General features: G+C 38.2%; 1 protein-coding gene across 2 annotated transcripts; it reads right to left on the reverse strand.

The window, feature by feature from the left end:
• Positions 1 to 14,942: 14,942 nt before the first annotated feature.
• Mapmodulin (acidic leucine-rich nuclear phosphoprotein 32 mapmodulin) lies at positions 14,943 to 58,976 on the reverse strand. Of its 2 annotated transcripts, none has more exons than XM_083128401.1 (8): positions 58,794 to 58,976; positions 43,775 to 43,918; positions 40,592 to 40,711; positions 38,767 to 38,879; positions 37,342 to 37,439; positions 21,473 to 21,582; positions 18,473 to 18,587; positions 14,943 to 15,990 (listed from the first exon to the last, which is right to left on the reverse strand). In XM_083128401.1, the coding sequence occupies exons 1-8, from the start codon at positions 58,839 to 58,841 to the stop codon at positions 15,941 to 15,943; spliced, it is 798 nt and encodes a 265-aa protein (XP_082984527.1). In that variant the 5' UTR covers positions 58,842 to 58,976; the 3' UTR covers positions 14,943 to 15,940. The 2 variants fall into 2 exon arrangements, with proteins under 2 accessions (XP_082984527.1, XP_082984536.1); XM_083128410.1 differs by lacking the exon at positions 58,794 to 58,976 and adding an exon at positions 57,412 to 57,435.
• Positions 58,977 to 67,348: the final 8,372 nt, after the last annotated feature.

Here is a 67,348-nt window from a genome sequence, read left to right on the forward strand (position 1 = left end):
CGCGATGAGCTTTTAAGAAGCTCTTTTTCAGTGCTTCAGCGGGACCCTTTTTATAACATGATTAGCTTATTTATTTATGATGCCCGGGTCCTAGGTTTGACTCACGCCTGAGGCGTGATACGGAAAAAAGAAGAAGAAGAAATCCAAAATAAGATTTATCGAGTGGAAAGAAGAAGCCTATCCTTTTCCCACAGAAGAAATGAATATTAGTAGAAACAAGAAGCCAAATTTCTTCCCATTCCAAAAGAATATAATCTATGTACATACGTGTATATATATATATATATATATATATCGAAAAGTCCCCGCCCTCATACTTTGAAAATATGCTACGAGGTCAGTAGGCAACATGAGTTGGCAACGTTGTTAGTAGTGACTGGTATGACCTTGAAGAATGCGATAACGTCCCAGGAGAGTTGCACTGCTATTACAGTCAGTGGTGCGAGTCATTATTGTGCAGTCGGTCGACAATGCCTTTTAAGCGAGCGCAGCAAATCACTTTGTTAGAAGCATATTTTGAGTGTAAGACATACAGAGGTTGTGTGGAGAAATGGAGACGTCTATTCCCTGATGATCCGGTGCCAGGAAAAAGTAGGGTGACCAGACACATACATTCAAAAAAGAGGACATAGCATGGTGAAAAAGGAGGACAAAGTCGTAAAAAAGAGGACCGCAAAAAATGGGAACACATTTTGCCATTACTCATAACTTAATCAATATAAAAATAAAAAAACTGCCAACACTTTACTCACAGATAATTCTGATGATTTTTTCAATAAATTCCTCCTACTTTTAAGCAACAAAAGCAATCTCCTAATCTATTGTTTAACATGACAACCATAACTAAGAATATCTATAGTTTGAGGCATAGAATTTTACTATTTTTTCCAATTCTTGGATATTAGAATGTAATATCCCATATGTGAATGCAAATGTTACAAGTAAGCTTCACTTTAACTTATTTCCAAAAACCAAATTTAAATTTAGGTAGTTTATATTGTGTCAGGACATATGATTTTAATGTCACGAACATGTTTGCACTCTTTCAACAGCAGGGGAAAGTGACAGCCACCTTACACTTTACCTCATATTCGTTTCTTCCATCCTTTAAAAGCTGGATAAATTCTTGCTTAGATCATCATCATTTGTTATTTCATAAATATGACTTAATAATAAAAATTCACACTACGCGTTTTTGTATCGCGTATATTTGACTCTAAAATGAACTGGCCGACCTCTGTGACGGAGTGGTTAGCACACCGCGCCACAATGCCAGAGGTCCCGCGTTCGAATCCCAGCTTGAGCATGAGTGTTCTTTGTGAGTGTCCCTTCATTAAAATCATGATATCATCGCTCATCCTCATCATTACAATTAGCCAAAGGAGGCAAAAAAGCGAATTAAAATAAACCATATCAATCAATCGAAAATGAACTGCTCAGATTACATGTGTTTCAGAAGTCTCAGATTGCGAAGCAACGACTTAGAATAATACGTACTAATGTAATGACTAGTAGTATGCGGGACAGAACTTTTTTTGGTCGGGACAGGAGAGAATCGCGATTTCTGGATCAAGCCGGGACATTTTTGGGACTGGAAATGTTTTAAAATTTCCCGACGCTGCGGAAATCACGAATTTTACGTCACTGTCTTTTATTTTATTATTATGTTTTTTACAATTTTCGAGAAGTGTCATGATACTTACAATGCAGAAAACATCAACAATTAACTACTTTTAAAAATGACCATTTGAAGGTTCCTGACTGCTCGGGGTGGAAATCATTCCCCGAAGTTGAGATCGGAACGGGAAATTCTTTTTACCTATCTCGGTACCGGATTTTCTGGACCCCGCACACCCCCACTAATGACTCAGTTGGGAAAATGATCGTGTTCAGCTCCCAGATGCTAGGTGAGCATTGCTCGAATACTTAACGCACCCAATCTGGATCCAATTTTTCTTGCAGACTGAAATCAATATTGATTTAATAGGGCGCAAATAATTTCATGGGACGCCCATGCATTCTCTCTTTTACAACTTTTGTGCCTCCCCGATGGTGTAGTGGTAACATCGTAGCCTTGTGATCAAGGGGTCCTGGGTTCGATACACGGTGGAGGCACATGGCAGAGTGATTCGGATCCCACTTTAAACTGTATGTCTAGTTCTGATTAGCCTTTCTGTGGACTTACAACCACAAATCGATCAATCAATTTTACAACTTATTTTCAATTAGATCGTTTGGCGCCTAGCGCCGACTTCCGCCATCCCCTAACTACAGTCCTAGACTTGAGAAGACTAAGAAAAGGAGTCATTGCGAGCGAAGGGAGCAAGAAAATTTTACGAAAAGTATTTTTATTTGCATAAAATTTGAAGTTATGGGCGGTAATTGCCCTCTGTTGGAACACTTAGCCGTCAATGTTTGCTCCCAGAACTCATTTCCGTCCAAGGTTGGGGGGCAATGCCCCCTGTGGTTGCGCCACTGGATTCTATCAAAAAAGGAGGACATTTACAGATTTCTAAGAAATCCGCCCGGATGCCGGACAGACACCTAAAAAGGAGGACATGTCCGGATAAAAGAGGACGTCTGGTCACCCTAGGAAAAAGTGCAGTGTATGATTTTGTTCGCCGATTTCGTGAAACAGGCTCAGTGCATGATCGAGAACGAAGTGGAAGACCCAAGGTCGTCACACACGAATTCCTAGAGAACGTGAGTCAGCGAATGGTGCAATCTCCAAGAAAATCTATACGACGTTTGTCACAAGAAGTTGGAGTATCATATGGATCCACACAGAAGGCACTGAAAGTAGCCAAGTTTCACCCATATCATGTGAAAGTCGTCCAGGAGCTGAAAGCGTTAGATAAAGATAAGCGTATCAAGTACTGCTGGTGGTTCCGTGCTTTCACACGCAACAATGTGACCATTCTCGATAAAACTTTTTTTACCGACGAAGCATGGTTTCATCTCAGTGGATACATCAACTCACAAAACACCTGAATGTGGGCAACTGTAAACCCACATGCCCTGCATGAAGTACTGCTACATTCTGCAAAGGTCGGTGTCTGGTGTGCCATTTTGCGACGAAGGATTGTTGGACCCCTGTTCTTTGAGGACACAGTGGATGGTGATGTGTACAGGGATTTGGTGCAACAATTCGTGGCTATGTTGGAAGAGGATGAGCGTGAATGTTGGTTCCAACAAGATGGGGCAACGTGCCATACTGCAAACGACACAATGGCTATGTTGCGCGAGTTTTTCGGGAACCGCATCATTTCCAAAAATTTGTGGCCCCCTCGTTCCCCCGATTTCTTTCTTTGGGGGTTCCTGAAAGAAAGAGTATATACACACAACCCTCGCACATTGGATGAACTCCGACAAGCAATTTCTGACACTATTGCTGCAATTCCAGCGGAAACATTGAGGAAGGTGTCGCGGAACATGTGTAAGCATGTAGACATGTGTTTACAGGAACATGGCGGCCATTTTCAACACTTCCTATGAACTGGAAACCAAACACTACCTTGCAATGTCCATAGAGAGTGCAGCATAACCTCCATTGTGTGTTTATGTGATTATGTTCTGTTTGTGTTTTGGAAATTTTTCCTCATGCGCTTAAAGTTATATGTCATCTTGTTTGTGTTTTACCGACCGTTCCCATTACAGTATACCTCACTTTTGGTTTACATTTATTTTTCTGTGTAGTACAAGGACTAAAGCATTTATATATATATTCCTTTCGTTCCGATGTGTATTACTTTCTACACAATAAATTCTTAAAAAGTGAGTGCGGGGACTTTTCGATCGCACTGTGTATATATATATTCCCTCGAACATATAATCTCCATAAATTGTGAAGATTTTCAGAATATAGACTCGCATTTTCTTATAACCTTTGGCTATTCTGCTGACTGGCTTTCTTAAAAAAATAACCCATTACCCTGAAGATATTTGTAGCCGAGGTATACTAAACTAATTTGTGCACCTAAGGGGCGTAGTGCTATTCATCTTAGCGACCCCGAAATCTATGGATTCCACACTAACATTGGTAGTTTTACATGTCACCCTATTCCCACCCCCACCCCAAGGGGTGTCTTCGAGTTGAATGGCATTGGGAGTGTCACTATTCATCTTAGCGGCCCCGAAAACTATGGATTCCACACTAATATTGGTCGTTTTCCATTATTTTTACATGTCACCCCATTCCCACCCCCACCCTAGGGGTGCCAATGTAACTAATTTTATTTACAGGTAAATGTCACCAATTAGCTTAGTGACTCCGAAAAGTATGAATTCGACACTAATGTAGGTGATTATTCACCCCCTCTCACCCCCCATGCCGATAGGTGGTGAACTTAGAGTTGAGCGGCATTGGGAGTGCCACTATTCATCTTAGCGACTCCGAAAACTATTCCACACTATCGGTTGATTTAGATTATGTCACATCCTTCCCACCCCCACCCTTAGGAGTGCCAGAGGTGTCTTGGAGTGGAACAGCATTGGAATTGTCACTATTCATCTTACAGACCTCGAAAACCATGGATTCCATACTAATATCGATCGTTCTTGATTATTTTTGCAGGTCACCAACTTCCCACCCCTAGGAGTGCCAGGGGTGTCTGAACCCCACAGCATTTCTTTCCATGTTGCAAGTCATACATGTACCAAGTTTGGTTGAAATCGCTCCAGGCATTCGAGAGTTATGCCAGAACATACACACATTTTTATATAGGGTCAATCCATATGAAATCATACAACCTGGTTGCTTGACCATTTTTAAAAAAGTTTATTTTTTGAGTGGTGAGAGTCTCATATATTGACAGTTCAGAACCACTCTTATTTTATTTTTACTATCTTCGATTTGAAGATGGCGGACATTTTTTTATCATGGCGCGCGTCATTTTCTCCATTCGTAAGCATCAGTGGCAACTTTTTTTTCTCAGCTTTGGTAAGTCCTACGACAATGAGACAAAATCTGTGATGTTAAGCAAATTATAGGCTACAATTATATTTCTGTGTAATTTTCTAAATATTATTCCTTCATAATAAATTTTAAGGTTAAAATTGTGTATTTTAATCGCTCAAAATGACATTTTCGGACATTTTTTTTGAGGGGGAAGGCAGTTTGCTTGACACTTGAATTTTTTTGTGCAAGTACCTGTGTATCAATAGAGTACGTCAAAATTATTTGAAGCTTGAGACTTTAATATTTGTTTTTCTACAGGGTCATAAACATGTACTTTTTGCTAAAAAAAATCCAAGTTCAGGGTTAAATATCTCTGGTGGGCAGTTGTTTAAAAATCTGAAATTTGTACACAATACAGTACTTCAGGATAAGTAACTTCAGTAAAAATTTTGAGTTTGAGATTTAATTGGTTTAGGAGATACAAAACTCGTGAAAAATTCAACATTTTGCATTAAATATGGCATGTCTAATTTCATTTCTTATTAACATTTTGTATTGAAATTCTGCAAACTGTAATTTGGAATGTCAATGAACAACATTACAATCCTGAAATGGCTCTGCAATAAAGAATATATACGAGGGCGTGCTGAAAAGTAACGCTTCCCATGTTTTTATTTTCTTTGTTACCTTGTAAACGCATTTTGGATTTTGAGCAACCATACATTGCACTTATAAGACTTTCCACCTTCTCCATTGAAGGTTTCAAACTTCTATCGCCAGGGGGTGCTGAAATATTGCGAGGAAAATGACAGCATGTAACCATGCAATGTTGGTGAAGCGCCTGAAGTAGCATGCCATGATCAAGTTTATAATCGCAGAAAATGTGCTACAAATTGACATTCATCTGAGACTGAGGGAATATTATGGGGATGAATGTGTTAGACATAAGTACTGCGCGATCTTGAGTTTATCATGCTCTTAAAGAAAACCCCAGCTGAACACGATTCCGATGACCTCCATCAGTTCTAGTTCCTGGCCTTTCACTCCATTCTCTAACATAGCTGAGATTTTTTCAGCTGTGGGTTTTCTTTAAGAGCATGATAAACTCAAGATCGCGCAGTACTGATGTCTAACATATTCATCCCCATAATATTCCCTCAGTCTCAGATGAATGTCAATTTGTAGCACATTTTCTGCGATTATAAACTCATCACGGCACGCTACTTCAGGCGCTTCACCAACATTGCATGGTTACATGCTGACATTTTCCTCGCAATAGTTCAGCACCCCCTGGCGATAGAAGTTTGAAACCTTCAATGGAGAAGGTGGAAAGTCTTATAAGTGCAATGTATGGTTGCTCAAAATCCAAAATGCGTTTACAAGGTAACAAAGAAAATAAAAACATGGGAAGCGTTACTTTTCAGCACGCCCTCGTATATATTCTTTATTGCAGAGCCATTTCAGGATTGTAATGTTGTTCATTGACATTCCAAATTACACTTTGCAGAATTTCAACACAAAATGTTAATAAGAAATGAAATTAGACATGCCATATTTAATGCAAAATGTTGAATTTTTCACGAGTTTTGTATCTCCTAAACCAATTAAATCTCAAACTCAAAATTTTTACTGAAGTTACTTATCCTGAAGTACTGTATTGTGTACAAATTTCAGATTTTTAAACAACCGCCCACCAGAGATATTTAACCCTGAACTTGGATTTTTTTAACAAAAAGTACATGTTTATGACCCTGTAGAAAAACAAATATTAAAGTCTCAAGCTTCAAATAATTTTGACGTACTCTATTGATACACAGGTACTTGCGCAAAAAAATTCAAGTGTCAAGCAAACTGCCTTCCCCCTCAAAAAAAATGTCCGAAAATGTCATTTTGAGCGATTAAAATACACAATTTTAACCTTAAAATTTATTATGAAGAAATAATATTTAGAAAATTACACAGAAATATAATTGTAGCCTATAATTTGCTTAACATCACAGATTTTGTCTCATTGTCGTAGGACTTACCAGAGCTGAGAAAAAAAAGTTGCCACTGATGCTTACGAATGGAGAAAATGACGCGCGCCATGATAAAAAAATGTCCGCCATCTTCAAATCGGTGATAGTAAAAATAAAATAAGAGTGGTTCTGAACTGTCAATATATGAGGCTCACACCACTCAAAAAATAAACTCTTTTAAAAATGGTCAAGCAACCAGGTTGTATGATTTCATATGGATTGACCCTATATAGAAGATAATGTATCATTATGTGATCCATCCTTTAATAAATAATAATAATAATTTTATAATTAGGTCTAACAGATTTTCATGAGGGGTGGGGAAAATTATCTCTTTTGAATGTCCCATTTTTGGGTAAAAAAAATTATGGTCACCCTAATCAGAACCTTTCTTACAGCGTGAAATTTGTGAGATTTTATACATTTATATATATGTTCAAGATAATCATACCTTGAACCACTTGAGCCAAGATCATACGCACAATATTTACCTGGAGTGCTTCAATGCAGGATCTGCATGTCATGTTGGCTTGAAATATAGCGGCGGATCGTGATTTCGTGCAATGAATTGTGGGGGGAGTTGTTCACTGAATAGCCTATCATCCATTCAATAACATCACCTTATTAAACCTTTATTCTATATTGTAATAATATTACATTCTAATCCTGTGGAATTTCTATTTTCATAATTCTCTAAATGTTACTTGACAATGATTTAGCATGCAATGTTAATGGGACATTTTCCATTGTCTAGTGCTTTCGTCTTCAGGCGGAGGGAATCGAACCTACGACAGACCAGTGATTTTACTCCAAAATCGATGCTTTAACCAATTACTTCACGGCGGGTAAGGTAAGGATAACATATGTAGAATGTAGCATCCCAGCTGAACCTGCCCTATGACCCTCAAAGTATCCAATCATTTTATTTATTTATTTATTTTTGTAACTTGAGCTCAAAGGTGTGTAGTATGCTCTTGATACACACAACTATGGTTCCCTCTGGGCCTAACTTGCTCCTAGGCCACCCCGATGGTATAGTGGTAGCATCATCTGCTTGTGATCAAGGCCTCCCGGGTTCGATTCTCCATGGAGGTACACTTCTGTTCACAGAAACTGGCACACTCATTTGAGTTAAAGATCAGATTTGTAGATGATCATGTGTGGCAGTAAAGGTTCGGGAAAACAGCACTCTGCAGTGTTGCTGACCACTAAAGTATTTCACCGGATGCAGGGAATTTTCTGACTTGCAGAGTGAAAAGAAACTGTTACAGGAAAGCTTCCCATAACTAATCTAAAAAGTAAACCCTACTTCAATCCCTTCGTTTGGGGAAAAGCTCATATTCATTTGAAAGAGGGGAGTGGATGGTGGTTCTATTTCCTCATTCCCTAGCTTAACGTAACAGCTAGGTTGACGTGCACCAAGAAGGCCCAGATTCAAATTCCAGAGGCACAACCACGAATTTTTGTCGGGGGGGGGGGGGGGGCAAGTACCAGGAAAAACTTACCAATAATAATCATTTTATTATTAATAATGCTAATAATAATATGAAAAACTAAATATGCTGACCAAGGCAGAAATTGATCTTATTTTAAAACAAACTAAACGTAATGTTCCAACCTTCTAGCAAGGTCTTCTTCAGATTCTGTATCAAGTACAAATTAAACAAAGTACAAAACAGGAAGAGATACATCACCTCTGTTATCAACAATGTTTCTGACAGTACATACCTCCAAAACTCCTCTTCCCACCACTATCTAACCCCAGCCCAGCACCAAGCCCTCCGGTCCCTCCGCAACAACCCGGACATCAAAATCCTCCCCGCCGACAAAGGGTCCACCACAGTAGTCATGAACTCCTCTGACTACGTGGCGGAAGCCCCCCGTCAACTCTCTGATTCATCAACCTACAAGCCCACCACGGTTGATTCATCTACCACACACCTTGACAAAATTCGGGATTTTGTCCTCTCCCGAGGACCCCCTGAAGGCCTATCCAATTCCACCATCTCCTCACTCATACCTGACAACCCCCGCACCCCCACTTTCTACCTCCTCCCGAAAATTAACAAACCGAACAACCCCGGGATACCCATTGTGTCCAGCTACAATTCACCCACTGAACGCATTTCAGCCTTTCTAGACTCTCACCTCCAACCCCTCGTCCAAGCCCTCCTACCTCCGTGACACCAACCACTTCCTTAACATCATCCAAAACTTACCACCCCTACCACCTAACACCATCCTCACAACTGTTGATGTCACATCCCTTTACACTAATATTCCCCATGCCCATGGCTTCCGTGCCACAGAATCATTCCTTAACTGCCGACCTAAACCCCACAATCCCAGCACTCACTTCCTGATACAACTAGCCAACCTTGTACTTACCTGCAACAACTTCTGCTTCGGTGATCAACATTACCTGCAGATACGTGGCACAGCCATGGGTACCCGCATGGCCCCCTCTTATGCCAACCTGTTCATGGGCAGGCTGGAACAGGAATTCCTTGACTCCCAGCAACTGAAACCACTCCTCTGGCTCAGATTCATAGATGACATTTTTCTCCTCTGGACACATGGCGAACCCTCCCTCACTACATTCCTAAACCAACTTAACGACTTCACCACCCTCAAATTCACCTGGTTCCATTCAAAAGACCAAGTGACCTTCCTAGATGTGGACATCCACATTGCGAGAGATCACTTGGAAACTTCCATACATATTAAACCGACCAACCACCTCCAGTATCTCCACTACTCCAGCTCACACCCCTACCACACCAAAAAAGCCATCCCATTCTCCCTTGCCCTCAGAGGCCAGCACCTCAACTCATCCCCCTCATCCCGCCAAAACTACAACCTACGCCTGCACCAAGCCCTAACCAACCGTGGCTATCCCTCTACCCTCATCAACAAACAAATCACCAGAGCCAACTCCCACAACCGCACCAAACAACCTAAAACCAACCCTCCAACCCTGATCACCCAATACCACCCCCATATCATGAAAATCAGACATACCCTCCACTCCCTCCTCCCCATCCTGCAGTGATCCTGATACCAGGGACATCTTTCGGGATAAACCCAGGGTCGTCTACCGTCGCCCCCCCAACCTCAAAAACATCTTGGTCTGGAACACTCCCACCCCATCCACACCACTCCCCCCAGCTCACAGGTGCAACAAACCCAGATGCAAGACCTGCCCCATACTCATCACTTCCCCCACAGCGGCAGGCGAGTTCACCCTTCACCCTAAGGGCACCTGCCACTCATCCAACCTAATTTACACCCTCATCTGTCAAATCTGTGGCAACTTCTACATAGGCAAAACCTCCACCCCCCTGAACCTAAGGATTAATAATCACCATTCCTCCACCCAAAACTCCGATTTCACTGTTGCCATCCACACCAACAGCCATAACACCACCTTCAATAACTGCTTCCGTGTTGCCATCATCCATCTTTTACCCCCCGCTCTGCCACATCTTTCCGCAGGCGCTGGGAAAGAGCCTACATAACAGGCATGCACGCCACTATACCCCCCGGACTCAACCTAGCCAACCAGTAACCCTTTCCTCTCCTCCCCAAAATTACCCACCCACCTTACAGTAAACACTGGTGAAAGTACTTCTCGTGATCTATCAACTGTTTCTGGCAACACTGATCGTAGAGACGCTACGGTCAGTATTCTGTGCCTCTTCTCTTAGTAACGCCGATCTTTCTTCAACTTGAAAATGCGACAGATCACGAAATATATAATTATTTCTCTTCGTGTGGTAAGTGTTTACTGTCTCCTTCATCATTAGTGTGTATATATATATATATATATATATATATATATATATATATATTACACAAAAATCACTCCCCTCCAGACAAGATTATTAGAAAGTTGTTTATTTCTGGAACATTCCAGCAGGTGGCCTTCCCTTTCACCTGACAAGCAACTTAGCTAAACATTTCCTATCATCTGAAAAGTGGTTGAACTCTATCTCAGGATCTTTTTCCTTTCTTCTCTCCTCTTTCGCTCTGGTCCTTTCCACTCTTTGAAACACCTTCTTCCATTTTGTTTATCTTCAGTCCCATATTCCAGTTCATTGTCTCTTCTTCACCTTTCTTCTATATTTCCTTGGCCTCCTTCCAATTTCTCACTAGTACTTCCTCCCTTCCTATTTGCTTAACCTCATCCCACTCATGTCACGTCCTGTTCCTCTCATGTTTAAATATAGCATTTCTCTCTCTAGTTGTACATCATCCCTATGTTGTTTCAACCTGTCTTTCCAGTTTCTCCTATGTACACACTGACATTCTTTAAATTTCACTTCATAGATAATCCCTTCCTCTTCGGTTTTCCTTTTTCTTGCTTGCATTCTTCCCTATTCTAAAGATGCTTGGACCCCCCCTCCCCTATCCCTAAGCACTTTGCATCTCTCTTCTGTGCGTAGAACTAGTGGTTCAATATTATTTAATGCCATAAAATACATTAATTTTTCTTTAAAGTGATTTGATAGGAAGTTTTTCTAGGCGTTAAACAGTGATTGTTCATATATTCATTTTAACGATACTTTTTACAATTATTATTATTATTTAATCTATTTCTGGGAATGTATTTCGATCTTCTAGGTGTATTATTGTATGTGGCCGCGGTGGCTCGGTCGGTAACGCATCTGACTACCATGCTAAAGGTCCCGGGTTCGATCCCCGGCCGGTTCAAACCCGGGAACTTTTCTAACGATGGAAGCGGCCCCGGCACCCACCCAGCGTCGAATAACATGGGTACATGGGGAAACCCGGGGGGTAAAGGCGGTCAGGGGCCTGGTGCTGATCACATCACCCCCACTCACAACCGGATCAAGAAAGTGTGGGGCGTTACCCCCACACCCCCTATACGCCTTCATGGCGTGGTGCTAAGCACAGGGGAAAACTTTACTTTTACTTTACTTTACTTTTAGGTGTATTATTTAGGGTTAATGTGGTCCCAAGTGTATACTGAAATAGGTCAAAATTATTTTTCTTATATAAAAACCTAAATAATCAATCTTACGTCAATTCCGTGGACCCAAAGTGTCAAATTTTCCATGAAAATTCAAATCTTACACATTTGTATTGATTTTAAAAAAAGGTAAAGTGCTCCCCTGTGCTTAGCACCATGCCATGAAGGCGTATAGGGGGTGTGGGGGTAACACCCCACACTTTCTTGATCCGGTCGTGAGTGGGGGTGATGTGATCAGCATCACATCCCTGACAGATTCCTGGTGAGTAGCCCACCCCAGTAGACAACTACAGACCACCAACTGTCAGGATTAAAAATTAACCAGTAGACCTACATAAAAATGAGTTGCATCAAAATTTAAGCTTATTCAATTTGGCAATCTATGCTAACCAATTTTCCTTCATTTTTTATCATCCCGAGAACAAAAAAAAGGATCAGTTTTTATAAATTATGCATATGATTGGTTCTTTGAAATTCTATAAATAAAAAATGGATTGTCTGATCGAGATGAAATTTTAGAATGATGCAGGCAGAAAGCTTTTAAGCATCATTTCTTAATTTTCAGATTTTTTTACAAAACCCTTATTAATTTTGCAGAACAACTTTTTCTTAGTATTAGGTAGTCCTACAGAGCTCTTTGCCTCCGTTTTTAAAATCCATTACCACTCTCAATTCATATTGTGAAACATGTTTCTATTCAATGGAGTAAAGATGTACAAGGAACGTCACAACACTGCACACACTGATGTTAGTTGAACCGTGGAAGCAGACATTGTGTTTAAAACCTTTGTCTGCACAGTACTAAAATTTCATCATGATTGGACAACCCAATTTTTTAATAATAGAATTTCAGCCTGATCATTTAGGGGGAAAAAAAAAACTACATTTTTTGTTCTCAATTGAATAAGCTAAATTTTGATGCAACTCATTTTTAAGTAGTACTGGTTATTTTTAATTAGAGTCCAAACTCTAGTACCGTAATGTGGGGCTATTCTGAAAATGTCGTTGCAGTAAATGTCGTTGAATTGTAGTGGCACTTGATAGCAGTATAAAGTTTAAAAAAAGATAGTTCTGTAGCTCATGATGCCACCTTCAATGTACCATACGCATAAGTTGTTAGACTCTTGAGTGAGAGTGTGTGTGTGTGTGTGGGGGGGGGGGGGGGGGGTCCAGAAAAATTCTCAAACCTTTGTTCAGAATTACACTCATTTGGGAGCTATTCTGAACACAAGCACGTTTTGTATGTATGCTCTGTTGTATGAGGGTGGTTTGAAAAGTTCTCTGAATCACCACCAGATGTCAGTGCTAGGACAACGAGGTTCCCGCATAGTAATAGGCCATCCTTTATTAATAAACACGTGGCGCGTCAGTGTTCTGGGTAGAGATCTGTGGTGCGGACGTCACTTTGTAGTTGCTCCCGTGCAGTGCTTTGTGAAGCTGGAAAAAATCGAGATTGAAGCGGTGATAAAGTACTTCGTAAAGAAAGGTATGAAAGCAAAGGAAATTCATGCCGATTTTCTGAACACACTGGGAGACTCTGCTCCTTCATATTCAACTGTTCAAAGTAGACAAAATTTGGTCGGGACAGCTTAGAAGATGATCCACGTAGTGGTTGCCCAAAATGTGCTACCCCAGAAATTATTGAAAAAGTGCATAAATTGGTCATGGAGGATCGCAGACTGAAAGTGCGTGAAATTGCTGAAGCTATAGGAATGTCATCCGAACGGGCGTATCACATTTTAACAGTTGAATTGGATATGAGAAAATTATCTGCAAGATGGGTGCCTCGACTTTTAACACAGGACCATAAACGCATCAGAGTGGACATTTCCGAACAATGTTTGACTCGTTTTAAGAGAAACCAAACAGATTTTTTGCACCGGTTTGTGACGACAGATGAAACGTGGGTCCACTACTATACCCCAGAGACAAAACAACAGTCAAAGCAGTTGAAACATGTTGATTCACCACCACCAAAGAAAGCAAAGAAAGCAAAGGCAATACGGTCGGCCAGAAAGGTAATGGCGTCAGTGTTTTGGGATGCGAAAGGGATTCTGTTGATCGATTATCTTCCCACTGGTCAAACAATTACGGGATAATACTACGCTAATCTCCTCGACCAACTAAAGCATAAGATACGGGAAAAGAGGCCAGGTTTGGCAAGAAAGAAAATCATCTTGCATCAGGACAATGCGCGCCCTCACACAAGTGTCGTTGCCATGGCAAAAATTCATGAACTTTGTTACGAATTGTTGCCACATCCGCCTTATTCGCCTGATTGGGCTCCCTCAGACTTCCATCTTTTCCCCAAACTCAAAAGTTTCCTCTGTGGACGGAGATTCTCTTCAAAGGAAGAACTAATAGCCGAAGTTAACACGTATTTCACAGGCCTGGAGGAATCTAATTTTCGAGATGGGATCAAGGCATTGGAACATCGCTGGACCAAGTGCATTAGTGTACAGGGAGACTACATTGAAAAATCAAAAAAAATCACTGTTGTAAGTAGTTTCTTTCTATTCCATTCAGAGAACTTTTCAAACCACCCTCGTACTTCACCTAGGGACTATTTGGAACATTCCATCTTACAGTTTCTGAACATGCTGATATGTTTCTGCAAAACGTGAAAGCAACTGTTCCTAGGTTTCTATTTTTTATTAGTTCCGTTTTGCGACCACATGGGAATTATTGCACTCAGAGTGAACCATTATGATCCCAAAATAACCAATTTTCTTCCAGGTGGTTTTTAAGATTAGTTCAGTAAGTATAAAACAGAAAAACATTTTAGAACACACTGTTCAGAAAAGCCCCACATTACAGTATCTATAATTTTTAATCCCACACAGTAGTGGCAGAACTGTTGCAGGATAAGCTCTCCGGGAAGTAGAAATTGATCACATTTCATGCCTATGAGGGAAGAAAATTCGTAATTTCAGGAATTTTCAGACCATAGACATTCTGAAAAACTGAAATCTGCAGAAATGAAAATATGAAAACAGCAAAGGCAATGTACGGAACATTAAAAAACTGAGGCATATAGTTTTGATAAAAATTTACTCAACAACTGACAATACATGGTAGTGATAATGTGATGGACAAAATACTATTTTCTGTTCCCTGCAATCACTCGGCTGTTTTCGCATTAAAAAAAGAAGAGAACCAATCAGGCAGACAAAGATCCCTTGACATTGAAAAGCAAATGCAACATACCATGAACATGGGCATAACAAAATAATACATGCATTTGTACTTTCTCTGGTCGACATTTTTTTTCTTTTTTACTATTATTTGCACCTTGTCATGGTAGGTTGCCAACAAAACGAGATTATTACTACTGTAAACAAGTGATTAAGCTGATTCTGACAAGTTTTCTAAAAGTTGATTTAAAATACCGAATATGAAAAATCTGTATGCACTTACCATACTAAATATGTCTAAACAATTTAAGGCTTAAGCTTTTTGGTTACTTTTGCTTCTCTTGTAGGAAATATATTAGAACCAATAGCTTAAGTCGGTCAGTTATTGTAAAAATGAATTCACTTTTTTTCCAATTTTCTACATCTAGTTATGTGCTAAGGATCGAGTGCAAAGAATTTTTTCTCCTGTACAAAAGGATATTATTTATATATATTTATATTTTTCTCATTCGTTCAGCCTTCTAAGGCTGAACTACACACATGGGTGAAAATCCCATCTTAATGTTCTCTTGTTACTGCGACAAGGCTCCCAAATAATTGGACATTAATTATCTCACCTCACGCCGTCCTCTTCAGTACAAATGAATAAAGCACACACACACGCATACACACACACACACACACACATACACTTGTGGTCGGCCATATTTGGAAGCCTCGTGCATCCAAAAGTGGACCTTCAATTAATAAGAGCTAAATTTTTCACAGACGTGCAATGCCTCGTTCATATATATACACCACACACTAGCTCAACAATCTTGACAAGTCATTTCCTTCGCACCACCAATTCAATCTGTGGTGATGGGTATGATGTCGTTTGTCAGTGGCTGATGGTTGCCTATTCATCTTCATCCTCATGCTTTCTCTTCTTTCCTCTTGGACCAGCACCTGGAGAAAAAACAACTTTTTATTTCCTGTACTACAATTAATTATTATTGGATGTAAAGTTTTTAGATGTACATCCGAAATTTACTGGTAGCAATAACCCACATTACCATATTTACGTGTGTAATGCCCACCCTGGTTTTTGAGGGGGGAAAGCAACAAAAAATTATTTCTCATATATAATGCCCAGTACAATTCAGGTTCAAGAAATGGCTCTTAGTTGTAGGTCTTAAAAGCTCATGCAATGCCGATCAAGAGCAAACATCATACCTATTCAGTGAGTCGCATGTTGCTATGTGGAGCAAAACTAAAATATAGTCTTCTGTATACAACGAGTCCCCAGCCCTCTCCCTCTGCTGTGTTTAGCACCCCAAAGCTCACTTCTGCAACCAGCTTGTTTATTCTGTAGTAGAAGAAAGATCGCAATTATGTTCTGGATTTGCAGCATTTTTTCCTCAATAAGAATAAAAGCCAAACTGTGAGAAACTTGCCACAGGGCATTTATATAAATATGTATGAATTCAGTGGGATTTGGATTAATAAAAGTGGCAATTTTTCACATCTGTGGAGATAATTACAGCATAATTTTCTCCGTGCATTCATAATGCTCTGAAGGCAATTTAAAGATTACAGCAAAAGATGTCGTGTGTGACTGGACAAAAATCAGGCACATAGCAACACTGCTTTTTTGTCTGAAACTGGCACAACTAGAGGCGAAAAGTTTGGGTTTCCTGAAATTTGTTCATTGGCTGGTTGGGCTTCAACTCCGCTGCATGTTTGCTTGTTTAACCAGAAACAACCAACAATCTTGTTACACCCGAGTTGAAAAGCAACGGTCTACAGGTGAAGTAGACAAAACATCATGAAGTATATTGTCTAACTAGCAAGTTTCAACTTCAGCCATGAAGCTTTTATCACGCCAACTCTTTCTACAGCAAAGTTTGCCTTCAACCCACATAACACCCGCAGCACAGAAATTATTACTTGGCAAGTAACTGTTATAATACATATAAGTCAATCAGGATTTCAGAAAAAAGTTTAAGAGGGGAAAAGGCAATTTAGAATTGCCTTTTCCCCTCAAACTTTTTTCTGAAATCCTGATTCAAAATTGGCATCACTTTTTCTCTCTTTCTTTAGAACTTGGACTTAAGATTTATGCAAGAGACCATTGCTTGTATGCAGTGGGCAAGGTGTAATATCTATATGCAGTCATCACAAGATTTGCCAAATGTTTAAAGTCAATCTTTGAAGGGGGAGCTGGGGGCAATATTTCACTGTGATAAATTACAAGCCCATTGATCAAAGACCTAATTAATTAAAGTTATTACCTTTCCTGTATATAAACTAGTCTCCCCTGTGATTTTCATGAGGAATCTGAATGACTGTTTTAGAATTGTTCACCTGCAAGTGTTCTCTCTCAATGCTATTCTCCTTACGTTGATCTTTTAAAGGTACAAATTTTCTTGAGAGGAAAACTTCTCTCAACTGATGTTTTGGCTTGTGTGTTACAAATTTATTTAGCCAAAAAAAAACTTGAAGTGTTGTCTAAATTTTTTATCAAAAATCCTACCAATTTACATAGGAATTTATCCTAGGATGTTCAGTTCTATAAACACAATCAGTTCAATTTTTAAAGCCTTGTAAATAATAAACAAATATTTGGATAAACAATTTGAATTTTGGCAAACAGATTTTCAGGAAAATTGTTAAGTTTCCGAACTTAATATGAATTTTGAGGGATTTCTGAAAAAGCCCACATACATGACAACAGGTTGTCAATAACAGCAAAATAAAGACTTATGTACCTTTGTTCAGACTATAAACCATGGCTGAATTTGCATTGTGCATGGCGTTGACTACAGAGATCAGCCGAACGCTACTGAACATAGTAGGGATAAACTCAACTTGGTTTAGCCCAGGTAAGAGCACTGTACTTAATAAACACAGTAGTAAGAGTTGGGCATTGGAAGTAGTACCAGTCTCTCATTTCAATGCGCTAAGATTTGATGTCCCTTGGATATTTCTTGCTTCATCATGCTGTCACTTGACTAATTTTGCTGAAATATGCAAATATTCAGACTTGTTTCTTAGTAAAGATAAAGGTTCCTGTTTCCTGTGCATATAGCATCGTGCCACGAAGGGATATTTATGGGATGTGATGTGAGCAGCACCACACTGCAGGCCACCTTTACCACCCCCACCCACTGATTTGAGCCTGAAACCCCCCCAGAGCCACTTTTATGTGAGGACAAGATGAGAAAAATTCTGGCCTTAGATCGCCCACCCTGGGAATTGAACCCAGGTCTCCTGCGTGGCAGTCAGATGCCTTACCAACTAGACCACTCCTACCTTGACATCACCAAATCTCCCAATGACCGGATGGACAACTTACCTCTGCTCGTATGCCGAATAGATAGATCTGAAATATCACCAAGTAATGCCAACAATTAATAATGCATCAGCTGTGGTTGTATTCGTCACTTACCTTCATCTTCTCCATCCTCCTCCTCTTCTCCTTCCTCATCTTCATCATCAACTCCTTCCTCATCATCTTCATCCTCAGCCCCTTCGCCTTCGTAATCTTCACCCTCACTCTCCTCCTGTTAAAAAAAGGAGAGTTTAAAAATTTGTAATTTAAATTGCGCAGAATAAGATAGTATTTTAGCAACTTCAGGTTGAGTATAAACCTTTACTAGGGTTGAGACAAAACCGACGTCAATGTATCGAAAAGTATCTCTTGGAATTCATTTACAGACACCTGCCGATACATTTCCGGCATTTTGGTCTTTTACGGGGCCTGCAAATATACCGCACGACACTTTCAAATTCGGAGTCCTAATTATTTTTCACCATTGTATGAAAACACAGAACTTTGTGATAACATAACATGTAATTTGTGTGGAACATTACATTAATCAATATTTTGAACAACTTGTAATTATTACAATTTTCAAGGATCAATATAGTTATTGGTGGGAATTGGTGAGAGTATCGGTACAGGTTCAGTGTCAGCCCACGTGTGTATAATGGTTTTTGATGGGAAAAATAAGACAAAACATTACATCTAGTATATAATGTGCAGTACAATTCAGGTTCAAGAAATGGCTTACTTAGTGGTAGGCCGTAAAGCTGTTGCTATGCCAATCAAGAGCGAATAACATCATACCTATTCAATAAGTTGCTATGCGGGCCAAAACGAGAATAAAGTCTTGTGTATACAATGTCTCACCCTCTCCCTTCCCTCCACTTTGCATCCCAAAGCTTTCACTTCTGTAACCACCTTGTTTATTCTGTGAAGAAAGCAAGATCAAAATGTGAAAGAGGGAGAGATATACTGCAGTTTTCAAATTGCAAATTCTTCAGAATGACAACAGGACTCTCGTTCAAAAATTCGACATGGTGTGAAAAGTGTAAGAGAATGGCTGAAGCAAGAAAAGTTGAAGGCAGCACCATCCAAGAACCGGGCAGAAGTGGAGCAGAAGTTACATAATTATGAATTTCAGTGCTCAGGAAGATATTTTCTATTATTTCTCACGTGGCAAATGCAGATATTACACATCCAGTTTGTTGGGACGTGCATGATCAAATCCCTATGTCTCAAACTCTCAGATACAAAGAAAAATCATGGGAAACTTCTATACGTAACTTTTTGAAAAAGCATTTTTACTAAAGAAACCCAAAATCGTAATTTGCATTGCACCTGTTTTATGCATGTTGGATGCAGTGAGACAGTGAAAACATGTGTGGTTTCAGGTTGCATGTCTGAATTATTCCGTGCATAATATGCACCACATTTCTTAGGGGGCAAAAATTTTGGAAAATAAAAGTGGACATTATGCATGAGTAAATACGGTACCTGTAGAGTTGCAAGAAATTCACAATACTCAATGTAGTATCAATGTTAACCTAAAATGTTCCCACGTAAAAACTAGATGTAACAGCTTTGTACTGCAACATACTTCTCATGGAACTGAGAAAATCATGGATAATGTAGTGAATGGAAACACGGGACATGCTCAATGATATTCCTTCCAAATGTCTCCAGCTTCTTACTAATTTCAGATATACCTGACCTACCTTGTAGGGGTGGGGTTATTTGTCAGCAGTACCTATGTGTAGTGTTATGAAGTCCAGGGTGGATAAAAAATCATGATTTTTTAAATAAAAATCTAGCTTAAAATTGCTTGTGTGTTTTGGCACTGTACACACAGATCCTTCTTCATAGAAAGGCTTTTTTCTGGTAAAGTGCCCAGTAGTAAAAAATTTGAACAGTTTGATCAAAGCAAATAAAAAATTTACGTTAATATATATGTTTCTGTTTCTGATACTGTATATATGAACCTACTATGGAAATCTTAAGTGTTTTAATGAAACTATACTAACTTTAGTAACTTTTCCTCCTGTGAAAATAAAACATTCTGGATCTACTATATAATTGTAACTTCAAATATTTTTTATAACCCTTGTAGCTCAATTTTGGTGATTTGATTTAAATAATAGTATGCAAAATATCAGCTGCCATGTTTATTTCCAGCTTAATGATAATGACACTATGTATTTGCAGTTTAAAATGGTTAATATTTTGAATATTTTTCTACACAAATTTTTGGCTATTATTGCCAATGATTATTGAATTTTAAATGTGTTTACAGTTTACATATCCTTCGCCCCATCAGTACATATATTTTGTTTCCTTTCTTAGAGCTTAAAAAACACCATTTGATGATTACAAGATTAATGAACTTTCACCAAAAGTGATTCTGATATCTACAAATTCCTTATCTACATTACTCTATAAATTAATTATTTATAGTGATTTAAATCGGTGAATTAAAAAAACAATCACCCGATTTAAATGAATCAACCTTGATCGTGCCTGTAGCAGTGTTATGTAATTCTACATGGAAATCAGGAAGGACTTACACTATACGTAGAGGCATGCATATTTGGTTTGCGACGAAAACACTAAATGTGAAAAAACACATTCTAATGTTAATTTTTCAGGTTTCTGAAAGGTGTGAGGTGCATTTTCCTACCCTGTTTTGTCACGAAATGATGAGAAATGAACTGCAAAATAGACTCTTAAAACACGAAATCTATCATTTATATAAAGACACAACACTTTCTGAAGTCTGAAGTATCCTGAGAGTTATGCAATTCACAGAAAATTGATTAATTCTGTAGTAAATATTTGAGAAGCAAAAATGGACTCCTTTATACAGGAATAAACTTAATATTCTGGTAATGATTTAACGTGCAATTAGAAGGGATATGTTTATTTTGTGTAATAGTGCAATTTCTTAATCAAATTTGGGATTATATTCACATTTCTAAAAACCAAAATGTCATTTTATATGATGCATTTTCACCGCTATAAGAGCGAAATTTCATTTTATTTACCACTTTTGAACCCAAAATTGACTGTTTTTGTACCGAAATTTTGCTTTTTTATTTACCAAAAATATGTGCCTCTAACTATACGTACCTCTAGATTCTCCTTGTACACATGGTCAAGCCCCACTTCATCTTCCCCTTCTTCATCTAAATCATCTTCGTCGTCGTCATCCTCTTCATCTACTCCCTCCTCGTCATCATCTGAAATACAAAAACATTTTTCCAATGGCACTTTTTTTTTAGATTGTAAATGGAATTTGAAATGCACGCAGAATTTCATTCAGGAGGAATATACTCAAAATTTGGATTATAAAAGAATAAAATGGGACAAATATATTTTTATTCCAACCATGTCCACGCAAGATAAATCTTCCAAGTGTTGGATATTTTTGTACAGAGATATTATCACTTTTCAATTGTCATGTTTAACCCCTCCCTCCCATTGTCAAGAACAAAATTTACACACACTTTATTATTAATATGAAATGTAAGTGTGACAAGAAATATACATCTTGTTTCACTACATGCTTGGTTGAATATGAAGCAATGGTAATGACTAGGGCTCGGAAGATGAAGAAAAACATTCTTCTTTTCAGAGCCTTGAAAACAATGCTAAACCTGACATCTGTCAGAACCAGAAAACATTTTGCATTTTTAGGCATTTTTGTCTTTTAGGACATTTTTCAGTATTTTTTCCCCTACATTTTTTAGGTTTATTTTTATCCTTCCTTGTTGTATCATGAATTTTAACTAGCATAACTTACATATTTCAATTTCCTGAGATGGTCCTTTTAGCAAGTTCGCCAATCGAAAGTACAGTCAATGGAAAAGCACAATATAATTTATTTTTCCTCCAGCAAACTTAAAATACTTGTGTGAAGCCTATTTTGAGGTTCCCTTGCTTGCCACTATTATTGCTTTAATCTGTTCTTTTAAAGTAAAATTTGTCCCACACACACACACAATACAATCTGATGTACACGAAACAACTGTATTTTCAGATCTTGCTCGACTACTGTATCGTAGAAGGACCATTCTGAAAGGAGGTGATTGACTTTACAGAAAAACCTTTCAGTGTATTTTATGCAACCTTGAAGTAAAAATATACAAAACTATATTAGCACTTAATTTGTTTTTGCCCTTTGCTTCAATAGTTTAAACCACCAAACTATACATTTTAGCAAAATATTCAACTACTCTTCAAATTTATGAAAAAAAAATATAATCAAGCTTTCATTTGAAGAGCGTTCCGAGCCCTAGTAATGAAACTGTAATCTTACACGAGAAACTCAAACAGGGTGACCACACTAGGACCATGATAAAATTCACGCATAATTCCCAGTTTTTAAGGCGAGCTTTCCAAAAATTCAAGTGTACAAGCTGCTAATGTTTTCTCTACTTTAACCTTACATATTACCACTTCTGTGCGATCAGCACTTGTAATGGAAAATTTGGCCGACCGCCAAAGAATATGTTGTAAAATGGCAACTCTCTGTAACCTTGCTTCAATACACAGGAACAAAATTAATTATCAACAAGCTTCTCTACATGTTACATCTTGATTGCAATCAAGAAGGTTCAAAGAAGCCCTCAAGAACGAGCCAGCAGCAACAACCAAACCAAATGGCACGACAGCAAATTCCAATTGGCAGATCAGTGATGTGATGCAACTCACTCCAAGATCTAATACTACCTTTACATTACATGCAGTGCTTGTATTAATATTAACAGAACAATGTAATTTGTAAGCAGGGTGGCTACAAACAAGCAGAAATGAAATTCCCTGACTTTTCCAGGTTTTCCAGGACAAAATTTACATTTTTCCCTGACAATTACAAACTAAACTAAATCGATAACGGTTGTGATTATGCCGAAAATTAGGTTAAGACTCACTGTTACGAGGGTCACTATTTATATTTTGAGCCTAACAATGAAAAAACAGGAATTTGGCATTGAAAACTGCTTTATTGTTTTTCGAAGTATTCTCCTTTATGGTCAATACACTTTTGCATTCGTTCGAATCATTTGTCAAAGCAGTTTTTCCAATCTTCTTGAGACACCTCCATAATATGGTTTTTGAACGCATCAACGGCATCTTCCGCCGACGAAAATCGTTGTCCACTCAATTTATTCTTGACATTCGGGAACAAGAAGAAGTCATTGGGTGCCAAATCAGGACTGTACGGCGGATGACCCATCAATTCGATTTTTTGACTGTTCATAAAGTCGGTTGTTAGACGAGATGTGTGACAGCTGGCATTGTCTTGATGAAGAATGATCCGACGGCGTTTGTTTGTTTCCCGTATTTGACCGAAGACCTCTGGCAAACAAATTGTTGTGTACCATTCAGAGTTGACCGTTCTACGTTCCTCTAAAGGCACAGTTGCCACATGACCAGTTTTCCCGCAAAAAACAGGCGACCATTTGTTTCGATGTGCTTCGAGCGCGAACAACTTTTGTTGGATTGGGTTCATCTTGAAACACCCATACAGTTGACTGCTGTTTAAGTTCCGGCTTATATGCATATATCCATGATTCGTCACCTGTTACAATCTTATATACATCTTTTGAAGCACCACGATTATATTTATTGAGCATTTGTTTGCACCAATTGACGCGAGCGTCTTTCTGAGTTTTTGTCAAATTGTGTGGGATCCAACGAGAACATACCTTTCTCACAGCTAAATGATCATGTAATATTTTATATATGCTGGTGGACTAATGCCTATGGTTGCCTCAATCTCACAGTATGTCACATGACGATCTTGCAGTATTAGGTTTTGCACAGCATCAATGTTTTCTTGAACAACAACTGATTTTGGACGACCTTCGCGAATCTCGTCGGTGAGCGAATGGCGGCCACGATTAAATTCGTTATACCAGCGTTTCACAGTGGCAAAGGATGGGGCTTCATCGCCAAATGTGGAAGTAAGTTGATCGATGCACTCTTGTCTTGATAATCCACGTCGAAAATCGTAAAAAATCATCGCACGAAAATGTTCACGAGTTAATTCCATTTTATTGTTGTCGCGCAATCTCCAAGGCAACATAAACAACACAAATCAAGCTATTGACAAAACATTTGAAGTACGTTATGGTCAATAATGCCAGACGATTCCGTGCAAACGTCAAATCGCGCCTAACTTCAATCAGTGTTGCCAAGGCTCAAAATATAAATAGTGGCCCTCGTACTAATGCAATAAATTACAACTGATATTCATGTTTTATTTATGCCTAATCGGTATGGACCTTGATATTTTGTTATTTTTTTTCAAATTGGTGTATTTTCTTATTTTCTTTATTTTTACTATACGGTGTTATTTTTCTCAAAATTCACATTTTCATTTTAACGCATTTTCTGGCAAATATCTGAAATTATTCCTTCATGGTGCTTTTAAACTACTGTTTCAAATTGTAAGTCGCATGGCTTACGCCTCTTCGTGAGAGTTTGATATCTTGTAAGTTCTTTTGGGAAAGTTATTTTCCATACCCCCCTTTTTTAATTTTTAAGGTAAGGATTTTAGATAATGGAATTCCCCCGTATATACTGAAGGGTGCATAATGACCCTAAGTGGCGGCGCACCTAAAAAATTAAAATCAATCAATCTCACGTGACAGATACCGATATATTATATTATATTTTTTTTTTGACTTGTCAGTATTAAGTTACCCAAAATTTGCTTTTTTGTTTTAGAACATTTATCTGCCAAATATACCGAAACTTAATACTACATTGTGCTTGTAAACGATTATATTAAATTGTAGATCACATGGTCTACGTATTTTCGTGACAGTTTGATATGTTGGAACAGATTTTTGAGGAAGTAAAAGCAAAGTACTCCCCTGCACTTTTCGATGAAGGTGTATAAGGGTGTGGAGTTAGGGCCCCACACTTTCTTGCTCACGGCTAAAGGTGGGGGTGCTGTGATAAGCACCACGCTCCTGGCTACATTTATCCCTCAAAGTTTCCTCAAGGTACCAGCTTCATATGATGCTGGGTGGGTGCCGGAGCAGTTTGAATAGGCGGAAAACATCCTGGTTCTCCCCCGCAGGGGATCGACCCCGGGTCTCTTGCATAGTAGTCAGACGCCCTACCGACTGAGCTCCATTATTACTCGCTTGACAAATGCCGATGGAGCGCACTTAGCTTGGTAATTCAAAACATATCTCGTGCGACAAATACGAGGATGTGGATCCCGTGTGACAGTAGATACGCACTCGATCTCCTGTTAGAACCCTGCCACTTTGCTCTGTGATGCAAATGGTTTTGATAGAATTTGAAAAAATTGTGGGAAATACATAATTTAATGTGGCTGTCGAAATTATTCCATGTACGTATAACTATATAGTTAACTCTTGAGTAAAATGTTGGAAAACTTGCATGTTCTATGTACATAAACATGGCCTAGAAAAAAGAAGAATGTTGGATTTCATGGAAATTTAAGTTGATTTAGGTACTTTCTTTAAAAAATCGCTAAAAACGTCAACAATTCACATTTTATGCCAAATTCGCATTATTTTGATATTTATAAAGATCGAAAAATGTGTCCAGACATCACTGCACATTCATAAACATAACTTCGCAGCAATTACCATTTTTCACGGTTTTGGCGTTTGCGGAAAATCAATCGGAAATTACTTTCTGGCCACCCCTAGTATAAATCAGTAGATTGAAAGTGAAAATTTAGCAGGGCTGGCAGAAAAAAGTCAATTCTTGAAGAAAGTGATTTGCTTTGATGATTGAATGATTCGAGTAAATATGATATTAAAATATTTACGTATTTATTATTAGTATTTTATTTTATAATATTGGACATTAACCTTACTCAGTGAGAGATTAATGACCATCTCTCACGAGTTTAAACAGACAGGACAGAGAGTGGCGTTAATTTCATTGCAATACTAGTGTTGCAGTAAATTTGAGGTTGGGAGCATGCACTTGCCAATTTTTATAACGTTCACCAATGCAGATTTATGTTTCACTTTTTCGTGATAGTATTAAATATATATCCAGTTTTGTTGGATTCTTCTTGATATCTAAGAAAAGTGCAATGTGATTGTAAACGTATGTTAACTTGTGCGAAACCAGTAATACGTCAGGATGATGAAAGAAAACCTTTGTAAGCACTGCTACATTAAATAAGGTGAAGTGAGCCAGAAGAGTAATAAAATTCCAGCAGCATATTTGCAGTCTAAAGCTCTTCTTGTTTATGCATACGATTTTTGTTGGATGTTGCAGTCCGAAAACATCGAACAAAAATCATAAGAGTCCCATGCATGCAATTTCTGTCACATGTTGTAGTGAGATACTTTGTCGGATGTCGATATTCGACAAAAATCGTATGTATCAATGGAACCTATTTGTTTCCATGTTCCTTCAGTTTGCCCAACAAAATGCCTTACTACGATGTCCGACAACTATCGGACGGTGCCACCCGCTCCCATCCCCTCCATCTGTTGACAGTTCTGTCTCCTTACTACTCCCATACGGACAAAAAAAAATGATAATTCAATGCATTTTCCACGTAATATTCACGGCTTAACCTTTACTTCCTCGATGATATTATATGGTATCATCAGAGTAAGGTCGTTCTGACCCGATGAAACCATATGGTATCATGGTGCAGATTACGAAATGAATGTGCATTTTGGACCCTTATACTCTTCTGTTTGGGTTGAAACTCGGACACAGGTCTCGAGCAAGCCTGGGTAAATTCGTATTGATGATCAACCTCCCCCCTCTCCGCAACATATCCATGACACATTTCCGAATAGTTTCAAATTTTGGCTCATTATTCAACTTGTATAGCACCCAGGAACATGAAACAAGTTTCAGTCTCTTTGGAATCGTCCATTCTTTGCAGAGAATACCAAGGTTTGCGCCTTCTCCCGAAAATAGTGAGAGAAGAGGAGGACAAACACCAGATTTTTTTTTTCATTGACATTCGGTTGTCACGCCCCTAACCCCCCTTCCTCGGTTCGGCTATCTTAATTGTACACGGTTGCATGCTATGATGTTTTAGCTGCAAAACAAAACTTATCCGAAGTAGATTGCTCCCATAGTGCCCAAGTTATAACAATTATCCTCCAAAAATGCTAATTACCTATTTTTCGTAAAACAAAGAAATGACATTTTGGCTTATTATTCAACTTGTATGACACCCAAGAACATGAAACATGTTTCATTCTCTTGAGAAATGTCCATTCTTTAAAAAGAATACTAAAGTTAGCGCCTTCTTCCCAAATAGCGGGAGAAGAGAGGGCAAACTCCAGATTTTTTTTTCATTGAAATTCGGGGGTCGCGCCCGCAGACCCCCCTCCCTCGGTTCGGCGTTCTAAATTGTACACGGTTGCATGCGCTGATGTTTTAGCTGCAAAACAAAAGTTATCCGAAGTAGATTGCTCCCATAGTTCCCGAGTTACAACAATTTTCGTCAAAAGAGTGTTTGAAGTCAATGAAGACGCTATTCCCTGACATTTCCCTGACTTTTTTTGGCACCTCAAATTCCCTGACTTTTCCCGGTTTTCCAGGTTTTCCAGGTCTGTCGCCACCCTGTGTAAGCAATATATTGGGAAGTAAAGATCTAAGAACCCCACCTAGTGGTTGCAGGACCTTGCAGTTGGTGGTGGGGCTTGCATGCTCTGATGATCCCCTAGGCTATACAGGCGGTAGCATAGCTACTGGCAGGGTCTCCCATGGCGGGCAGGCTAGCGGGTAAAGAGCCAGATGGATGGTCATCTCAACGACTGAGGAGGCGGAGGAACCTAGAGGAGTAATACCTCTATAAAAAACCTTGGTCCATCTGGCTCCGGATGGTAGCACCTTGTAAGGGTCCCTTTCCAAGGTTATGGTGAAGACCTCAACGACATCTGTGGCGGAGAAGGAGACCTTCGGAACGCCAGATATGGCGGAAGAGGCAACCCACCCTCTTGGGAGAAGAGGGAAACCACTGCCTTGTGGAGAAGGGGAACTTCAAAGGCTAAGGGAGTAAACCACGAAAGAAAATCCTGGTCCCCCAGGTTGGGGGTTGGAGTGAGAGACTTTAACTCTACCCGTAAAACGTAGAGCAGAACAGCTAAGCTATGCTCACTGCAAGCCCAGAGGCAGAAAGGAGGCAGCCCCTCCACTGGGCTAAAATGCTGTAGGCCAATCCCCTGCACATTTGAACCTCAATGATTAAAAGAAAAAGAGAGCAAGCTGGACAGATCACGACGACAAATTGGCGAGGATATGGCTCAGTGAACGTTGGAACATGGAATGTAAGGGGTCTAAATGGGAAAGAATGTGAATTAGTAAGAGAGATAAAGGAAACAAAAGTGAAATACCTTGCAGTTACAGAAACAAAGAAGAAAGGTAATGGAATTGAAGAACTTGATGAAAACTTTCTTCTATTCTACAGTGGAGTACCAAAACAAGAAAGAGCAAGATCAGGAGTGGCATGTATGATACATAAAGATAGAAAGGAAAATATCAAGGGATGGAAATTTATAAATGAGAGAATAATGACAGTAGACATTTTAGAGCAGAAAGAATTAACTCTAGTGATTGTATATGCCCCTAACGAGAATGAAACTTCAAACAACAAAGATCAGTTTTATGAAATACTACAAAGAACTATTGAAGACATAGATAAAGAAGTTATTATCCTAGGAGATATGAATGCCAGAGTGGGAAATAAAACTGATCGATGGGGAAAAGTAATAGGAAAGTATGGAGAAGAAGTTATAAATAACAATGGAGAGAGACTATTGGAACTCTGCATAATAAATGATCTGATTATCACCAAGTAGAAATGAAAACTCTATAATAGATTACATCATTGTGCGGAGAGATATGAAAAAGTTCATAAGAGATGCAAGAGTTAAAAGAGGGCCAGAAGTAAACACCGATCATAAACTTCTCATATTAGATATGACCATGGGGGTTAAAAGTAAGACATCAAGGATGAATAGAAGGAAGAAAACGATAAATTACAACATAAGAGAGAAGATAAAGGTATAGAAGTTGAAAGAGAAAAATGTTCAAGAAGAATTTAGAAAGAAAGTGAAAGAAGAACTAGCGAATGAGCAAGTAGAAGAAAGAGAAGAGTACTTAGAAAAACTCTGGAGTAAATGGAAAGGGGCAATAATATCTGCAGCTGAACAAGTATGTGGAACATCTAGAGTAGGAAGCAAGAAGAAGATAACAAATTGGTGGAATCCAGAAATAGAAGTGGAGGTAAAAGATAAGAAAAAAAATGGAAGAAATACCTGTCAGTGGGTACTCTGGAGGCATTTGAAGAATATAGAAAGCAGACGGATAAAGTGAAGAAAGTGGTTCAAGAGGTAAAGAAAGAAATGTGGGAGTAATTTGGAAGAAATATGGAGCAAAATCGTAAAGAAAATCGAAAATTTTTTTTACAAAGTTTTGAAGAACATGAGGAAACAAAAAGATTGCCCTTTAAAATTTATATATGATGAAAATAAGAAATTATTAACAAATTCTGAAGAAATAATGAAAAGATGGAAAAACTACTTCCAAAAATTACTAAGTGAAAACGAAAGAAACGTACCAAATGAAGAGGAGGAGGAGAGAAGGCCTGAAGAACCAGATATGCTATACTGGATCCGCGCTTAGAAGGAACTGTACCGTAAACAAATGCACGTGTATGAATACAGTGTTGCCAACCAATAACTACAGAATATAGCGAAAAGCGAATTCTTACAGTGTCTAGGGTTCTACATTATATTGTAGAAATGCTTTTTATGACTTAAAAGGAACTGTACTGTAAACAAATGCACGTGTATGAATACAGTGTTGCCAACCAATAACTGCAGCATATAGCGAAAAGCGAATTCTCACAGTGTGTAGGGTTCTACATTATATTGTAGAAATGCTTTTTATGGATAATCTCCATAATCACAATGTGGACATGTCATACCCTATTTGTTGCTAGTTTTCATAGAATAAAGAATACAAATTTTCCTCCTAACTTCCCTCACAATAAAAGCCATTTTTTGAATGGCCAGTTCCTTCCGTATATCCGTAGGTTTATGAAATATATATATGTAGTATAAACATATTCACATAACTAGAGTAGTTTTGCATACATTTTTAGAGTTTTCCAAATTTCACGTAAATTGGACAAAAATTGTAAGAGAATTTGAAAAAAAATCCAATATCGTGGATCTGCGATTTTCTCTTTTTATGCTATCAAAAAATGAAGTAGACCCTGTCTTGCAATGGACGTAGAGAATAGGTGTGCAGAATTTCGACTAATTTACTCAAAAATCGTAAGAGGTATGACGAATCGAAAATTACCAACGAAATGGATGTTCAGCCACTATATTTCTTCCATTTTTCAAAATTTTAAAAATCTAGCATCATATTTGCAAACAGCGACGTAGAGAACGTTCGATTGATTGATTGATTTAATTTATTTTACTTCGCGTTTTATGCCTCTTGGCTAATTTGCGAAGATGGGGATGAGTGATGAAATTATGAAAGTGATGAATGGACATTCACAAACAACCAAGCCCGACCGGGATTCGAACCCGGGACCCTTGGCGTCGCAGCGCGATGTGATAACCACTCGGCCACAGGGTCTGGCAGAGAACGTCCGAATAGGAACATCTGCAACAATACCACAAGGATTAACACTGCTGTTAAAGAATATCTGAAAGCCATTATTGTCACTAATGCAGGGCCAAAAAGTTCAAAACAGCTAATTTTAGCAAAAGAATAGGCAGATTGGCAACACTTCTCGTTGAGTCTGCTTGAACAACAGACCCTGCCATGCGCAACAAAATATAGTCCACTTTCTAACTTGTAAAAATAGAACATTCCTTCAACACAATTGTAATTATCGTACTCTAGAATTATCATAACCAATATTTAGTATGTAAATGAACTCCAGGTTGTCATAAATACACAAGACGTGACAATTTTTACTCTGGGTACAACACGCATGCGTAAAGGCTGGGCAGGCGGGAGGGAATTTCAGTTTGTGCGAGATGGATGTTGGCTACGTTAAACACTGCAGCGGGAAACCGTTGAAGAGCGGCGAGAAACAAATTGTATTGAATGTGTTCGCAAAGTTTTGCGAGAAATATCCCACTATGGTTATACAGGACGTGATGAAATTGACATCTGAGTTTACTGGTGTGTCTGTTAAGAGTATAAAATCTGCGCGCAGTGAGGTTCTAAATAAGGGCATTTTAACAACACCAGGGAAAAAGCGTCAACGTCAAAAGCCTGTGTTACAAGTTCAGTGTGATGAGTTTGCGAGAAGTGCCATCCGTCGTAAGGTTCATCACTTTTTGGATAGGAACGAAGCGGCAACAATAAATAAAGTGTTGGTGAGTGTGAATAGTGATCCGGATCTGCCGAACCTTAAGAAAACAAGTTTCCACAAACTTCTGAAAGAAATCGGCTTCGAGTTTGTGCAACGCAACAGAAAAAATATTATTGTTGACCGAGAAGACATATTGTTGTGGCGTCGGAACTACCTGAGGAAAATACGCGAATACAGGGGGGAGGGGCGAAAGTTGTATTTCCTTGATGAAACGTGGGTGAATGAAGGTCATACTGTTTCTAAGGTGTGGGTAGATTCTGCCGTAAAATCTAAAAAACAGGCTTTCCTCTCAGGATTAACCACAGGACTAAGAAACCCGACCGGCAAAGGCAGACATCTTATTGTATTGCATATTGGAAGTGAAGATGGATTTTTAGAGGGTGGGGAATTCATTATGGAATCTAAAAAAACTGTAGATTACCATGAAGAAATGACAGGTGACATTTTTAAAAACTGGTTAAAGAAAATTTTACCTCTCCTTTCACAGAACAGTGTGATCATATTAGATAATGCATCCTATCACTGTGTTAAGTTGGAACGTATTACTAACAAGCAGTGGCTTAAACATGATATTATTGAATGGATGGATGCAAAAGGTATCGAACGCAGGCCAAACATGGTGAAAGATGAACTCATAAATGAGATAAAAGAGGCGAACATTCACCACGTTTATGATAAGTTTGTTGTGGATTCAATGGCTGAGCAGGAAGGCCACACGGTGTTAAGACTCCCTCCTTATCATTGTGTCCTGAATCCTATAGAGCACGTTTGGAGCCAGGTAAAGGGTCATGTTGCTCGGAACAATAAAACATTCAAATTGAATGACGTCAGAACTTTGCTTCATGATGGTATTAGGCTGGTAACTGCTGAAATGTGGAAATCGTTTATACGCCATGTGGAGAAAGAAGAGGAACGCTTCTGGGAATCAAATTACATGTGCGACACGGTTGTTGACCGACTTGTTACACTGTTCAACAATGAAATTTTTACAGAAAGGAAAATGCCCAATCTTTATAGATTTTGGTACGCTGAATTCGAAAATGACAATAGTTTTTGTTTTTTAGTTCCCGTTTTTGAGATAAAGTAAAAAAAAACAATCTTAGAGATTTTGGTACGCTTTCGTACGTTTTCGTGCTATATGAAGTTTGTCACGTCCTTATTTCTGTGTTTTAGCTCTCGTTTTCTTGTTATTTCAGGAATGCCAATGAATGCTGTGTTTCACGCAGTTATAAGATACGCACATTGTAATGTGAGGCGGCGGCCTTGACCACATCCTCAGATATACCGATCGGTGAACACGTGCTCCGCGTGATACGATTACGTGTGTTTTGTTTCTAGCTAACACAGTCTGAAATTGCTTGCCTTCCGGAGTGCTCCATTGTGTATTGTGACGTGAGTTTCTGAATTACTGTGTGGAATCAAAACTGCTGTTATAATGCCCCGCAGATGTGTTAATAACCCCAACAATTTTTGTTATATATGTGGAGATGCAATTTTTGGACAAAGGAAGCGAACATTGTCAGAAGCAGTGAAAAAAGCTTATTTCCTATATTTCGGGTGCCGTGTTGGGGACCAATCAAAAGCATGGGCTCCTCATGTTTGTTGTACGACATGTTCATCAACTCTAAATGCATGGATGAAAGGAAAAAAAGTTTCCATGCATTTTGCAATGCAAAATTTGCAATTTTGGCGCGAACCAACAAACCACGCAACAAATTGCTACTTCTGCTTGGTGCGTCCGCTTAAGGATTGAACAAGAAAAATAAGAGCATCATACAGTATCCTAATATACCAAGTGCGATGCGACCAGTGCCTCATGGAATGGGTCTTCCAGTGCCAGATCCTCCAATAGCCACAACAATAAACTTTTGTAGTGACAGTGAAGATGAAGACCAGTCAGATACATGCCATCCTTCCACATCTAACGATCCCACCTTTACACCAACATCATCTAGTGAAATGCACAAAATCACGCAAAGTGAACTCAATGATCTTGTTAGAGACTTGGACCTTCCAAAACATAAAACCGAAGTATTAGCTTCTCGTTTAATGGAGTGGAATCTTCTGGAAGATAAAGCTCGAGTATGTACTTTTCGCCAACGTCAAAAGCCACTCGAAAGGTTTTTCAACGCAACAAACGAAATGACATACTGTACGGATGTTGAAGGTTTGATGCAAGAACTCAATATCTTATACAAACAGGACGATTGGAGACTTTTCATAGATGGTTCGAAAACTAGTTTGAAAGCCGTGCTATTACATAATGGCAATGTGCTTCCTTCCATCCCAGTGGCATATGCAGCCCTAGCAAAGGAAAGTTACATCATGATGAGAGGTATTTTAAACAGCATCGACTCTGATAAGCATCAATGGCTCATATGTGCTGATTTAAAAGTCATCGGTATGCTTATGGGTCTACAAGGTGGGTACATTAAGTACTGCTGCTACATTTGTGAGTGGGACAGTCGTGCTAAGGATTTACATTACAAACAGAAGGACTGGCCACGACGGCAAGCTTTATTGCCTGGCAAGAAAAATGTCTCATGGGAGCCACTTGTAAATCCCAGTAAAGTCATGTCACCATCACTACATGTGAAGCTAGGATTGATGAAGTCATTTGTAAAAGCAGTGAATAAGAGCAACGAACGAGCATTTGAATACTTGCGTGTAAAATTCCCTGGACTGAGTGCTGAGAAGATCAAGCAGGGAGTATTCATTGGTCCACAAATACGTAAGGTCCTTGGAGACCAGCAATTCGAGTGTATTCTCGGTCCTGATGAGTTAAACGCGTGGCAATGCTTTCGGAAAGTTACGTCATTGTTCTCGGGCAATGAGGAGGACTGAAAATTATATTGAACTTGTGAATGACCTTATATGTGCCAATAAGAAACTGAAATGCAACATGTCAATCAAAATGCACTTCATTCACTCACATATTGAAGTTTTCCCTGAAGATTGTGGGGCGTTTAGTGATGAACATGGTGAGAGGTTTCACCAAGAAATCTCTGTAATGGAACATCGATACCAAGGAAGATTCAGTGCTTCAATGTTGGCAGATTTCTGCTGGACTTTGCAGAAAGATTCTCATCTTCCCCATAAGCGGAAGGCGAAGAGAAAACGCATGTTGTAAACAAGGTAGCTGTTAATAGTGTATCTTTAATTTAACTAAATTGACTAGCATTTCATGTACTTAGTCTAAAGCACTTTGATTTATTTTTTCACATTTGTGAATAGGTTACATTTTACTAGTTTGCATTGTAAAAACTAGTCTGACAAAAATGATGTGATATATGGAATAGAATATGAAAAATATATGTATCAGTATTTCAGTAGCAATATAAACTTCAACACCCTGTATCTTAAAAACTAGAGCCATTCGAGAAAAACAAACTCCATATTTGTGATCAGTGCATCGAATTAACCCCAAAACCACTGTCAATTGTTTGGTAAGTAAATGTGTGTTAGGCAGTGCTGCGCTTGTTCGACTATGGCCCATTATAATATGTGAAGAACATAAAAGTTTCAATAACTTCCAAACCTGAGCTAATCTAGATTTTTAATTGTCATTTTCAACTTCAGCACACTCAAATCCATATAAATCAGCTATTTTGGCCTCTGTAAAAAACAAAAAGTTAAAATTTGTTGTCTAGTGTTATCAATCCAGCTGATAGCAGTAGCGGCGGCACCAGCGGTGAAGGGGAGGAATCTATGGAAGGAATCGACTTTCTATCTGACTCTGCTTAGGCAAGTAAAACACTTTTATATCTTCAAATTAAATTCTTAAGTACAGAAGTTCAGCTTATCTTGTGAATAGTTATAGTTTTCCTTTTTATTTAATTTCTCGTAGCTTGCAACATTGCTTTCGCGCCAACTTTCTCTCACACGTGGTGGAAGCAGCAGAAGCTTTACGATCATCCAATCGCTGAAGCCTGGCGGAGTAATACCTTTGCCCTTGTGTTTACAGTGCAGTCCCTTCTAAGCGCGGAAAAAGTATAGATGTAGAACAAGAAGTAATTAGATGGGAAGAGTTAAAGAAAGCTATTAGTAGAATGAAACTAGGAAAGGCAGCTGGTCATGATGGCATTGCACCAGAAATGATCTAGTATATGGGAAAGGAAGGAGAAGATCTCTTGCTCAGAATAATAACTCAGAATAATAAATGTGGCATGGAAGGAAAAGCAAATAGTGAAGGATTGGGAAATATCAATACTAATACCAATATATAGGAAAGGAGATAACAGGGAATGCGGAAATCAAAGGTATTTCACTACTCGTGTGCCTGGCAAAGTCTATTCAAGAATTTTGAAAACTAGACTAAGACAAGAAATCGAGGATAAATTAGAGGAGACACAAAGTGGATTCAGACCAGGTAGAGGTGTTCAAGATCACATATTTACAATAAGGCAAATAATAGAGAAAGTTATAGAATACAATAGAGAATTATACCTATGCTTTATAGATTTGGAAAAGGTTTTCGATGGGGTGCCATGGCAATTGCTATGGAAAACTCTAAAGAAAAACAATGTAAACAAACAATTAGTAGAAGCAATACAAAGTTTCTACAGAACAAATAGATGTTATGTCAGAACTGGCAATAACAGATCAGAGGAATTCATAACATCAACAGGAGTAAGACAAGGTGATATTTTATCCCCATACGTGTTTATCATTCTGATGGATGATGTTCTGAAAGAAATAAAACCAAAGATGAGAAAATTCAAAGTAGGAAATTGGAAACTAACTGTATGAACATGAACTTTTATATGCAGATGATATTGTATTGTTTGCAAATTCACAAGCAAACCTACAAAGAAATTTAGAAATAATAAATGGTAATATGTCAAAGAAATATATGAAAATAAACAAAGATAAAACAACTGTGTTAAGGATAGGGAGAATAGAAAAACCCTGTATAATAAGCCTTGAAGATTCAGAGCTGAAACAAGTACAAAGTTTTAAGTATCTAGGTGTTAAAATCAATAGTAATGGAAAAATAGATGAAGAATTAAACACTCGAATAAAGAAAACAGATTATATTATGCCATAAACAAAGGATTTTTAGGGAAAAAGGAAATAAGCCAAAAAACAAAAATGATTGTGTACAAATCAACTTATGTACCAACATTGATATATGGAAGTGAATCCTGGATAATTAATGAAAAACAAAAACAAAACTTACAAACAGTAGAAATGAAATATTTGAGGAGAACAGTGGGAAAGACCCGAAGGGACAAAATCAGAAATCAAACAATCAGAATAACATTAAACACAAAACCAATATATCAGGATGTTGAGCAAGCACAACTCAGATGGTTTGGACACCTCAGCAGAATGCCTGAACATCAAATACCTAAACAGGTATGGGAAGCAAGAATGGGAGGATTGGGTGCAAAGAGGCCGAAAGGAAGACCACGTAGGACATGGAATGAGGGAATGAAGGATATCCTGAGCGGGAGGAACATCTCGTGGAGTGAAAGAAAAAAGTTGGCAGAAGATCGTGACAGATGGCGAGCTCTCTACAAAACCTCAACACCAATCGGTAGAAGAGGATCGGAATAAGTAAGTAAGATCTAAGAAAGATAAATTCAAATGCAAAAACAAAACATCTGATGAAAGAGAAACTCACCCTCGTCCCCTTCAATCTCACTGTCATCATCTTCGTTTCCATTAACTTCATCTTCTTCACCTTCACTATCTTCTGCTTCCTTCTCCTCCTTATCTAACCTGAAACAAAAATATCAAATTGGAAAGACGAAACACATATAGTATTTACTCATGTATAATGCACAGGGTTTTCTAAAATTTTTGCCCCCAAAAACTGTCGTGTGTATTATGCACAGATTAATTCAGGTAGCCAACATGAAACCACAAAGTGTCATCCCATGATTTTGTGACACTTGCATTGTTAGTTGGGTGAGGAAATAACTCACCGAGTACAGCAAATCATAACAATTTTCATCTCGCTTTCTACTAGTACAGTAAATAAGATGGTTAAAGAGTGTAAGCTTTGGGATGCTAAACACAGTGGAGGATGGGGGAAGGGGGGGAGGTGGCATGGGTTGGAGACTTGTTTACACTAGAGGATATTCTCCTCTTGGTCCACATAGCAACAGCTTTATGACCTACAACTAAGAAAGCAATTTCTTAAAACTGGATTGTACTGCGCATTATAGGAGATATAATTGTTTGTCACTTTTCCCAATCAAAAACTAGGGTGTGCATAATACATGCGTAAACAGGGTATTAATCAAAGTTACCTCAAGCAAATGATTAATACAGGATAATTCAAAATGAATGGCACAAAAATAAACCATACCTGCGACTGCTGTAATGAATTTAATTCACAATTATCGATATAATATGATAGTTTAGATTTTCAGGTTTCATCTGGCAACACAAACAAAACAAGCAAAATGGCAGCATCAATGAAAGAAAATGTTTCTAGAATATGCAAAAACTTCATCGGTAACCGCTGTTACTATGTATAACAGAGAAATGCTAGTCACTTAATGTCCGCAGAAACGTGTACCAAGTAACTTGATGAGTTGACCTTTCATGTTATGTCGATTGATTGATTTAGTTTATTTTACTTCGAGTTTTGTGCCTCTTGGGTAATTTGCGAAGATGGAGATGAGTGATGAAATTGACGAATGGACATTCACAAACAAGCAAGCCCGAGCGGGATTTGAACCCAGGACCCTTGGTGTCGCAGCGCAATGTACTAACCACTTGGCCAAAGAGTCCGGCTCATGTTATGTTGAGAATTGTGAATTACATTCATTACAGCACCCACAAGTATGGTTTCTTTTTGTACCACTCATTTTGAATTACCATGTACTTGAACAAGCATGCAATACTCCAGATAAAATGCAGCGGAACCCTGAAGATTCAGTGCATAATGCAGGAAAACGGAAAGTCGGGGCTCCACTGTATGCATACTTCATGCCACAAAAAGAATATACTTTAAATACATAAACTGACTGGTCAAAATGCCAATTATCATACACTATGTGAATGCTTAATTGATTACAGATGAAACAAAGATACTTACTCATCTAAATACTTAAGACTTGGAATGAGATTAAATACTTTTTCTCTGTAATTATCTATTTGTGTGGCTTCATTATTAAAAAGGTCCAGATTCTTCAGGTTTTTGAATTCTTTCTGAAAGGATAAAAGCAAATAAAAGTTAACACTGTTCTTAAATGAGATGAACAAATATTATTACACACACACACACACAAAAACGCAAGTTAACCTATGACATTTTATTGTCACAGCTCACACAAGACAGGGAAACCCTAGAAAGAGCTACAGCAATCTTGTGATCTGAAATAGAAATGTGTGTTATTTTTTTTAAATAAATTAAGTGTACCATATGCAGAAAGTTACATTTCCTTACTATTACAGGGGTATTACAAGTGTCGCCACATTAATAAGCTAAAATCACATGCTTGATATTATGACAATAAAGTTAATATATTGTCACATTAAGATTTGAAATAGTTAGGCTAAGTTCAGAGTTCCACATTTGTGCAATAATAATAGTTATGGTCACATGGTTACTCCAAATTTATTTATATAATGCAAATAAATGTGTGTGAAATTGTTTTTTGAACTAATCTTAATATATATTATGTTTAAAAAAGCCAATTTGTATATTAGGACAAAATTATCAAATTGTGCAATATTTTGAATTGACAAGTTTTTTTGACATAATATTAAAAAACAATATCTTTAAACAGATGTGTTCTCTCAAACAAGCAAGATAAGAAACATTCAAATTTATTGAAATTGCATATATTTGCATCAAGGTTCATATACAGGGGCCAACTCTAAGATTGTTCAGTGTATAATATGATGTCATTCTTGGTATTTTGTAACATACAAAAAATTGTAATTGTAATTGCTAGATAAGTATATTGTTATATACATGACAAAAGAGCTGTAACATCACAAACATCAAGGCTGTTCAGCACTTAGTGACAAAAATTTAAAAAACAATTGAAGACTACATGCTAAAAATCTTTCTTGAACTAGTTCCTCTGATACTAGTTGTCTGCGGCCATTGAAAAACCTCAGGATGCAGTAAGAATAAGTACAAATGTAGCAATTTGTGATAGCTTTATATTTGTACAAATATAAAGCTAAGTCTTTAAAAGATTATACTTTACAAGTTAATCTTAAATAGTTTTCATGATTGGGAAAAGAGAGACGCGGTAGTATATAAATACGGAGAAACTAGTACTCACTTTTATCCGCGAAGCTGTTTTTTCTTCTTTTTCGATTAATTTCAGTGGCCACTGCCACCATCCTTGTTGGAACTTGCTGCGCTGTTGCTTGCAGCAAGTTCCAACGAGGATGGTGGCAGTGGCCACTGAAATTAATCGAAAAAGAAGAAAAAACAGCTTCGCGGATAAAAGTGAGTACCAGTTTCTCCGTATTTAAATAGTTTGTTTAAAATATATAGAGGCATTTCTCTCATAATTGAATCTTGAAAGAACTTTGATAATGGCATAATCTTTTAAAAAAGATTTGGAGCTTGTGTAATAACCCAAAAATGTATGAAAAGTGCAAAGTTTAATTTGAAGCAGGGAATTCTTATCTTACGTGGGGAGACCCACAAGAAACTGGAGTAGTTCGTCACTCTCATCCTCAGGGTAAAGTCCAGCTTAGAAACCTTGGAATCTCTTCCACAACTCACCTGGTGACAGCCCAAGAGAATCTTTTCATCATTCGTCGCCAGGAAAGCTTCAAGACTTACATCACTTTTCCTTGTTCTTAAAGATTTGCATAACCATTATTTTGCACAGAACAAGAAAATCTACAATCTCAATAATAGTACATACAATTAATTGTGATTATAAAATACTCACCAAAGGTTCTAATGTTTCAAGATCCTTTATTTTGTTGCCACTGAGGTTGAGGTGTGTCAATTTTGGACTTCCATGCAAAAGATTTAGACCACCAGATATTCTGTTATCACTCAATTCCAACTGAAATAAGAATTTTAGTAAATCAATCAATGGTCATATTACTGACAAATTTATGCACTATGAATAATTCAAAAGCTAGCACATGAGCATACTGCAAAATATTTTGCGAACTGTAGTCACGAGGATAATTTTAAAAAAACGTGATTACTTATGTCTACTAGAGATGGGCCAATATGAAATTTTGGCAGATACCGATAAAGTACCGATATCGATATTCTACCGATGTGATATAAAATTATAAATTGTTCTTGAAGAACCTGAAATGTTCATTGATCTCCTTAATAAATGTGTGTTTTGAGGTGACTGCATTGCAAAAGAAGTTGTATATTTAGACAATTACTCTTTTTAGAAAGTAGGGCATCTAGATTATCCAAATAAATTACAACAAAATGACAGAATTTTGCACTAAATTATGAGATTTTTCGATATATCGGAACGGCAAAATACTCTGCATTTAAATTTATTAATAAACCGATATGCCTATATCGGCTGATACCGATAGAGTACCGATTAATCGGTCCCATCCCTAATGTCTACCTATATTATTGTGGGGCATGAGGCAGGATACTGTCTACCTTCCTAATAGTCTCCGGCTGAGTATATCACGTGTTGCCCAATTTCTGGATATTCTCTCATGCCATCAGTGTAATTTTTTATCTGTATGTCACTGAGGAACCACACAGACCTGCACTGTCATTGATGGTCATGAAATGACGTTCTTGTAGAGGATCTTGAAGCTACTTAAGCAAGTCATAGTCTGAAGAATTCATGTCCAGCTAAAAGGTAAGGATCATCATGCCAAGAAGGCACATTGAGGGGATATGGGGTTAGAGTCCACACATTCTCAATATTGGCCATTTTGGAGGTGATGTGAGCAGCACCATAGCTCTGCCAGTTTTAAACCTAGGTGTCCATTGATTTGAGGCTGGGTAAGCCCCAGAAAAAATCCCACCCCTAATCCAACAACTCAAGCAGCTGCCCTACAAAATTTGCAATATGGCATGTTGAGCTGTGGTGCAGCACAATTGGATGTCTCGCCAGAAGCACTGGTTGTTTCCCCAGAAAGTTAATGCCAACTTCCTTCGGTACTGTGTGACAAAAGAAAACTACTTTGTAGTCATAGGCAACAAGAAACAATTTAATGTTGTTTGGTTGGAACTTTTGTGGTCAGTATGGCAAACCACTTAGACACTGTGCCTCATCACCATAAGCTTGCACAAGTTCTCTGCGACACTTAACAGCATTTACTTCAAGTGCAACTTGAAGTCTGATGAACACAATTTGTCCATTATAGTTTTCTCAGGATGGATAAGAATATTGATTTAGAGGGCTCAACACAGTGCTGCCACCAAACATCAATCTGTAGAACTACAGGGTGGTCACTCTAGGACCATGATAAAATTCCAGTTTAATTCCCAATTTTAGAGGCGAGATCAGGGGTAGACAAAACTAAAAATAATTCAGCCATCAGCCCCTTTTCCTCAGGAGACTGCAATTTTCTTTTTAAATACTAAGAAAGCCATCAATCCAACTAAGATAAGCTATGAAATGTGATTTAAAACGTTTATTTAACCCTCCAGCGGGCACGCAGGGTCACTCCACAACCACTTTATTTTGCTGGCACCAACCTACCACCCACTTTCCTATTCTTCCATTGGAGTTTCTACTATCGTTTGAAACTAGCCTCTAACAGAGCTTACTTTCCATTTGTCTGCATTCTTGGGGTGGCAGTCTCCCCCTGCACTTTCTCGTGTAACTAAAATTTTAATTTCCATTATATTCTTTTTTGTTACTTTTGTATCTATTATTAGTTTTATCACTGATCACTACCATAGCAATGAAGTTTGATTTTTATTTAATATTTATATCCATTCATCATGTCATTTATCGGATAAACAACAACTTCCTATTGTATGTGTGAAAAGAAATAAACATTTGAATAACACAAACATAGTATGCAAGAACCTTATTATTGGGCAATAGAAAATAAACAAATATATTTAAAATATTTTAACTAAAAGAAACATTATGTAGGAACAACAAATTATTATTGTATCAGTGCAAATAAATAAACATTTGTAAACTAAGACACAAATAACATTTCCAAGAATCTTATTATTTTCCAAGCAAAAATAAATAAATATAAATATGCATACATTCAAAGATACATCTATAGTATATAAGAACAACAACTTTTCATTGTAAGAGTAAAAATAAAAATAAATAAAAATAAACATTTGTACATTCAAAGACACAAATAACGAATGTAAGAACATGTCTAAATAAAGGTATACACTTATAAATGTAAAAGAAGCAAATTTTTAAACGAAAAGCTGCTGGGGTGACAAAGTCCCAAGCGCAGCTGCTCATGTTATAAAATATAGCATGCCTGCCGGAGAGTTAATTAATGCAAGACTGAATTAAAAGTAAGTAATTCTTGTGTTGGAATGGCCTTCCTAGGAAGGCTAAACTGGTAACAGCATGAATAACCGTGAAATGCATATATGGCAGACTTCACCATATTGCTGCATATTTTAAAATTCAACTAGCAGCAGCAAAAAATTTTATAATTGCATGTTTATTATCAGATTTAATAAAACACATGATGCAGAAAACACAAACATTAAAAAACACATACTGTACTCGTTATTAAAAAAAAGGTAATCGAAATGTCCATAAGCAAACTCCAAATATTACAAAAAAAATTAGAACGGAGGTGAAAATATTCAGGTGATATGGCACCCTTATTTTTCTACCTGGTCGAGATAATAAATTTTATGGTTGGCAAATTCTAACTTTCAAGAATATTTTTTTTTACAAGAAACTTGCAGTGAAACAACTGATTAGACCTACCACTACAAGCAACCTCAGAATCCCTTCTCCCCAAAAGCAGCCAGCAGGGAGTTAACATAATTGTTACGTGCTGTGAAAGGACACTGGAAGTTATCTTGGCTGAGTACAATACGTTCATTTTCACAAGGCAGTGAGCCAGACAATGCCTATGGCACTGTCAAGTTTGGTTTGGTTGTTAAGTGGTATAAAAAATATAGAAAATCTCCTTACCTTTCTAAGATTGGGTAACTTAGGAAATCCTTTCAAACTTGTGAGACCAACGTTGATCAAGCTGAGTGTTTGCAAATTGGCAAACTCCTCTGTTAAACCTACTATACTTGTACTCCTACAGTTGTCGAGATTCAACTCCTTGATCTGAAATACACAACATGACATTCATTACACTAACGATAGTACACACACATGTAATAATTTAAACTGCACCAAATACTTTGCCTCTTTTTCATGTTTATGTAACAGAAATATTGGAAACACCCTAGGGAGGAACGTCATTTTTCTCATTTTTTAATAAAAATTTTCACTTTAAAAATCGAAAAAAAAAACAAAAACAGATGGTACCTGACAGCAGCAACTTCAAAATTTATGAATTACTAATTTTATTATGTTTTTAGCCTTTTGCAGACTGAAGCAGAATGTTTTACAGGCATGATATTTTCGAACTTGCCTTGAAGTACAAACAAATTCCGGTATGAAAAGAAGAAGGTCCTGGAATGAAAGGTTTATTTTTTATTTTTGCAAGATGTAATTAATATTAGATGACCACAAACAAAAGAACCTTCGGACACAAGCCATTGCGCATCTTAAGGCTCGGCTGGACCTTAACATATTACTGAGATAGGTTCAATGCTGTGGATCTGAGTGTCGTGATGAACCAGCTTTATGTGCATACCTCCCATCTGTGGCCATGTGCCGTTACCCGCAAGGAGGAGAGGTTCACCCCACCACTTGTAACCTTGCTTTTCCATCTGGTTGTGTCTTGCCCAGGCAAAGGTCTTGGGACAGGGAACTGCATTCGTTCAGTGGCTCCTTTCAAATAGAAGACACAGTCATACAATTCAAAGTGAATCATCAATAATTATTAAGTTTCCACAAATTAAGTCAGTTTACAAGACTGATCCAAAACAAGAAGACGCGTTACTGTAATTTAAAATCTTCACCTCTGTTTATACATATCTACAGGGAGGTTATTTCAGTCGTTTACCGCAACACCGTCGGCCGCTCAACGGCGCCTTCATGCAACAGGTCCCAGCAAATTGAGTTACAGGAAGTCCGTAACAGAAACAGCTTGTTTTGTAATGTTTCCACTTTTCACAATTACAGTTACCATTATAACTGAAATAAGCACATACCTTGTCGTAAGGATGCTGGAAAAGGTGTCCTCCCAAATACAAATATTTCTGGCACCTTATTTCTGACATCTAATCTTAGATTAGACATCGCTACTTTATCCTCAGTTTTCGCGAGAGTGCCGGCAGCTTATATGGGAGTTGTCAGCCGCGAGATGGCGCTCTTGTCTGCAGCAATGCCAACCGTAGGGACATGTCCCTGCGCATAGGGGCTTTCCACTATACTTCACCCGTGTAGGGATGTAGGGACAGATTTGCCAAATGAGGGAAAACGTAGGGCCTTTTTTCAATTTTGGAAAATAACATTTTATTGTGCAAAAGTGCAAAACTTACTCGCCAGTCAGTTGCACTTTCTTCGTGTTTTGAATGAATGGATTAGTTTATCTGGATACTTTAGCGAGGAGGAGAAAAAAGAACTAACAAATCCCCATCAGAATTTTGGAACATGTTATCAGTAGAGCCCGGAAGTTTGGCAAAATGCCTCTTTTTATCTACTGCATATATTGATAAAATTTTTCCGGATATACGTTTCTTATGTTGTTTCGAATGTTTTGGAAGCCTTTTCATTTTGCCTATTTAGCACCCCACTGCCTATTTTTAATTATAATGCCTTTTTTTTGCCTTTTTCAATGAAATTTGACTTCTTTTTTTAAAAAAAAATGTGTATATAAATTATTTTTCTCCCAAAAAAACGTTGTTGGCATTTATTTTTCTTCCGTTTATTACGTGAATAATTTTCGCCTTACTTAAGTAATATTGAACTCACGAATATTTCAACATTGCTGAAGGAGAAAAGTGTGAGAAAAAAGTATTTCATGTGCATGATTGACTGCTGAAGTGGACAGGTTGATTTCGAGCACAAAGAAAATATTTCTGAAATCTCTCTCTCGAACCCGAAAATTTCAGGAAGTTGCGATTGAGCTTAGTTTACCTCAGCAACCAGTCTTGACGAGATAGGGAACCTGGATATCAGCAGCTATATATTATGCTAACAACCTTCAAAAAATCAGTGAGGTGATGGATGGTCTTCCAGAAAATGAAGCGGCTTCAATTCGTGAAGTGAAAAAACTCCTGTGCTATTCAAGTTTACTTTGCACATTATGGTGCATTGCCAGAGACAATTACAATTATAGCATCCATGAAAATCTTCGAGGAATCTATGCAGCAGATGATGGAAGTGCCAGGAAAAAAGGGGTCAGCTGTTGCAGAAAAGTGCTAACGGGTAGTGAGTGCAAATGAGGACTTGAAACAATTGAAAACAATTTGTGATATACTAAAAGGTGAAAATGCTGTTACCAAAATGAGTCCAGCTACATTAGCTTGTTATATGTATGCTCCAATAACTTCTGTCGAAGTTGAAAAATAATTTTCTATTATGAAAAACATTCTCTCTGACAGACGACTATCAATGAATGTTGAGAACTTAAAAAGCACCTTGTAGTTATGTACAATCAAGACTGAGAAAATTGAAATGCTCTTCCCAATTTAGATTTTAACATTTTGCCAGAAATTATAGATAAAAGTAAGAGACTTCTAAATGTGCCTTCTTTCGGTTTATTTTGCCTTTTTTTTTCATTTTTAGTTCCTATTTACCACATTATAAATGCCTTTTTGCCTGCCTATTTTAACGAAAATAAATGCCTGAACTTCCGGGCTCTAGTTATAACCAATCGTATAAAACATGCTATCTTGAACTTTCAAGGTAAGTTCTTTTTTGAAAACATTTCCACTCTCGCGAAAATAGTGCTAACACTGCCACATTCTAACGTGGAAACTGAAAGAATATTTTCAATGTTAAGTGATACAAAAACAAAAAGAGAAATAAAATGGGACCAGAATTGTTCAAGACTGCAGGAAATACAGCATCACCAACAGGAAATACAGCATCACCAACCAACATCTATCTCTTCACAGCAGCAGCATGTATGACTTCAAATAACAATCAACAGTCAACGACTCAACGTTATTCATAAGGGGTCTGCATGATGTCGAAAAGTCGGGACTGGGGTCGGGAAAAAAAATTCAGTCCCGATCCCAACTTCAGGAAATGACTTCCCGACTTTTTGGGATCCCAAGCAGTCAGGAAATACCGAATGGTCATTTTAAAAAGTCGTTAATTCTCGATGCTTTCTGCATTGTAAGTTTCTGGAACTTATCGGAAATTTTAAGTTTTTATTCTAGAAATGCAAAAACAATAAAGTGAAAATGACGTGTAGAATTCGAGATTTCCAGAGCATCTGGAAATTTCGAACATTTCCCATCCCGAAAATTTCCAGACTTGGTCAGGAAATTACAAATATTTCCATTTACTCCCCCGATGATACCATATGGTATCATCCGTGTAAGGTCGTACTCGCCCGATGATACCATATGGTATCATGGTGCTGATTAGGAAATGAATATGCTTTTTGGACCTTCATACACTTATGTTTGGGTGGAAACTCTGACACAGGTCTGGAGCAAGCCTGGGAAATTCATATTGATGACCAACCTTCTCTGCAACATATCCATGCCACATTTCCGAACAGTGTTTCACATTTTAGCTCATTATTCAACTTGTATGGCACCCAGGAACATGAAATATGTTTCAATCTCTTTGGGAACGTCACTTCTTTGAAGAGAATACAAAGGTTTGCACCTTCTCCCCAAAATAGCGGCAGAAGAGGTGGCAAACTCGAGATTGTTGTTTTTTTTTTTCATGGAAATTCGGTGGTCGCGCCCCCAAACCCCCCCTCCTCGGTTCGGCATTCTGAATTATACATGGTTGCATGCTATGATGATTTAGCTGCAAAACAAAACTTGTCCGAAGTAGATTGCTCCTATAGTGCCCGAGTTATAACAATTTTCCTCCAAAAATGCAAATTACCTATTTTTTGTAAAAAAAAAATTTAAAAAAAATCACATTTTGGCTTATTATTCAACTTGTATGGCACCCAAGAATATGAAACATGTTACGTTCTCTTCAGAAATGTCCATTCTTTGAAAGGAACACTAAAGTTCGCGGCTTCTTCCCAAATAACGGGGAAGAGGGGGCAAACTCCAGATTCTTATGGTTTCTTCACTGAAATTCGGGGGCTGCACCACCAAACCCCCTTTCCTCGGTTCAGCGTTCTGAATTGTACACTGTTGCATGCTCTGATGTTTTAGCTGCAAATTAAAACTTATCCGAAATAGATTGCTCGCATAGTGCCCGAGTTATAACAATTTTCTGAGCAATATGCAAATTAGCTATTTTTAGTAAAAAACAGTGTTTCACATTTTGGCTTATGGCACCCAAGAACATGAAACATGTTTCATTCTCTTTGGAAACGTCCATTCTTTGAAGAGAATACTAAGGTTTGCGCCTTATCCCCAAAATAGCGGGAGAAGAGTGGGCAAACTTCAGATTTTTGTTTTTTTCATTGAAATTCGGGGGTCGGGCTCCCCCAAACCCCCTTCCTCGGGCAGGCATTCTGAATTGTACACGGTTGTATGCTGTGATGTTCTATCTAAAAAACAAAACTTATCAGAAGTAGATTGCTCCCATAGTGCCAGAGTTATAACAATTTACCTCTAAAAATTCAAATTACATATTTTTCGTAAAAAAAAAAAATAATCACATTTTGGCTTATTATTCAACTTGTATGGCACCCAAGAACATGAAACATGTTTCATTCTCTTGAGAAATGTCCATTCTTTGAAAAGAATACTAAAGTTCGTGCCTTCTTCCCAAAATAGTGGGAGAAGAGGGGGCAAACTTCAGATTTTTGTTTATTTCTATTGAAATTCGGGAGTCGCACCCCCCAAACCCCCTTCCTCGGTCCGGCGTTCTGAATTGTACACGGTTAAATGCTATGATGTTTTATCTGAAAAACAAAACTTATCTGAAGTAGATTGCTCCCATTGTGCCCGAGTTATAACAATTTTCCTCTAAAAATTCAAATTACATATTTTTCGTAAAAAAAAAAAATAATCACATTTTGGCTTATTATTCTACTTGTATGGCACCCAAGAACATGAAACATGTTTCATTCTCTTGAGAAATGTTCATTCTTTGAAAAGAACACTAAATTTCGCGCCTTCTCCCCAAAAAAATTGTGGGAGAAGAGGGGGCAAACTTCAGATTTTTGTTTTTTCTATTAAAATTCGGGAGTCGCGCCTCCCAAACCCCCTTCCTCGGTCCGGTGTTCTGAATTGTACACTGTTGCATGCGCTTATGTTTTAGCTGCAAAACAAAACTTATCCGAAGTAGATTGCTCCCATAGTGCCGGAGTTATAACAATTTTATCTGTTCCCGTGCAGAGTTCATAACGATATCATAAAATTAATTTTTTTTAAAAAGTCAATGAAGACGAAATTCCCTGACATTTCCCTGGCTATTTTTGACACCTCAAATTCCCTGACTTTTCCCGGTTTTCCAGGTCTGTCGCCACCCTGATTACAAAACAAGCTGTTTCTGTTACAGACTTCCTGTAACGCAATTTGCCGGGACCTGTTGCATGAAGGCGCCGTTGAGCGGCCGACGGTGTCACGGTAAACGACTGAAATAACCTCCCTGTAGTATAAGCATGATAATGGGAATAAATAAATGCAATATTAGATTGATTTAGTTTTGACTTCCCATTTCTGCCACTTTTTGGGATATCAAGATGAAATTGATGAACAAGAACATCCATGCCCAGGATGGGATTCAAACCAGACCCCCTGGCATCTTAGCGCAGTGTGATAACTACTTCACCACAAAGGTCGGCACACAATATTCAAAAACTGAAGACAATGTAGAAAGGGGGGGGGGACAGATTCCTATTTAAGCATGTGAAATACAATTATAAATACTTCGGAAATCCAAGGGTCACTCAAGAGTCTTTTCCGACGGGAGTGTGTCAAGGGCACCATATGTCAAACATGTGTATCGATATATAGGCTTAAAATATATTGATTTTCAATTAATGTTCATTATCACTATTATTATAACTAGAGCCCGGAAGTTTGGCAAAAAAAGGTAAAGTGCTCCCCTGTGCTTAGCACCACGCCATGAAGGTGTATAGGGGGTGTGGGGGTAACGCCCCACACTTTCTTGATCCGGTCGTAAGTGGGGGTGATGTGATCAGTTTGGCAAAATGCCTCTTTTATTTATTTAGTGCATATATTGATAAAATTTTTCCAGATATACGTTTTTTATGTTGTTTCGAATGTTTTAGAAGCCTTTTCATTTTGCCTATTTGGGACCCCACTGCCTATTTTTAATTATAATGCCTTTTTCAATGAAATTTGACCATTTTTTTAAAAAATATGTTGGCATTTATTTTTCTTTCGTTTATTACGTGAATAATTTTCGCCTTATTTAAGTAATATTGAACTCACGCATGTTTCAACATTGCTGAAGGAGAACAGTGTGAGAAAAAAGTATTTCATGCTGAGTTAGGATATTGCCTTTAGGCTAACATTTCCTTGTGCATGATTGACTGCTGAAGTGGACAGGTTGATTTCGAACAAAGAAGATATTTCTGAAATCTCCCTCTCGAACCCGAAAATTTCAGGAAGTTGCACCTGAGCTTAGTTTTCCTCCGCAACCAGTCTTGACAAGATGGGGAACCTGGATATCAGCAGCTATATATTATGCTAACAACCTTGAAGAAATCAGTGAGGTGATCGATGCTCATCCAGAAAATGAACTGGCTTCAATTCGTTAAGTGAAAAACTCCTATGCTATTCAGAACTGAAGAATGAACTGTCGTTTATTTTTGCACATTATGGTGCATTGCCAGAGACAATTACAAAGCTAGAAAAAAAGAGGTGAGACTCTTGTAGCATCCATGAAAATCTTCGAGGAATCTATGCAGCAGATGATGGAGGTGCCAGGAGAAAAGGGGTCAGCTGTTGCGGAAAAGTGCAAACGGGTAGTGAGTGCAAATAAGGACTTGAAACAATTGAAAACAATTTGTGATATTCTAGAAGATGAAAATGCTGTTACCAAAATGAGTCCAGCTACATTAGCTTCTTCTATGTATGCTCCAATAACTTCTGTCGAAGTAGAAAGATCATTTTCTATTATGAAAAACATTCTCTCTGACAGACGACTATCAATGAATGTTGAGAACTTAAAAAAACACCTTGTAGTTATGTGCAATCAAGACTGAGAAAATTGAAATGCTCTTCCCAATGTAGATTTTAACATGTTGCCAGAAATTATATATAAAAGTAAGAGACTTCCAAATGTGTGCCATTTTTTCGGTTTATTTTGCCTTTTTTTTCATTTTAGTGCCTATTTTCCACATTATAAATGCCTTTTTGCCTGCCTATTTTAACGGAAATAAATGCCTGAACTTCCGGGCTCTAATTATAACCAATCGTATAAAACGTGCTATATTTAGTTTGAAATCAAGCATTGACCACACACACCTACTCACACAGCAATTGATAGATATTTCTGCATCAGGGGTATTCAGTACATATTGTGCTCATCTCAGATAAATTTTACCTGTAGTTTTTATTCTTCTAGTTTTTTTAACACAATTTTGACCAACAACATTACCAACTAACTTTTGGTCCAAGTGATAGGCTAGATGAATTTTGTGAAAAAATAAAATCTCTGCCATTTAGATTTTAATTTGACACCTTATGTATATGTCTACTGTATTAAGAGTATGCAGGAACAGGGATTTCTCCAGAAAGCAGTAATTACAATTCCATAAAATACGTGTTTGACCATATATTGTAATTATGTCCATCCATAAAAACTTACTTATCTGCTTAGTGTTACAGGCTCTAATTGGCCAATGAAACATGTTGATAATAAGTTCTCAAATAAAACATCATTTCAGTAGTAATTAACAATGTTTTATTACAAAATTTGTTTTTTAACAAAAAACTTTCTTACCAGAATAACTTAAATAGCAATCCATATGTACAGATTACTGGATATTTGTATTATCTAGACATTTGGATTATATCTGTTCCTTACGTATTCTTGGCTTCTAACTTTTATTTGTAATTCTTTACACTTTTCTATCTTTTGTGTAACTTCTATTTATCTTTCCATGTCATTTTCTTCATCAGAATCTTCATTGTCCTGTTCTGTGTTTGCGATACAGGCCATGCCAAGATACGGAGAATTGTATTGGGGTTTCATTATCTCCCCATGATATATTTCTTTTAAGGTCTCAACATTTTAAGCCTGTACTGTTAACGATGATTGTAAACCGCTTCAGTGCACACAAGAGTGGCAGACTCGTATTCTCGCTATGGCGAGTCCCAACATAATATAAGCAAAGCAGTCGTGAATGAATGAATTTATTTATATTATTTTGAGTTTCTGCCACATCTGGCTAATTGCGAAGAATGATGAAATGGATGAAGTGACGATCACAAACACATGTGGACACACAAGACCCACAGAGGATTATACTGACTGAGAGTCCAGGTGACAGGGCCCCTTTAGTCTGTCAACTGCAAACCAGGATGTATTACGTGGAAGATAGGTTGGCATTTAGGTGTCTTCAGAGAGGGTCACCCTGCTAATATCCAATGTTGTGGGGGATGAGCACATAGACAGATAAAATTAGAAACAAGGAAAATAGAAGGAATTGTGTTACTAAACCGCAGTAATAAATTAAGATGCTATTTAATTGATTCATTCATTGAGTTCATGTTTTAAGTTCGCTTTATGCACAGTTAAGCTAATCGGGGCTGGGCCTACAGTTTAAAGTTTGAACCGAATCATTATGTGCCTCCAGCTGGTATCGATTCAATGACTGAAATGAAGTTCATTTTTTTGTCAGGCAGTTTAGAGTGGAATTTGAATTCAAATCACTCCACGGTGTCCTCGTTGGCAATTGAACCCCGAGAGCATTTCATTACAAGATGGTATACTGGGTAGGTCTTTTTTCTATTAAGAGTTTTTAAAAAACCTAATAGTTATGTGCAGTGCTCAAAAATTTTTCTTCAAAGCTAGGTGCCAGCTCTGAATATCAGGCGCCAGGAAACCACCTACTAACAATTGTGCATACTACAGTAGTTTCAAAAGTCGCGCAATCCAAACTTTAAAAATGTATATAATGAAAATCGTAAGATATATTCACACCAGGTTTCTGCCCTAAGCTAATTCTGTAGGCTATCACTGTCTTCATAAATTTATGTTAGCATTTATCTAAATAAAAGCAATTACATTATTTTAAAAAACATGGTTAATTTGCTGAAAACATCTGAGAACTGATTTTCAACAATAAATACAAACTCTTAAAAAATTTGTGGGATCATCTGCTGGTGTTTGACTTGTAAAAACAGTTGCTTTGCGAGGTACAGCAGAAGCAGGCCATTTTTATTGGAAAACCACACGAGTGTAAGAATGAGTAGTAAAACACTCTTCAACGATGCACACACACTACTCCAATGAATATGCCATGCTGAATCAATTAAAAAAAAACGGCACAGTGAGCGAAGAGAATTCAATGTAACCAGGGGCAGCCTAGGATTCTCTCAAGAGTCCAATTTCAGCACAAAATCTTGATTTACGATTTTTCACGTAAATGTATAGCCAATACATAGGCACATGTTCCATGCGAGTTGGCAATATTTCGACCTGCTGGTGTTGCCATATACAGGGATATGTGCCAAAAATGACACTTTCGCTCAACTCTGTTACGTACCCAATAGGACCAAGTAATGTAAATAGTTTGCCAAAGAAGAATAGAGATGGCAGCACCAGGCGTGCATGGTTAAGAATTGGCATAATATATGTGAATAACTTTATAAATAAGAACAAAGCAAATTGGAAAGATGAAAAAGAATAGAATATATTATAAGAAGACAAAGAATAAATATGAAAGAAGTAAATTAATATATATATCTTATAAATCAAATCAATGATCACATGTAAGTTAATATGAAAATTAAGGAAGTCAAAGCACTGATACAAGTTTGTGTCTTTGAACAGATATTGCATCTGTATGATTGATTTACCATTCCTATAGGGGAAATTTTGTTTACATCAATGGCGAGCGCGTTCTGATCGACGCCCCACAGCACTTTTTGGTTGCGCAGTTTAACTGTAGCACCTACTTGGATGCGCATGTCAATCGGCTGCACCAAGTATACACTCTGTTGTACCTAGTTAGTGGTGGCACGTTCCAATTGCAGCCCTAAGGGAGGATATTAGTATTATTCCCAAAGCTTAAAGAAATTCGTTAAATAGTCAAAACCTAAATTGAAATCCATAGGGAAGTTAACAAAAAAGACGAGAAGGAAGTCCCGATCCAGACTGTCCATTAAGAAGGAAGTCCAGATCCAGATCTGTCCATTGAGAAGGAAGTCCAGATCCAGATCTGTCCATTGAGAAGGAAGTCCAGATCCAGATCTGTCCATTGAGAAGGAAGTCCAGATCCAGACTGTCCATTGAGAAGGAAGTTCCGATCCAGGCCGTCCATTAAGAAGGAAGTCCCGACCCAGAACGTCCATTAAGAGGGAAGTCCAGACTGTCCATTGAGAAGGAAGTTCCGATCCAGATCTGCCCATTACAATGAAGGAAGAAGATTGAGATGAAAATTGACTGTAAACGAGAAAATTATAGAAGAATGTAGCTTATCATGTAAAATTCTTACTCCATGTATCCTGTGTTTAAATAATATATTCGTTTAAACGTCTCCATTGGAAGGCATCCTGTCTGGTTTCGTTGTCTACAAAGAACCCTACCCTGTAGATAAGCTAGCTGAGGTTTAAGATTAAGGTTTATGTACCTTTGCACCAAATGAAGGTAGCAACTCATAAAATCGCCAATCAAAATGTCATTAAATGTTGCACATGACCCAAAGTGCTTGGAAATGACACTGACATGGCATCAGTCATCAAATGTCTAATTATGATCTTTCGATAATTTCTTACATATTTCTCTTACTCAGAAGTTCATTTCTGAAAAACATTTGAATGCTGCTTTCAGTCAGTTATTAATTTATATAATTTTCTGTATGGGGTGAACTGATAAATTTAAACATTGAAAAATATCTCAATGGATGAGGCTCTATAGTGCAGAAAACCTGGAGTAAATATCTCTTAACGGTTTTCATGACATACATTTCCAAACTGAGTGGTGCGACTTTTGAAACACACTGTATAAGAGGCTGAGCATCACGGTATTCAAAACATCGCTAAATCATTTGAGAAAGCAGGAAATGGGGTCTTGGTAAGGGTAAGAAGTTACGGACTCTCTGGAATGTTCACAACGTTGATAAAAAAAATAATCATTTACTAACTTATTACGCAGTACTGCAATTTGAAATTAGAATCATCAAAATTTCGTACATATACAGCAAAAGATACAAGCAATCGTGAACTGAGATCAGAAAGTGCTTTTGCACGAGCATAGTTGGGGGCCTATTTCTTTGGTAGGGAGGTATAATCGAACTTGGGACTTAAGTTGGAGTGGGGAAGAGAATCAAAGTTGTCCATCACACTAAAATAGCATCCAGAAATATTTCACTATATATCTGTTACATTTCAGACATTATAAAAACTATTCCCCGTCTCATTGTTCCTCATGTTGCAGAAGATTAACAAGAATATCCTTTACTTGTAAATTTTCAGAAGCCTGATAATTTGGAGTCACCCCCAACCCCTTGCCAAGGTGCATCTTATCTAAAACATGAAGCTTCACAGCACTAAAGCATGATGGAAAAACTGCCTTGTGAACGGGTATGATGCACAGGACATGCTGTTCTGTGAAAGTTCTTTTGCATGTAGTCCCCTATGCATTGTCTCACCACAATGAAAGATAAAGGAGGAAGAAAATCAATTTTTTACAAAAATATTTGTAACTGGAAAGACACCACAATAGACCAAGTGCATGAAACATTATGTATGTAGGAGTGACAGAATTCTACAACCATGCAAAGTTGTGCTGAAAATAGGTGGATATTTCTTGGTGAAATTAATAATGTATAATAATTATATAACAAGTTGCTTCTAGTGTCGTTCCTGTGGATGCTGCATGGGCAACATTTGCAAGAAATTATGACTAGACACACGTAATACCCATTCCCCAATTTAAATAAAAATTTTTAGAAAACTAATTTCAGGAAAATGTTCAACATTGGAAGTTTCCTGCATGACCCCTAATTGTCAGTCTTTAAAAACAAGTACATTTGTTTTCATTATTACATGTAAACATGAAATATATCATCCAAAAGCAGTGGTTGAAGAGAAAATTCTATCCTACAATGTCTGTGGGGATTTTTTTTTAATGTAACAATAAATATACTGTTTTCTGATTTGAGTATGTCATACCCTCATACTTATACAAATGAACAAAAATAGTGTTACCTCATATAAGTTGTTACCACAGGAATGTTAGGTTTGATGGTGACAGTAATTTATTTGCACATTTTGTGTACAGAACAAGATCACTTTTAAAAACTCTCTGGGACAAATAACTCATTTGTTTCTGGTTTCCACAGCTCCAAATAAATTTCAGGCTTCATGAAACAGAAATTTATAATTTCCATGACTACAGGATATTAAAACTGTAATAAGCAATAATGATTTAACTCTACATCTCCATGAATGAGAATTTTCCCACAAATTACATTAATACAAATTCCAGTAAGTGAAATGTCAATGGTTGGGCTATAGCATTTACAAGCGAAATATGTTACCATGCATCATATCACTAAGTTAACTACAGCCTTAAAACCATAGTATGAATAATGAAGCCAACGTGAGATGAAATCTATTCACTGAAGTTTCTGGTTCAGTTGTAAAATACCTAAATGCGCCAAAAACAAGATTCCATAATTTACTTGCAAAAAAGATCTGTGCACCGCCATATTTAATTAATTTGACATTGATTTAATAAATGTCAAACCATAGAAAACTAGTATACTAAAAATTAATTTTATAAAAAACAAAACAGTTTTTGCATAATAGAAGACTAGTTTTAAAAGATCGTTTCCACAATAAAAGACAGCCATTCATGCGGAAGGTAACATTGATTAGGCGGGAGATCTTGACCAAAGTGTAATCAAATACTATATTTTGAGATAACACATTTGCTAACAGAATATTTCAAGAGACATCCGAATACAGTTACAATTACTATCTTAAATGCACGCGGTCTTCAGGCATTTAAACACACCGCTATTTGGCTTGTTGTCGCCACAATTTAAGCATTTATGGCATCCCCCCTTCCCGATGACTACCATATAAACAAAATTTGGCGTTGTAGGTACATCACAAATTGGTCATGCATATCAACCATAATCTAGCTTACGAAATTTCATATTTAGAGGCAAGAACGCGGGAACTACTTTATTGATTATCTTCCAGATTCTCCTACATGACCCCTATTCGCGCACACTGCGATTTACAAAGTGAGTGTGGGGTTTACGTGTGAGGCTAGGTACCCTGCATCCCAGTTTACCGGGTTGTGTGACCTTCAACAACCGCCTACTAGGGTAGGTATACTGCCACTTCTATGAATGTAGCTTTCTCGAGTTAAATAACTACTTTTCGACAAATAAACTACTTGCTAACATGCAACATCTGCAGTTTCGTTTTGGTCAACGTTCATCGGGGTCAACATACAAAAGCAACATGGCCGCCCTGCAAATCGCCGAAGACGAAGTGATGACACGATGAACGTCCATTAACTCAGCTCACCACGAAACCACCAACGCCCATCACTGTGTACGTGTTGTGCACTTTCAAAAAAATTACACTACACTTCTATGTACATCATAATTATCGTCAAAAATACCAAAATCAACATAAACAACCACTCTATTTCATCATGTCGGTCCCCGCATTACAGCGTCCGCACATGGCAACGTGTGAATGTTAAGAGACTATGTGAACGCCCCCTCCCGCGATAAAAAGTTGCAGAACTTCGTAAAAATTGAAAAGAAAGTTGTTCTGAAATTTAAATATTACGATTACAAGGTCAAACTTTATTTATTACAATTATGTTTTTCAATATGGCGTCCATTATAACACGAAGCTTTAAAAACTGTTGACATATGAAAATATTATGTAAATACAAAGCACAAGCTTAACGTAAACATTACACTTGTATCATACGGTAATTACTACAATCCTTAATTATGCGCAGATAACAACTGTAAGTCGTGACAATCAAAAGTAACGTTTAAAATCACTCCTCTACGTAGCATTGTTTACAATCTAAATTTAACAAAACTTACGAAAACCCATGCACCAATTTGAAAATTACCTGTCGGAGATTAAACATATTGAAAACAAGCTTTATTTAATATTTGACAATGGCAGTTCATGACAGTGAGACGAAAGTATTAAGAAAATAGTGAGAAAATAAAATATTTTCGTGCAGTAACACGTTTTTGGGTCGAAAGTTATTCCCTTTATTTACAAACTTCATACACGATAAAGATATTGCTAAGAATAATTACTCTCCCACGTGTATAGACACTTTTTTAATACTCTAAATTTTTTTAAAAAGTATGAAAAACATGAGCCTACATATGGAGTGCACCTCTATTAAATTATGACTATCAATCATCCTTGTTGCAATGATTGAAAAATTCTAATTATCTTTTCTTCGCCTTTCATGAATATAAATTGTTCCTAAAGATCTACTTCTACACTTTAGCGCGGTTTTTGCACATTTCTCGACATTTCTAACGAGGCCAAAATATCACATCACGACAGTTTATTTCCCTCTCTTTATAGTACACGAATCGTAGACCATGATCGTTCGTATCCCATTCCTCGGCAGACGATAGTAATCATTTTCAACGAAAAGCACGAGTTTCTGGTAGCGACACACATGTATTCCGAATGAAGGACGTCCATAACAAGCAATCTTTGAAGGCAAACCTTCCATTTCACTATGAAGTTGTATGTTCACAACACGTACAATGAACCACTTTTAATATACATACCTGGTTAGGGTTCTTTCCCCGCTTCTCGAGCTCTATCCTTTTCTCCATGCCTTCGTTTGTGATCCCTTCTCCGGCACGCGAGAACGAGCGACGTAGCTCCCTACAACTTTGCTTTCAAACCGGGAATGATGGGCACCACAGCCACAACGTATTCGCGGCGATTCCAATCCTAGCTTAGAGGGGTTTCCACAATAACATAACACCAGAGGCGGGAAATAAAACACATGTCTGGGACTACTTTCGAAGGAACCAATGAGGTTATTTGTCTAAAAACATCACACGAATTCCACTGCCATCTGTTGAGCTAAGATGAAATTATTGATCGGTACAATTTAGCGGTACGCGCGCACAAGGCATCATGTAATGAGAGGAATATACCTGAGCAACTTATTTAGCTGTAAAGCCCGACGCTACGCAGTTTTTCTTCCTGAATTCCAATGTCACGAAATATGAACGTAAGACAGAAAGTCCGCCGGGCAGATTAATATAAATAAACTTAATTGGAACATGGATGCGCCTTTGGCTAATGCTCCCCAAAATTCATGCCTAATGAGTTGTGAATGAGTATACAATACATTTGCTTGCACCTGGTTTACAGTTATTTACGACTTGGCGGGAGAAAGAAGCGTACTTGTAAGAAAGGGGAAGTGGTTTCCTTGAGTGAAACGTAGAAGTAGACTCTTGTGTAAAAATCTTCCTCTCGCAAGCTTGTGAGTTTAAGGTACAAGTGGCAACACCTGTGTACCTAACAGGGATTCGAACTCCCGTTCTGTCGCCAAGTACACATCTGGGCAAGGGGTACGAGATTTTCAGCCCCCTCCCCTTTCTACACCTTATCTAAGCCCCACTCCCATTTGTTTACGATGTTTCTAAAAACCTTTTCACAGATTTATTTGTTCCCTCACCGACCTCCGTGGCGGAGTGGCCAACGTAGCGTGCTACGACGCCAGGAGTCCTGGGTTCAAATCCTGGCCTGGGTTAGGGTGTTCTTTGTTAGTAGTGTCCCTTCATCAATTTAATCCATAAACCTCGCGATTAGATAAAAGTGGTAGAAAGCGAAGTAAAATAAACCAAATCAATTATTTGTTTCCTTGTGGGGGGATGTAAGATGCAATGAAGTGTCAGATTTTCTATACGCTGATGAGAAATAATATATTGAATATATTCTGGTGAGATCCTCAACGATGGTGTAGTGCTAACGTCGTCGCCTTGCAATCAAGGAGTCCCAGGTTCGACGGGAGGCGTGGTTCTTGCCCCACTTTAAACTGTAGGTCCAGTCCCGGTTAACCTATCTGTGCGTAAAGTCGACTTCAGTTTCGGATCTAGATATGGGACTTGGAAAGGACGCATTTTAAACTGTCACCTCACTGAACCGAGACAGTAACGGTGCCAGAGGGGGAAGGGTGCACACCTCTCTCTGCCCTCCCTCCTTCTGTCGCCGCCCATCAGTTAAGAGGAATTAAATATGCATTTTTCTGAATGGTATTTGTGTACTAAATGTGCATGATCATTGGCGAATTCAGAGCGCGGCACGTGGCCCTCCAAGAAAGGATGACTATAAACTATAAAAAAATATTGATAGCATTATATTACAACGAACAGAAAATGTTCGAGCAATTCTTTTCCAAATAGTAAAATAATAAATCCAAGTTTATCACAAATGCCTCCATCGGGATTAGATTTATTGGACAAGTAACTAGACACAGGAAAGCAGTCGCGTGCCCAAAGGGGGGGGGGGTTATAGCCTTCCCTTTGGTCCAGTATTTCTTAAAAAAATGTCAAAGGTAGGAAAATATGACAAAATGAGGGCTGATTACCAAGAAAAAGTATACGTAACCCCTCCCTTTCGAAAATCGTGTGGACACCACTGCCGGAAAGCAAGTCCGTCGCTTGTTGGTTACGAGGCAATAATTTTCTAGGAATAGCCAATTCCGGTTATGAATTTATCCGATATCGGATCATTTTCTATTCGGATATTCTGATTGATTAAATTGTTGATTTAGGCCCATTTCATGCACAGAAAGGCTAATCGGGGCTAAAGCTACCAGGATATTCTGATAAAAGGATATATGGATATTATGGATTATCCGAATTATCCTGAGAATTTTATCGTTTATCCGAATTCTTAGGATATCCGGATTACCCATTACATCTGAAATGGATGTCGGTAATTTGAAATCCGGATATCCCTTTATCCCGATCAGGGGTGCCCACAGGGGGGTTTGATGACGCGTCTGCGTCATAGGAATTTTTTTTGGTGGGGGGGGGACAAAATTTCATACCAATTTTATATATCTTCATACAAAAATGGGGCGATCGTATCGTTTGATTGACTTGTTATCGATTTTTAGTTTTGGTTATTATGTTTAGTTTTTCTACCTACCTGTGGATGATCGCGGCGATAGGGATGAAATGAAACACCACCTCTTATGCCTTTAGAATCGGTTTGGATGGAGGGGGGAGGGCGTGGTATTCGCATTAATGCAAGGTTAGAGTGCGCGTCAAATCTCCTGCATATGGCGATAGCCAATAGCAGCGCACTGCAGCGGTGCCATGTCGAAATCTCACACGGAAAAGAGACAGCGTGGTTGAGCGAGACGCCTTGTCAAGGAGAGCACAGCAACGCCGCACGTCTGTGATTCGCTGGTGCTGTTCAGCCGTTCAAGGCCATATGCAAGAGATTTGACGCGCACTCTAGTTGAGCAGACAAATTGTGCAGAATAAGGTTCCTTTCTAGTGATTTTTTTGCGAGGTTAAAGCCAAACAATAAACGCTGAGACATGAAATACGTCACATTTGTTTCTTTCGACTTTTGGAGCATACTGCGATTCTGGCAATGTTAAGAGATACATATCTTGAGTTCTACACAAAAAGCCTTAAGCACCATATTAGTATTTAGTAAAGTTAAATTTGATTCCGAATATATTTGATTTGGGGGGAGGTGGGTGCAATTTTCCCCCGAAAAAAATACTGCTTTTACATTAAAAATTATACATTTTCTCCGAAAGTATTATAAGCAAGTCCACAATTCTTGCCACGAGAATGAAACACACATCCGGCAATATGCAGGTTCCGTTTTAAACAATCACGTTCCGTCGTTGCTTACGTGGGGGGCCTGATGAAATTTAAATTTCGTAAAAATATAGTGTTATTTAACTTTCGTCTTCTTCTTCTACTCGGTAAATGAAAATTAAGTTTATTCGACCATGGGCGTATTGTATAGTGTATACGAAAGAAACCGAGATATAAGCTTTTAACTCTAGGATTCATAGTTTCCGAGATAACAATTTTTGGAATTTTGAATTTCCCGTTAAAAAGCATGGCTTTATATTAGAAAATATTTTTCTACGAAAGTGTCATCAGTAAGTTCACAATTTTTGGTACGAAAATGAAATACGTATTAGGCAATAGGTATGAACTGTTTTGAACCCTCATGTCCTGGCGTTGCCTACGTGGGGGACCGAGAAATCGAAATTTTGTAAAGAAAAAATAAGATTAACTTTCGTCTTCTTCTTCTTCTATTTGGTTGGGGCAAATTGGATATTTTCTACAATACGCGTGTAGCTGAGACTGTACTGAAAGAAACAAGCTATAATTTGTAATTATTTCATTAGTAGTTCCGGAGATATAAATATTCATTTAAAACCTTGCGCAATTTTAAACTTTCCACTGAAAATGCGCTTGGGCGTTTAAGGGTCTACCTTTACTGTGCACTAGGGCCTTGCAATAACAAGTTGAAATTTTGACACACATTAGAGGAAAGTCTAATTATGTAGTGAATGCAACTTGGCTTGGATATCTCTTGTCCCTTTTGTGTTACACCATTTCAAAAATCCACCATTTTCCGGTGATTTTTCAATTTCTTGCATATTCAACCACATATAATATGGATTGGGTGATATATATAGAGACAACATAATGTGTGCATACTGAGCTCACGTCAGGGTTACTAGAAAAATAAATGTCACCTTCCTGGTTGTATTACAGTTGTAACCGCACGCACACAAAATATGCATTTTTTGACATGTAAGGTTTTTAAAGGCATATTTTGGGGTATTTTATTTCTTAACGTAAACAAGCTGAGGGTATTTTGATGCAATACACGTGTTCCTTGGTGAGAGGTTTGTTTGGTGTGTTAATATCACTAGGCTGTGATCAATAGTTCCAAAGTTATTGAGTCATGAAGTTAGCTCTGAGGCTGATTTCTCATATTTGGATCACATTTTCTGTTGCTCACCACCTTCTTCCACAGACTTTAACTCCAGAACTATTCTTCGGAGGAACCTAATATTTGGAATACAATACAAGCCTTCGAGACATGATTGAACCTTCATGCCAAATTTCATCCAAATCAAATAACCATGACGTGGAGGGTCTGGTCGATCCGACGTGGAATGACCCTAAAGTCTACGTGTAAAGTAAACATACATGGCTTAAATATGACTGTATTATACAGTGATGCAACCACAGGGGGACAGGGGGTTATTCCCCCAACTTTCGACGAAAGTCAATTCTAGGGTAGCAAGAGGGGGGGGCAAACACTGACGGCCAAAGGCACCTGCAGGGGGGCACAGAGGAGCAATTAACCCCTGATTTCAAATTTTATGCAAATAAAAATACATTTTGTAAAACTTTCTTGCTCTCTTCGCTCGCATTATCTGGTTTTCTCGTTTTCGTCAAGTTCAAAGCCCTAGCTAGGGGCGGCGGGAGTCGGCCATGGGTGCCGAATGATCTAAAAAAAAAGGCTGTAAAAGAGAGAATGCCATGGCGTCCAGTGAAATTATTTGCGCCCTATTAAATCAATATTGTTTTCAATTGCAAAAATTGGATCTAAAAATTTTCTTTCTCGCTTCGCTCACATTCTGCTTGTTTTCTGTAATGTAATGTATTTTAATAATAATATGTGTTGTTTATTTGTATTGAATAAGCTTTGAATACGTACACAATTTAGTATTAGCTTGTTGCATATGTTTTTTCTATTTTATGTCGCTTCATGTTGCATATGTGTAAAACATATGTTGTACATGAAAGTTATACATGTATCTTTGGAATGCATTTATCATTAATTTTCTGCTATTCAAAAATATAGTTTGTGTGCTTGATTTCCATTAGTGTTGCCCACGAGACGAGACGAAACGAGACTTAGGTCTGTCTCGTCCCGTCTCGTGAAAATGCCGTCTCGTCTCGTGTCTCGTCTCGAAAATATACGTTTGTCTCGTCCCGTGTCTCGTCTCGAAGGGTTCTGTCCCGTCTCGTCTCGTTTTGTCTCGTCTCGTCCCGTCTCGTTTTGTCTCGTAAAAGTAATGCAGGATATTATGCCAACAAAAGTTAAAACTGGAAGACATCACAAAATATTATTCCCGAAAGTGGGTAAAACCTTAAAATATTTTGTTCACTGTAGAGTGAGAACAAATAAGGTTCGTTAACCATAAGGACATTAATCTAGTATATAGAAATATATGTATTTGTGTGTGTGTGTGTGTGTGTGTGTGTGTATGTATGTTTGTTCCGGCATAACTCCCGAACGCCTGGAGCGATTTCAACCAAACTTGGTACACGTATCACTTAAAATCCCGAAGAAATACTATGGGGGTAAGACAGCCCTGTGCGTTAGTGTCGAATCCATAGTTTTCGGGGTCTCTAAGACGAATAGCGACACTCCTAATGCCGTTCAACTCCAAGTTCATCACCTATCGGGATGTGGGTTGAGAGGGGTGAAAACTAAAATGTCAAAAATTACCAAGATAAGTGTTTGGAGTCGCTAAGTTAATTAGTGACATTAACGATGACCAAACTTAGTACACATATGAACTACCCTCTGGAAAGAAATACTGTGGGGGTAAGACGCCTCTGGCACCCCTAGGGTCGGGGGTGGGAAGGGGGTGACATTTAAAAATAATCGAAAACGACCGATATTAGTGTGGAATAAATAGTTTCCGGGGTCTATAAGATGAATAGGGACACTTCCAATGCCGTTCAACTCCAAGACACCCCTAGGGGTGGTTGTGCGAAGGAAATAACATGTAAAACGACCGATATTAGTGTGGAATCCAAAGTTTTCGGGGTCGCTAAGATGAAGAGTGACACTTCCAAAGCCGTTGAACTTCAAGTTAATTTTACACTATATTTAGAATTCAATGTTTTCCTGTTTAATAGAAGATTGGGATAAATAAATACCCGAGCAACGACGGACGGGCAATCAGTTAGTATTTAATATAATGTTTGTTAATTACCAATAGGTAGAGAATGAAATCTACTTTGTTGTTTTTCTGCCTTCAATCAACTCTCTTATCCATCGTAACGTTACACTAAGGGAGCTTTCAGACCGAAGCAACAAGCGACAGGCGACAAGCTGCATGGGGACTTTGCACCGAAGTTACGATCAACACGAGCCCCTTCCGTATATAGGCAAATATTCACCCCATAGTATGCACTACCAACTAACAGACCGAGCCTACACTATGCACGATATTAAGTTTCAGCGATAAAGAACACAAACACCTTGTCGTGTTACGTCGGTTAGGGAGGTCACATTTATTGAGGGTTCGTTTCCATGCGGTTGTTTGTCGCTTCTCGCCTGTCGCGTGTCGCTTTGGTCTGCAAGCTCCCTTGAGGGAGCGTTCAGAACGAAGTGACAAGCGACATGTTAGTTCACACGTGACACAGGCAACTTCAGTTTATTAGCAAGTATTCACAGTCCGAGGCAACATGACGCACGGTATTCAGAAAATGGTCTAATCCGTTCAACACGCAAGCGACAATCGACCCCGAACAGATTGTTGCGTCGCTTCGGTTGCAAGATTTCATGTAAGAGAGAGTTCAAACCGAAGCGACACGCGACACATGCTGCTTGGGAAGTAGCTCATCAACAGCAGTATTGCACACCGTGGCGGTATGAGACGCCGTGCAAGCCTGCGTTCGATCGGTGGAATCCAGAGGGCTGCATATCGGTCAGAATCGCTTACTAGGCCCGCCTGGCTGGTCGGGCGGGCGAGTAAAACTATATACCTGAGTTTTGACCCATCAAGCATCGAAAGCCCACGGGTAACTGGAAGGCCTTGCAAGACGAAGCTCGCTTATCTTCAGCGAACGCTCATTCCGGTTTTGCACCGTCTCCAGATACATGAGTCACGCAGTCACCGTTGCCAACTTTTAGATTCTAAACTGTTCTAGGAGCACTTAAAATGTTCATCACTTTTATCAATTTGAAATTGCAGACATTTATTCCTTGCTAGAAAACATTTGTATCGCTCACACCCAGTGGCGGCGATTGGGTTCCAAAACTAAGGGGTCAAGGTGCAAAGCGGGGGGGGGGGCAAGGACAGTTTAATTTCCCTTTATACATGAGGTTAGCGTGGTGCAAAAGTTTCAAAAAGTCGGGGGGGGGGGGAAGCAACTGCACTCTCTCGGCCCCTCCCCTAATTACCGCCACTGCTGACACCTGTAAAGGAGTACGAACCAAGTTTTGTAAAAAAGTGCCATCGTAAATATTTTGGACTTTGTGTTACTGGTGGTTGTTCTACATTATACTTTTGCGGGGGGGGGGGGTGCTCCCCTATAGCGCAGTGGTAGTGTCGTCGCCTTGTAATCAAGGGGTACCGGGTTCGATACCCGGTGGAGGCACATGGTGGTTCGGATCCCACTTTAAACTGTAGGTCCAGTCCCGATTAGCCTTATTGTGCATAAATTGACCAAATAAATGTATCAATCAATCAAACAGATTTTCTCTCTGGTGTAATTTTGCCAATTCTGATATCTACAAATTTCTTGTGTACATTATTCTGTAATTTTATTTAAAGTGATTTCAATAAGTGATTTTTTTAAAAAATAGAATTCCCCAATTTAAATTTTGATTTAAATCAAACCACCTTGCTTAACAGAAAGCTGGCTTCTGGGCAGCGAATGATACTTTTACATTAGATCTTGTCCTTTCTCGTTCAAGAATGAGATTACTGAGTCCGGTAAATTTGGGCTGAATCATGCCATTCGACACTACCTTCCAGAAGTTTTTCCTAAGTTTCAATTTTGAGAAAGTTCCGTTTTCGTGGTTGTTACTTGAAGAGTAGGAAAAAAAAACAGAAGGCGGTACAGGATACAGAGAACACTGGAAGCTAGTGTAGAGCTATCAAGGAGAAGAAACTTTGCCAAAGCACTTGATTTCAGATTTAAGCACATTCCTGAAACGTAAAACTTTATCAGGATATTCTGAAGATAAATCATCTTCGTGCCCGTTACAGAGGGCAATAGCTGCATCTGTAGGAAGGAAGGAAGAACTACTAATATTATCCATACCCTTCCTCAGTTTAAAACACCGGGAGCATTTAAATGCCCCATACTTTGCTCCGTGGCAGTTTGAGGTGCTTTATCATTAACATATTAAAATCGTGTAGGCTATGCAAGGTCACGAGACAGAAGAAAAGCCAAGACAAAGCGCTTTCTATTCAAGAAAATAATAATTGGATAAAATTGTCCAAGCAATTTTTGCGTTAATGTTTCACATGAGAAATGAGAATTGTTTTGACTTTTTTGGGACCCCTTAGGCTTAGAGCTCCCGC

The sequence above is a fragment of the Lepisma saccharinum genome, chromosome 1, assembly GCF_977018435.1.
Source record: "Lepisma saccharinum chromosome 1, izLepSacc3.1, whole genome shotgun sequence".
In the NCBI taxonomy this organism is placed as follows: Eukaryota; Metazoa; Arthropoda; class Insecta; order Zygentoma; family Lepismatidae; genus Lepisma; species Lepisma saccharinum.

Coding starts and splice junctions, on each gene's coding strand:
- Mapmodulin (XM_083128401.1), bottom strand. CDS start 58,841: ATGGAGAAAAGGATAGAGCTCGAGAAGCGGGGAAAGAACCCTAACCAG. Junction 38,880..40,591: donor TTGAAACATTAGAACCTTTG/GTGAGTATTTTA, acceptor TTATCCTTTCAG/AAAGAATTCAAAAACCTGAA. Junction 18,588..21,472: donor TGTACAAGGAGAATCTAGAG/GTACGTATAGTT, acceptor TTTTTTTAACAG/GAGGAGAGTGAGGGTGAAGA.